The following is a 72089-nucleotide window of genomic DNA, read 5'->3' on the forward strand; positions in this document are numbered from 1 at the left end:
GGGGCAGGGGGGTTGGTGATCTATGGTCTAGTCTTCAGCACTCCGTTTTAGGAAACTTCTCTAATGTACCTTTCCACCCCCTCCTCCTGTTGTTGTTGTTGAATAATTCACCTCAGAGAGAGAGGGGAGATCGAGCAAGAGCAATAGGGGGAGAGAGAGCATGATTCACGGGTCATGGCAGGGCCTGTCTTTCCTGTCATATTTCATAGCCTTTGCAGGTGAACTAGATACTGAACAACACGCACAGGCTAGATGGAGAGTTAAAGATGCACAGAAGGTTCCTGTTTCGATGGACAAACTCCTCAGGTGGTGCTCATTAATCCTGATTATTTACTTTGTCCTCATCTAAAATGTAACAGCATTACTGTAGGGGAAAAAAGAAAACTGGGCCAAATTCAGTTTTCAAATATCTACTAAATGATTCTTTGAGATTAAATTAGTCATACAGTATCTGTTGTAAATAAATATCATATGTCAGTAGTTACAAACATTAATTAAAAAATATGGCTGGTGATAGTCTTTTTTTTTTTATTGTCAACAAATTAATAGACCCAATCCAGCAATACATTTATACTGCTAACAAGCATCAGCTGTGAAAACCAATATACAGTATATCAAGGCTATTAAGGATTTAAAAAAAAACATTAATGACCTATACTGTTGCACTGGGTGATGTATCTTAATTACAGTGAACATTGATACTCTAGATTTTTTTTCTGCTTTTATACTATATATAGTCAAATGTACATTGATCCACCCCCGAAAATGGTCCCCAACAAAATCACAGTTTACTCCTATTTGAGTAATATTTACTAAAAACTACAGTGCCCAGATGTTATAGGAAGCCAAAGGGCCATAATATACTTTATTTTGGTCATTTCATAAGACTTAAATAAAACAGAAACAGCATAGTTCTATTAATTGTTTTTCTTCAAAATATGTGATTTTTTTGATGAGTTTTTGATGAAAGGGCAATGCAGACTTGTGTGTAGAAGTGAATTATTTGACAGCCAGATTTTACATAGGAAAGGCATTATTGTACATATTTATTATGTTTTAGTATTTTCTTTAAACATCTTTCTTTTTGTATTCCATTGTAAAGTCCATATTTATGTCCTTGACTGCTGCAGTACTTTGCCTTTACTTTTATTTCCTCTTCACACATTTATTGTATGCACCAAAGACCAAATCAAATTATTTGTAAGTGGTAACCTACTTGGTATAAAATCTTGTTCCGATTCTGGATGTACTGTACAGATAAAACATATGATAGCTGGTATTTGTGAATATCATTTACACATTGCATTTTCTGGAGCACTGACATTTGTCGATGCTGGAGAGAGAACCGGGATCATCCTAACATATCCTTGCATGTCTGGATGCTACTGGTGTGTGAGCTTACATATAAAACAGGCCTTGTGACGCATGTATGTGGCTGATGTGTGTTGCTTTCATGGCATTTGGAACTGTCGTACCTAATATAGGGAAATAAGTAATATGTGGTTGACATCTTTCCCCATGCACTTAAAGACCCATACGCAGGTTTACCTTGTAAAAGATTTCAAAATTAACCATATACTGTGAGCTTGATTTGAACACAAGTCTCATAATCAGATTTTAATCAAGCACATCAGCATCTTTAAATGTGAGTTTAAAAGTGTCAGGCAATTCCAATATGATGAAATGATGTAGCATGGTGTGTAATGTCATTGGTAGCTGTTCTTAACCAGATCTCCTTGTATACATGCTGAGTTAATCAACATGAACTGGCAGCCATGGCCACGCAGGTGTAAAGACATTGATGCACTGAGATAATTTATTCAGCACAAGCCATAGCTAACTAATCCTGCAGCTGACATTTATAGCATGCAGTTATCCAAACACAGGCATCCCAAAGGATGTTCTAAACTGCCACCCGACACTTAGACATGAAAGCAAATGCCCGAGTTATTGGGCTTATAATCTCTATAAACAGATATGTGCATATGTTTACAGATCTGTAGGCAATGGTACAAGATTTTGATATTGAAAGTGTTCTGGTATCCATTTGTAGCCCCAGCAGTATTGACCAATCCAGTTTGAGTGGCAGGTAAACAGACCATATGAAGAGGCAGAATGCATTGGCCAAAATGCATTCTCTGAACCCACTGGCTATCACCTGATGACAATTTAGCTTCTTATCAGCTTTAATTTGAGCTTTGTCTTTTAAAAATATTCATGTACCCGAATTCATATGCATATATCTGTTTATAGAGATTAGCTGAAATGAACAATGCACGAAAGAAGTCTTGGCCCAGATGTCTGATTACTACACCAGAACCTCCGAAATATTGGGTTCTAAAGGCTTATCGTCATCAGACTGGTAGCCGCTGGGTTTGGGGATTGTAATGCTTATAACAATGGCACCAGGCCTCTTTCTTATTATGCGGCATGAAGTAAAGGACATTGCTGCGTGCAATTATTGCAGGTTGACTGAACTAAAGTGCTCTCAGTCCGATTTGAAAAACATAACATCACATAAATGAAAGACACTTCTATATAAAAAGCTTAGTGTTTTAAATTAGAATAATTGTTTTGACAGTGAAACGTACCTTCTCCTTGATAGCTATGATAATTTTTAGCATGTATCTACTTATTTTGCTGTTCCTATTTGGGAAAGGTTTTTGGCATAAAGAAACCAATCAGGTTGCCTCCAAGGAGCTAATCCTGCCAATCTCACACTCCAGACAGGAGTCAATTAGTAACTGACACAGCTGCGATAAACTGGTTATGGTGGGAAATCTTGCCTGTGAGAAAGAAAAATATCCTGGTGCTTCTTTCAGCCAGCTGCTTCTGTAATTCCATCAGACAGTTCCTCAGGTTATAAACAGTTGGTGGGCTTGAGTTTTACCAGTAGTCACTAATAGCTTTACAATGTCACTATTACGGTCCCTTGAATGTCCTTATAAGTCATGCAGGATAACGGTATTGAAGGCTCTGATACCATCATGCTGAGTTAGATGGTGGTAGAATCTAAAGCCCCTTGTTTGGCATTCCTTACAATCACCTCCGTCACTCTGCCCCTCTTGTCCAATCCTACTCTCAGTTGATGGAGGGCTCCTCTCTGCTTCCTCAGTAGCCTCGGCGGCTGCCGCCTGCCTGTTTCTAATTCTGCTCATGCTTGTGTAAAGCCAAGTGGTTGAGTATTTTAGCATGCCTCACTGAGACAGATGTCAGCTTCCTACACAGGTATTCCCCGAAGTGCAATTCAGAAATCACATTCCTGAAATCTGGAGTTACCAAACTCCACAGATGGATTACATCAGCATTTATTCTCAAGAAAGACAGTCCCACAGCTGTATCATGGAAACTAGGTGAACTGGGCAGCGTGCTTTGGTGCAGAGGGGCTTGTCTTTGGGAGCAGCCAGATGGATAGTAACTAGTAAAAACATCAGCATGAATCTGTTGACCTTTCAATACTGAAAGCATCCATGACTATGTTGTATTAACATTAGCACCTTGCTTTGAAGCTGTGGCACACTATCAAGACCTTTCTGGCTTCTACATTTTAGGGTCACGTTTCATCAGAAATGCTTGGCTCAAGAGGTTACAGCCCTAATAAATCAAGTTGGCTGTTATTTCATATTGGGTGGTCTGTGAGCATCTGTCATCGTGTGTCGCGCACATAGACTTAATATAAAGATGGACGACATGGCAGCTCCCAAAAAGTGAAGCCAAAACATTTCAATCATCCCCTGGTGGCTGGCTGCAGTTTAGGTTGTAAACCCTGCCCCCTCCATGTTATTCAATGGGACATGGGCCACACTAAAAACTCAAAGTACACAACAAATACATTTTTCCCCAGCAATGGTTTCTGTCATTTTGAGTACTTCTTATCGGGCTGATTTATGTTCAGGTGTCCGTTTTTCCAGTAAGTTTGGTTTGAACTAGTTTTTTGATGCTAGAAAAAACGGGTATGATATCATGATTGACAGCTATGTCAATGAAAATAGATGAAAACAGCAGCAGTGACAGTTTGAATTGTAGCTCTAGTGATGAGGCAGAGGAGGGAGGAAACCTCACGCTCCAGACAAGTTTGGGTTAGGTGGAAATGTCGCTCTGCAGCTGTGCAGAATCATCAGAAACCCCTCCGACTGCATTGTCTACTTTGACAATTTGTTTTACATCACTGAGTTTTATAACTCATTTAAAAGAGTCTATGGGCCTCAGAAGATAGGATACCATTTAAAAGGTACTGCTTGATGGGTTGTACACTGGAAGAAGATCGAGACCTCCCACAAAGAGAAGGAGGCAGCTTTGACTTTCACAGAGACAACGATGCGAAGCTCGCTTGTGTCTGAGTACAACACTCACATGGGAGGGGTGGATAAGGTTGATGATGATTTCCCTGTGTCACACTCCAGCTGAGTCCCATAAGTGCTACCTGAGCATATTTTGGCAGATAGTTGACATTGCTGTCAATAGCGCACGGCGTTTCCACTGGCAAGATGCAGCAGCACTGGTTCAGAAACACTAAAGTCTGAAGGACTTCAGGATGGATGCTACCAAAGGACTCATCTACCTATAAAAGCAGAAAAAGGGACAGCCTTCCAAACGAAATGAGGACAATACACCACTAAGAGTTATCAAACAGCCAAAAGTCCCCAGGCCTGTGGATGACATGAGATATGACGAGACTGACCACTTCCCTGTCCTGTCGGTTAAGGTCAAAGCCGGATGTGCCAGGATGAACAAACCTCCATCATGTGTCAGAGGTACTAAGTGAGGCTTTGCATTGTCACTGGTCAAAACGCCTGCAACTCTTTCTTCAGCTTCCACTGCCAATAGGAAATTGCTAATAGAAGGCCACCACAGGGAAGATGGTGGTAAAAAAAACAAAAAAAAAAACAGAAACGAGATGTTTTGCTTATGAATGATACTACCGGGTAACAATAGGTTATTTTTTTCACAAAAAACTTTTTGTGCTAAACATTTATACCCTAAATGGGCATTGTATCTCAGTGGATACAGAGTGGGAATTGGAGAATAACGGTCATATTTTGAGGCGGGGGGGATCCTGAAATTTTAGCCTAGAGATTAGAAAATACAAATACATTATTTTATTTATTTTTTTTAAGTGCTTGTCCATTTAAGGGTTAAAGGACATTCAAATGAAGCATTTGGCTTTAAAATGTGCTTGTTGGCTTGAATTCTGTCTTCAAGCGACCCCATTGACCCTTGTGTTCCTTAACACAGCTTTTATCTTTTGTAAAAGTATTAGATCTACACATTTATCAAGACAAGAAAATATCCACTAGAGTGCAGACCTTGGCAATCTCCCAAAAGAGTTACTTTGACATGCGCCCTTATAGATTTGGTACTAAATGGCAGATAGGAATCAGCCAGATGGTGGTCCCAAAGGAAATGTGCAATGACAATATTTCCTACTGGGTGCATGAATGTGAACAGAAAATATTGTTTATGGCTAACTGGAAATTCCCATCTGATGCATGAGCTGAGTGTAAGCGGCACTGAAGCAGCAATCCATTCAGTCCACGCTGACTCTAACCTCCATAAAAGAACCAGCTGTCCTGTTAGCAGCACAGTCTCTTGGGTGAATTATTTTCCATGACAAATTTCATACCTGTAGAGATAACACAGGTGATACACACTCACTTTAAAATTCAAAGTGGTGCTTAAGGAAAGGTCAACAAACTAATTAAGTATCTTCCTGTCAGGATCCAAAATGAACACATCCATTTTGCCGAAAAGTATTACCTCATTATCTGTTCTTTAGCTTCAAAGTTAATGGATAGTTTTTGTCCACAGCAGATCAGGAAAAGCACATGTGTGACTAATAATATTAATAATGGCTCAGTACCATATATGCCTGCCAATTTTCTCTACTAATGAGTCAACATGCATAATATCAGGACTCTTAGACTGGGAAACCAAAATGAAATAGTAGTTTTAATGTTATTATTTACACCTGCGTTTGATAAGACAGAATATTATCTGCGTGAAAAGGCTTGTGAAACTTCATCAAGACATTTGTGCAATAAAATCATATTCTGTGTCCAGTCATCAACATCAGGAAATCTATAAATCCTGTTGTAATGCTTGCATCAGACCTTTTATTTTATTTTATCCAGCTCTGTAATTTGGGGGTGAAATTTAGTGGATATTTGAAATGAATCCCCTGTGGCTTTTTAAGTGTTTCTGTCCTTAAGAATAGATTGTAGAACAGGGAGTATGGATTTCTCAAGAGTCCATAATGGTGTGTTAGGAGAGTACTTTACCACATTTGTGGCCAGCTATATAGAAGGATATTATTTTTACTCACTGCAAATTAAAAGTGATTCATCACAGAATTCCCTTATCTGCGTCAATGGTTTTAGGACTTAAATAGGGGGAAATTATTTCTAGCATCATGATGGCGAAGGCTTGTTTTTTTTGCGCACTGGAATTCCTGTGTTTAAGATTTATAAATCATCAAATGCATTCCCAATGTCCCTAATAGCAGTAGCTACTTGAGTATACAAAGAATTTTACACTGCTTACAATTCTCCTTTTTTGTGTTTATTATTCCTGACTCATCCAAAATCTGTTTATACCTAGAGATCTGAAAATCATAAATGGGTCTAATCTTTTTAAATATTTTTTTCAATTCTTACAAGAGCTCATTGTCACATTATGTATTCATAAAGTGTACCACAAACAAAACATGATGTATTTTGAGGTGAGTAGCAAAATGTTTAAACCATCATGAACATGTAAGATATGGTTCTGCCTATGCAAACTGAATGTATTTGTAAAACATTTATCATTGAGTATTTTTTGGTTTTATTAATGATCTGCAATTATTTTTGCTATAGTTTTGCTGATAAAGGCCTACATATTGTCCTAACTTGTATGTTGCCAAAGTGTGACACAGCATTAAATAAAGAGCTTTACCAAATATGAAGCTAGCTTCATTTTACAAAGTTCATTCTACACATAAGAACCTCCAGTTCCCACTCTACAGTGGGAACTGGAGGTTCTTATCGGCCATGAGAAGCTGGAAATTATCGGTTATCAATATCGGTTGAAATAATCATTATCGTACATCACTAGTTTTAGGTTACTAAATGTCCATCCAATGCAGTGAATATAACCAACCCCCAGTAATGCTTTCTGCGATGACAATGACAGGAGCTGATACAATATCATGACAAGGAAACATTTGGAAGTTTGATACTCGATATAAATGAATGTTCTCCCAAACTGTAGCTGAAAAAAACTCCATTGGTGTCTGTGGAATTAGAAAATCTAGATGTACATGGACAGGGAACAAAACGCTGCAAAGGATCCTCATGATGGGACGTGTCTTATGGTGTGATCTCACATTGGCTGTGTTGGACCCTCAGGACCCTTGAAGCTGCGCTAAGCATAAATCAAGCTTCAGAAAGCATTAACTTGTAATAAATATTTCAAGCATTAATGTTTACATAAAAATTTCAAACTGTAATTTGAAACGCAGACCCTGCATCTCTTCACTTGATAACAAGATTTTGACTGCTGCAAGTAATCAAGTGTAGTTGGTCAGAGGAACAGGCAAAGAGCGGACCATCTCCAACATTCATCCTCCAGAATAAATCCAGTGCACAGCAGCTGTCTCTGTGTTTGTCTCTCCACTTTATCAAAATGTGACAATATGCCTTCAGATGTTGCCTTCGGTTTATGTTGAAACAAATACAAATGTGATATAATTGTAATCTTCATTCCATTTTCAACATATCTTAGTTTTTAATAAAATTTAATAAATTTTAATACACGTGTGCAAGTGTGTGTGGTCACATATGCAGGTAGAAGGGAATGTAAGGGGTATTTAAAATACTGACGTCACCTGCAGTGCAAAGTGGTGCTGATCCTTTCATGGTAATATTTTCTTTGTGAATTTATTCAAAGTCAAAGGAGAAATAAACAATCGTTTAACAACATAACACAACAATTCAGGCATGGTAATCTGTGTGCTATGATCACTAACTGGTGTTGCTTTATTTACCTAAGCAAACACAATAGCTGTGTTCAGCAGTTAGCACACCCCCGTGCTCAATTAATGAAACAATTTGCATTTTAATGGGCAATTGAAATGTACTTAGTTAAGCAAAGAGCTCAAGGAAAATAGCTATTACCCATTCAACCCCTGCCTCTGAATCAAGAAATTATAACAAAAGAAAAGAATAATTCAGCTGTGGATGTAACTGACAGGTGTATAACCATCTGGCCTTATTGACTTGACCTCTATATAGTCCATTAGTTGCACGTGAGATTGCAAGGAATGCATCATACATCCTCTTTTCCATTACATTAACTCGGCTGAAAACGCCTTTTTGGCTTTTTCTTGATAATTCATAATGGGGCACAATGTGTCCACATTTGTAAAAGCAGATGTCTGAAGAATAAAGAACTATACTGAGAGTCTGTGTGCAGGACCAACAATCAACCAACTTCACTGAGAGGATGTAATTAATTTATTGACTAAGGTCTGGAGGAGACTGAGACAGATGGACAAAATGACAGACAAAATCAAGGTAAAGCCTTTTGACAACCTGTTTATGAGATGTCAGTTTGGATTTGGATCAAGGCTTGTCGGGCTCCACAAGGGCAAGTGTTCGCTGATTTTTTAGTGACTCCCGTTGGCCGCATGCTGGCCGCCTGGGGAGGCGTGGGGTTCTTAGGTTTTTCATGTGGAACCATCCGGATGTCTAGGCAACAAAACAAGCTGAACTGAAAAAAACAGTAATGAGGAGCTGTCAATTATTTTAGCAAACAAGTATTCTATTGATTATTCTGGTGACTGACTGAGTAATTGGATTAGAAGTATTAGTGTCAGCAATTTTTATTTTTTAACAGTAATATAATACACAAAAAAAGAAAGTTTGTGAACGTTCCTGTTTGAAAAAAATCAACATTTTTAACGCTTAAATTGCAATATGTGTCTGCAGTGTGCATTAAAACGGTTAAAAAATCAAATGATGCATCTGCAGCTGAGTAAAAATAAAAACAGCCCTGATGTACATTAATTTACTATGTTAAAGGTCTGCGTACACTTGCCAATGTCAATCTCGCCATATGTACAGCTCCAGTATTTGGAAATCAGTATGTGGCGGAGGATGAGAAACGCTTGCTATTTTCAGTTTTCCTCCATTATTTTGCAATCCTTGCCTCTTTTCAGAAGCAAGCGCTCTGTGCAACAGGAGCACTGTATAGTTTGCACTGTATAGATGGATTAAACAAAGCCTTGAGGCAAATTATTTGCCTTGAAGATTTTTTGTAAACAAGTTATTCAAATTACTCAAGGAATCGTTTCAGCATTAAAAACAGTGGAGTCCCTGCTGTACTACAAAGAGTTGAATACCTATAGTAAAGCTTCAGTATCAGATTTCACAGATTCATAATGTTGATGCAATGGCAGATGGATTTCTGTCTTTTATTCCATACAGTAACCAGAAAACAGACTCAAACACTAAAGGCACAAATGGCTGCCATTCATTGTTAATAGAGCCTTCAAATAACAACCTGGCACCACTCCCGCAGCTCAAGACAAAAAAGTCGCCTAGCAACAACCTGGAAATAACCTACTGCACGTTTCAATTCTCTCCGGAAACAGAAACACAGCTGTTTTCCACTCATGATTCAATGAGTAAAACCACTACAAGCCAATGGGTGAAACCATAGCATCCTGAATCAATCTAACTTTAACAAGCTCCTGAGAAAAAGGATCAACAAAATCAGGAAATTAACTACTTGGTTGTAGCTGCTGTAGTGACAACGGAAGAGCAGTGCATGTAAACGATGTGCTGAAACACATCCGCTGGGTTCAGTGAGTAAAGTCGAGAGACCCTGCCTGCATACAGTTTTTACAGTGTGGGTGACGTAGGGTGTTCCTATCCTTCATGTACTTTGTGGTATAGCGACAGTGGAAAGTTTCTCCATGTCTGTTGCAGAATATGAGACTCTGATGTGTAGTCACCATGTCTACAGTCCTTCCAGCCTGTTGTCATTCCAGAGTTGTTAAACAGAGCCTCTTTTGCAGTGCTTGTGGCATGAGATTGTGGCATGATGCACAGCTGAATGGCTTCAACTCAGAATGCAGCTGAAACACGTACGGGCAGCGTCACTTGAGAACACGGCTGGAGAAACTGTTATCTCTGCCACTACACGGTCACAGGTTGAAACACGCAAGGCTAACTGTGGGGCCTGTGGTGGATGGACTGAATAAACCTCGAAATTTTATGCAGGAGTCTGGTGTTTGTTTCCCGTCTGAATGTGGGGTTTTTTTCTATATCTTACAACGTGCTGTTTTGCCAAACCCTAACCATCTGTGCGTTTGTGGACCTCCAGCATCAGTTGCCATGTGCTTGTGTTGAGTAAATATAACCACATGCAGCGTCCACTATGTGCATTTTTTTGACATCACGGTAGCAGCGTTTCCGAACAGAAGACACAGAAGGATATCTAGACGATTATATGTATATGTAGATGCTGAATATGTATATGTAGATGCTGAAGTCGACACATAGGCTAAGAGGTAGAGCAAGTTGTCCTCTTATCGGAAGGTCGGTGTTCGAGCCCCGATTCCTCCAGTCAACATTTCGAAATATCCTTGGGCAAGATGGTGAACCCCACATTGCTCCCGATGCTGCGTCATCGGAGTGTGAGTGTATATGAATGGTTACCTAGTAGCAGGTGTGCGGTAGCCTCAGCCACCAGTGTGTGAATGTGTGTGTGAATGGGTGAATGTGACAATGTAGTGTGAAAGCGCTTTGAGTAGTCAAAAAGACGAGAAAAGCACAATACAAGTGCAATACAAGTGCAGTCCATTTAAACTCCACTGCAAAGTGGCAATATGTGTCAACTTAGGATGAGAAAGTGTTGGTATGCCTGTGGTCGTCTGGTGAGAGGGGCTTGAGACAGAGATGGGAAAGTTGCAGGAGGAGGGTGTATTTTCAGGCTGCCGTTTTGTTTCACCTTCTTCAGAGTTCTGCCAATCCCAGCTTTAATTCACTGTGAACAATCTTTACTGACGTCAGGAGGTTGCACTAGAAAACAAAAGAAACCCAAGCTGAAGATTCCCAGTTCTTGCAGTCACTTCACAACCTCCATGTGTAGTTAGTTTATTATACTTTAATGCCTCAATGCAATCTATATATCCCCCTTTACATCACTCAAACAGACACTACCACTACTACCTGTTAACTGTAGCTGCCCCGTGAGTTACTAATAAAGACAGCTCTGTGTAACGTAGGTTTTTGTAAAGTGTAGGGTACTAAAGCCACAAGTCAAGCAATGCCAACAGTTTTATTTCTGTCAGAACAGATGAATCCTATAACATAAAACTTCACACTCCTAATTCTCTGAAAGGAAACATTCTCTCGACAGTCCTTTTCATCATATTTTGGGTCTAAACTCTAAGTCATGACTCTTGTGTGACTCACAGGCTTTCCAAGGGGACAATGGCTGCCTGCATTAATATTCTAGCCGTCTGCCTGTGCCATTCTTGTTTTTTTGTTTGCCTCCGTGCCTCCCTCTTTCTCCTTCTTCCCCTCTTCTTCTTCTTTCTCCCCTCATCTCTCATTCTCCCTTTTTTAGTTACAAATGCTAAGTCAGCTGGATTATTTGTGCAGACCTTTTAAACGAAAGCCTGCTTCATTCCTTGTGACACGTCATTTGTTTTGTTTTTGTGGAGTTGCACAAATGCTGATGCTCTACTTCTGGGCCCAGCCACCCAACACAGTAGTATTCTCAGCAGCCTGTTCCTAGTGCCCAGTGTGTAGACTTAATTAAGGTTTTAATTAATTCTCCATTTAGGTCATGTGTAAGTTAGAGCGACACACGGATCGAGCCATGCCTGCTGGCCAACATTTGTGTTACTCTCGTTGGTGGAATAAGGTGAAATTTTGTGGTCTAATCTAATAAGGTGCTTGTTTCCTGCCCTGCATTTACCATATGCAAATTCAAATTACACATTCTGATTAATGTCTGTCTTGTGTGTGTGCTGTGTGGGGGGATTTGGTTGTGATGAGAGAAGAAAGAATGATCTGATTTGCCATAAGCACGCAGAACACCTGTACAAGCAGCTGGCCTTGTGTAAGTGAAGTCAATCGAGTTTCACCTGTCTCATCTCATCCATAACTCTCAGACTGATAGATACAGCTCAAGCAGATTGCACTGGCTATTCAAGCTTCTTCCTCACTCGGTGTCTGAGATATTTGCTATTCTGATGGTTCAGAGCATTCCCCCAGGCTGTCTTTGGTACTCAAATGAACCCCCCAAAAAATTCTTTATGTCACTTCCTTCAACAGGGAGGTCAGAGGTCATGTTTGGCAGCAGAACAGCGTCCCTGGAGCTGGAAGGGATTCTAAATTTTTGCTCATGGACCCTTCAGCAGGGCACATGCTGTTGACACGGAAGTTTCAGGAAGTTGGAGGGATAGTTTCACTTTTCACAGGAGCTCCTGCAGTGAAAAACGACTGACGCTGCGTAAGTAAGAAGTGATTTGTTTTGCCAAAGCACCCTGAGTGCTGGTCTGTAATGAAAACACCATTCGTGATGTGTCTTCGATCAAAATATAAAGCATTCAGTTTGGACATTTCCTAGCTTGATTACATAGACATCCCTAAATGGGCCCCTTTATATTTCCTATCTGAATGTGTTAATGCAGTTAGCTGACAGGAAATAAACAGGACTAAATCTGTTGCCCTAGCAACAGGGTAGCAATGAAAAGATCTAGTGACAGTGACAACAGCTTGATGGTACTGAGTTGAGTCGGGATGCAGTTTTCTACAAGAAATGCTGTTATGTCTGTTGATTATCATTTGCTGCCTTAAAAAAATAAAGAATCTATCCAATCGAGTGTGATGTCTTTAGAGTGTAAGGTAATCTTTTTTGTTGTTGTAAGTGTTGGTCTCTCGGTTGACACCTGTCAAAGACAAACACTGCATTCATATTTATGTATTTAAGCAGACACTGGTACTGAAAGAAGACTGAAAGTATGTGTTTGTCGTTTGTGTGAGCCACAACCAACATACATACAGTACTTCAGAGGAAGACGGTCGCAGAGAGCAGTTGACACCATGAACAAGTCACTAGTCACAGAGATGTATAGCCATTCTTGATAAGACAAATGCTTTTCCTCTGAAGGTTTCTCACTTTTCTTATTAAGATTTCATACTAAACGTCTCTATTTTTTTTCTTCTTAATCCTCTTTTTCCAACCTGTGGAATATAAAACGGCCACTGATGTAATCATGATTTGCACTTCAGGTCAAGTAAAAACCTGCTATTTTTTGGTTCCAGCTGAATATCAATTCCTCAGGTCTTGAACCAATTTATTCTTGGTTGAAATGCTCTAAACAGTTCACAGTTAGGTGGAGGTACTGTAATGGAACCAATTCCAACGTGGTGGAAAAGGGGTAACAGAAAGGCCCTAACTGGATAGCAGGTTCAAACCCAGAACCCTCTTTCTGTCAGGCCACAGTGGTAACCACTGCACCAACCCCTGGAAGGGGTTACACAAACGATTACCATATACTGTACATCAGAGGAACAGACCGAGTCACCTGAGGTTGCACCAACACCAACAACCGATTCTGGGTAGAGAACTCATTTCAATTGCGGAGATATGGGAAATCAGCAAAATTGTTTATTTCTTTGGTCATTTTCAGCTGGGACTGTAACGTTTTAAAGATATATAGTTAAACATGGTGGTCTGACATATCTGACGTTTCTGCTGTGCTTATTTTATGGTGCTATATTTTATGTTCTGTGTACTGTAAAATCCAAATCTACCGGCATGGAAGCTAGGCAATGTACCGCTGTGGACAAGGGCTGCAGCAAAATGTCATTTACCCACCTGAAAAAATAAAATAAAATATAGGTAACGTTTGCACTAAATTTAGAATAGTCTTGCCACTTTGTCTTACACACCAACTGATAGAGGCTGCTGTACAACAGCGACTCCTGTGTTCTGCAAGATGAAATTACTGGATTTGTCGACGGAGTCTAGTGGTTCTGAGATAGCCGCTCCATTTTCCCTGTCGTAAAGGGCTGTCTGATGGCGAGCTTAAGAGGCAAAATTTTTCAAATATAGCATACACCTAATCGATCTTGAATTTCTTCAGGCAGCTAAAATAAAACCAATGAATGGAGTGTTCCTTAAGTACCATATGACTTTATATATGTGACCCAGGGTTTTTCTACAAAAGATGTATTGTAAACAAAGATTGTGATTCGGACTTTAACTTAACTATAATTGGCTGACCTGATTTAAGAAGCTGCTATATAACCATACCAGTAATAAACCATGTATGTATAAATCTTGTAAGAAAAAGACATCACGAAGTGTTCAAATTAGAAGGCAGACAATAACAAACATCACATTGTATCCTGTGATAACATATGAAAATATGCTTTTGACTGTGTTTTTATTTTCAGTGAGAACAACAGGACAAAGGTTACTTTAACCTGCTTGTTGCAGAACATCAGTTGGTGAGTATGTTTCTCTGAGTAATTCCGTTTACGCTTATCTCCGGTTTGATTCATTGTGTGTCATTTGGAGGCATTTCATCATGCTTTTCTTTGATATTGCCAAGGTTGGCTCTGGGGCAAAATAACACTGGATGAATCCATGGCTGTAAATCTATCCTTAATTCTCTTCCTCCCTCACTCCAGTTGTCTGTCTGTGCAGCTGAGATGATAGTTGACAACTTAATTGAAGGATTGCTATGGGAAGAATAGGAATTAGATCCACCTGCTTCTGTGCCTTGTTTTTCCTCCAAATGTCTTGCGTACTACCCCAGTCAACCTTTGCATTTCTTCGACCTCTGATTGAGTGAGTATCAGATTGTCCTTTTAGGTTCTTCCTACACGCAGTTGGGGAATTGCTTGTGACAAGTTATCAGGCCTCAAATGATGTCCATAATGGCGGATTAGCCGTTGATACTGCCTTTCATGAACAGCAGAGAGGCGACTGGCATTGTGTTTAATGAAAGACTGTATCTGCAGCTACTGCTGTGGCTCGCAGTAGCTGTGACGTAACTCAGACTTTAAGAAGCGGCCATCAAGCTGTCATAATACCTTTTTACAGCTTGTGACTTAGCATTTTGATGTGGGAGATGCAGCTTTTATCACTATCTGCATGTTTCACAGGCCTCATCTACACAGCCACATTTGACATTGATCCTAAAGCTACAGATCTTTATGGCTCCTTCATTTACAGAAATGATTGCCTACTGTGAAACATTTAAATGTTGGTTATTATGCTTCATAAGGAGCACATATAGATAGATCATGTACTGTCAAAAGACTTTAGTTCCTTTTGGTATTTTAGACAACTTTCTCAACTTTCAACAATTTCTGGCGTCCATTCTGGAGAGCACCTACTGCGGTGTAATAGCCTGTAATTTGTGAGAGACAGTAGCCGACAGCAAGGGCTTCGGTGCACCATTAAAGGATTTATTCAAAATGGAAGAATCCCATCTGCAAAACGGAGACAAAAAAATGACTAAAGGCAAAGTCATTCTGCTCTCTCCAAAAACAAGGGAAAAAAGCTTATGAAGTAGAGACAGAAGATGATGATAATATAAAGTTAACATTCAACTGCTGGGTAGCATTAAGTTTTAATGCCATACTTACAGAAATGGTTTTTCATATTCAGACATAAACTTATTGCTTTCTTGCCTTTCTTGACAAGACTCTTCGGCAGTCTCTGCCCTCAACCAAGTAGTTCGGCACATAAGCCCCATAAACACAGCAACACGTCATTTTAACACTTTTTTGTATGTTTAACAAATAAGATATATTAATTTGTGAGCTTTCGGGAGGAGCTGGTTGGCTGATATTGTGCCACAATGTTTCCCTTTGGTTCGAGTCTTTACGCTAAGCCATCTGGCTGCCTTCTCTAGATTCACCCACAACAAACAGAGATAGAGGTGGTGCTGATCTTATTGAGCTCTTTGCAAGGAAACGGACAGGTGTATTTGCCATCTCAGCTACAAAAATGAACAGTACAAGCTGCAATGGGGCTTAAAGCTTCAGTGCTCAGAGAACTGATATTAATGTCCTTCTCACATCCACTTGCACCTCAAGTCATCATCGAAGTAAACTGAGATAAAATGATCAATAAAGTTGATTACTTATGTCAACATCATCAATATTATAAATTTGCATCAAGGGGCAATCCTCTATCCTTAGACTTTTTATTGGGACGAGGAAAAATTCTACTCAAAACAAGAAAAAGGAAGAAACCTCCTCTTCCAGAATAGACAGACAATAAATAGATGTCTATGTACAGAATAAAAAGTGAAAGTTTAGTATGGACAATCAGGATGACAAAGTTGTAGATATATTGTAAACATAAGGTTTTTTAATGTGTTGCAATTATAATTCTACATCCGCTATTGATGATGTTGAGTTGGCATTTAGTTGTGTGTGTGTGTGTGTGTGTGTGTGTGTGTGTGTGTGTGTGTGTGTCTGTCTGTCTGTCTGTCCAGAGCTAATCTTGCAAACTACTACACCAGTGTATGCTCAAGGAACACTCATGCTTGCAATGTTTCACAATTGTTAAAAAACTTCTTTTTTTTTTAAACTTTTTTTTAATCTGTCATTGACCGCTGACTCCTCTAAACTGTCCAGTGAGGGCCGCGAGTTTTCCTGGTAATCATCTGGGATAAAAAAAGGGAGCCTTAATGTCTGTTGCAGGCCCCATTTAGAGATATGTTGTGGCTCAAAAACAGAAAGCTAAATTGGTCTAAATTTTAACCAGAGCATCTGCAAGTTAATTTCATACCGGGTACGCTATGATCCACTAAAGTTAGACACTATACGAGAGGAATAAAAAGAAGAAGCCATTTTCTGTTATCTTTGCTGCCACCTTGACTGTAAGGGAGCCAGGAGGGACAATTCAAGCACTGCACTGCATGCATTGTCTAAAGTGGCCGCTATCGGCTACAGCTCTACTGAGTGCACTTTTCTGGTTAAAACTATTTTGTTGAACACGCTGGGAAAGTTGTCCAAGGTTGTGACTGGAGCCGTGGGAAGAGGGAATAAAAATGTAAAAAGGTTCAATGTTCCTATGAGTTGTGGGCCACACTAAGTTCAATATTGTGTGAATAAAATATCTGAAATGCAGGCTAGGACATTGCGAGGGTTCCAAAAACAGACCCAATTAATAGTTTCTAATTATGTTATGTCGTAATATCTTAACTGTATGTTAAGAACATTTATCCAACAACAAATGGTGCATTATAAAGCACTATAATTGCTGTGAATAGCTGCAGTTAAAGTAGAGAAGTGCTTGTAGGGCCTTATAATGCTAAATGAGCTCGGCTATCGGAGCTCTATTTTGGTCAGTGAAACGCACAGAGCCACGGCAAACTCTTTAATACCAAACTTTTAATGAGTCCTGTATATTTTATCAATCTTGCCTTGAAGACCATATGCATATTTGCTAAGTTGGTTTTGTGCCAAGATCCATTGCACCTCTGAGGTGCAATTTACAGATGGCATGCTCACTGTTGTCCAGGGAACAGTTCATTTGACACCAAACATTGTTCCCAGGTTGCATTGAGACAGAGCATGACATTTTATCTTCTGTGTACCATCTCAGGAATAACCCCCTGCCATAAGGCCCACCGACTGGAAAACTCTCTCTGCAGGCGCCTCAGTCCTTCTTCAAGATATCTCTTTCCATTTCTGACCTTCTCTCCCCCTTTCTCTCTCTCTTCTTCTCTCCCTTTTTCTCCTCTGTCTCTTCCCTCAGTTTTTGTTCAGAAGGTTGCAAGTGCTTTTCAATTATTGCTTGAACAGAGCTTCAATTACCTGTAGAGTCTGACTTCTGAAATCCGTGCAGAGATTTTTTAATGTCTGAGGAACAGTTCTGTGAGGAACAGATCCTCTCTCTGATGCAAAGGCGGGAGAAAATCAGCAGGCACTCACTCTGAAAGCATGGGAAGTCTGAGCTTACTGTTGCCCCAGCTACACAGTGATTATTGCCCGTGTTCAGCTTCACACTCCCAAGATCCTAAATGTATCATTCTCAACATGACTATCAAATTGCACAGATGAATGCATTGACGCATTGATTATTAGGACACAATAGGTACAGGTTTATTTAATCAGGCACCTGTACATATCACCTCAAGCAGACACTTGTAGGTTGTGGACATTTAAGCCTAAAAACACATCTCTGTATTTGTTGAATAACGTGAAGTGTCGTCAACATAGTCTAGTAATACTCCTGTTTACAAGCAGCTGTGCATACTCTTATAACGTGCTCTGATATGTTTTTTTGTTACGTCAAAATATGAAATAGTAGAACAGCATAGTCATTTTGCCTCTTTGCATCAAAATAGAATAAATAAAATAATTTTTATTCCTTCATCCTCTGAAGAAGGTCAGTTTTACAATATTTGTGCATATCCCATAAAAACCTGTTGATGTCCAAGTCCTTCATAATGTTTAAAAGCAGGTGTGTGTCTCCTTACGACCCAAAATATGTGCTTTTCGCTTTTTTGCATGCATCAACTGTTGGCGAGTTGGTTTGTTTAAAACATATCCATGGCAACGCACACAGATGACTGTACACAGACAACAAGCCATACGTTGCTGTTTACATAACCCACATCAAATTTAGAATATTTACATTAGCAAAATATTAGCAGAATAGCATGTAACCATATTTAGTGAGATCATCAAGATTAATCAATATGTTGCACCACCAACAGTGCATTGCTCATACATACATATGACCCGTACACATTGTTCTTCATGTTCTTCCCAGCACTGCTCTTTTTATGGCATACTCACGAGCCCATTTTTCAGCATGTGATTGAAATGTGCCAACATTAGACAGCATCACTTTCTCTGGGACCTAATCCCTGCCTCGCTGAAAGCTGTTTATATAATTACCCATTCTCTCTAAAAGATGGGATGAGGGAGCCCTGCGCCTATGTGTGAAGAAGGGGAGAGTTTGTGTGTTTGTGTGTGTGTGTGTGTGTGTGTGTGTGTGGGGGGGCGGCTGACTTGGCTCATACAGAGGAGTTAAATATATGGTATCAGACAGAAAGACAGCCAACAGCAAGGGAACAAAGTTAATGGTATTTTATGCCAACGGGTATCTCAGATTGCAATGAGAGTGAAAAAAAGGAAAAGAAAACAAAGCCATAACTGCTGAGCATAATTTAATAATGTGGTATAATAAATATTTGAGGGGAGTTATTCTGTCACCATTTAAGTTGTGGATGGAACACTGTTACGCTATCAGTGATGAATATGCTTTAGTGAATAGATGGGAAAGCGATGATTGAAATTCATGTTAAATTGCACAATGCAATTTCAGAAGCCATTTTGTAGCAAATTTAGCACACGATTTATAAATCTATAGTTATATTAAGAATGAGTTTGTACATGATTTATGACATTAGATATATTTCATCCTACTCTGGTCCAAAACTCTGCTATTTTCATTTTATGGATATATGTATTTATTCAATGTACTTGTCCAGTGCTTTAAACTAAAACTTTACAGCTCTGGCTCTTTTTCCATATGGATTATCATATTTTATTCAGAGGTGGAAAGAGTATTTGAATATTGTAATCAAGTACAAGCAGTGTTACTAAATTTTACTCAAGCACAATCAAACGTACCCAGTAGTAGAACAACAAAAGCAATGTGAGTCCTTGTGTCCAAACCATCAGTAAATTCAATTTTTTAGACACAGCACTTTGCAGCTTGTGTGTGCAACTGATTTTTAATTGCTTTAGCCTGATTACAATTAACCAGAAAAGAGAGAGTACTCAGAAAAAGCTGACTGATAATAAATAACAAGTTTGAGAACACCAGCAGCAGGTGCAAAAAGCAATATTATGCTACACAAATTAAATAATAATAATAATAATAATGATAATAATAACAACAACAGCAACAACAACAACCATAATAATAATAATAATAATAATAATAATGATAATAATAATGATAATAATAATGATAATAATAATAATAATAATAGATAGTACTTAAATAGTGCTTTTCTATGTATTTAAAGATGCTTAACATGAAATGCAAAAAGAAAACAAATACACATGCAAAATAGAGAATAAAAAATTTGGGGGAGCAGTGGGAGATAGGTATTGGAGGCTTTTGTGAAGAGGTGGGTTTTAAGTTTATTTTTAAATGAGGCAAGTGAGTCTGAGTTGCGGATATTTGGAGGGAGGGAGGGAGGGAGTTCCAGAGGGTTGGGGCAGCAATGGCAAAGGCTCTATAACCGGACACTTCTTATAGAATCAACAGCAGCATAAAATCATTATGAAGGCATACAAACAGGGGCTGCCTAAAGATTTATCACAGAAACACAGAAAAACACACCACAAAAACATATTAGGTTCCAGCAAAGGAGAGACTGCACAAATGTCACCCTAGCAAGCACATGCAGCATTGCCTGGCTATGCAGAGGCTGGTGCTGTTATCAGGATCTGCTGTGGTCACTAGTCTGAACGTGAAGTTTGTGCGCTGTGACGTCCTCTCAACTGTCTCTACACTTAACTTGTCTGCTCATTCATTCTCAAAGCATAACGTTAATGTAGTTCAGTGCACTCGGCTTCTCTATCCCACTACAACCCGTCCATTAGCCTCTCTGTCCCACTATGCTCCTCAAAGTTTTCCATCATGTTGGGCTGAATGCAGTCACATAAGGGATTATTATCAAAACTGCACAAAGTCTTCACACACCTCACGGAAGGTGAAAGTTTATTTATTTAATTTGATTGTGCTGTTGAGCACTTGCAATCTTCACTAGATACTAGGCCTGGTGTTCCGGTCCAGGTAAGACTGCCACTCTGCACCCCTCCCTCCCCTCTCACTGAGTGTGAACTTTTACAACATCTACCTCTGAACAGTGTCAGCGGAGTGCAGCATCTGGTGGTCTGTGCTCCTGCAGCCACAGACACAGCTGACAATTTATTTTCTGTCTTTTGTTCATTAGGTTTTATAGACTTCCTATTTGTTTAGGGTTTAGATGGCAAAAATCAGACGGATATGTTCATGTCTTTTTTCTTTAAATTAAGGTAAGATCGTTATATTACATGCTGTCTGTTAAATACAAAAGCAGATTTTAAGATTAGTATTATTTTATTAGTTATTTCTGGGGCATTTAAGCCTTTATCATACATATAACGGTAGAGAGATGACAGGAAATGAGGAAAGTGAGAGATGGGGAATGATATGCAATAAAGGTTCCTGGCTGGATTTAAACTGGGAATGATGTGATTGATGCTCAGTGCCTTAAACCCCGAGGGCAAGCTGAATAAGATTTCACAATTTAAGTAAAGATACGGATGTTTTACTTTTTTATCCATGCTATTAGTGTCACTGTATGCATGTCATTTCATTTGGTCAAGCACTTTGATCCATAGTAAACTATATTGCATGAAATTAGGCTCATATAATCCTGGTTCCAATATGAGGAATCCAGCCTAGTTTCCAGAGAGTAATGTTGGCTATGTATGTTTCTGCAAACCACAAATATGTTACATTTTGTATGTTTCGTGCATATGATAATAGTGTTTCTAAAGTGATGTAGTATATGAGCTGACAAGCTGCAGACCACTGTTCCAGACCAACAAACACCAGTTATTTTTATGCAACTAATGACAATTTATCCAGTGGATTTTTAGACCCCTAATATTGATGTTTTAACTGTTTTTTGAGTGTGTGTGTTTTTTTGTTTGTTTGTTTGTTTTACAGAAACACTGCAGCATTTCCTGCCAGGATAGTGCCACCAAAACCTTGTATTTTAAGCCGAAACATGATTGCTTCCTGACCATAACCAAGTGGTTTTTGCAATCAAATCACCAGAAAAAAATGTTGACATTGAACATTCCTGCAAACCACAGATAAATTACATTTTCAAATTATTATATAGCACTGAATTTTTTTTTTTCCTTTCAACAATGCTCTAGTTAATGTTTGGTTTGCTTAAGGCACAAAAATACCTTGGTTATGGTCAGGAACAGATCATGATTTGGCTAAAAATAACTGCTTTGCTGACAACGCACTGGCATTAATAGTAGCAATGTCTCAATAAAAAAAAAAAAAAAAACCTTTTCAGGCCAAAATCCCACTGGAAAAAAATCTGCTTTATGCCAACCCTGCAGACAGGGATGTAACAATTCAACCAATTCACAATTTGATGGATTTTTGATGGATCTCAGGATTTTTTTTAAATACAAAATGAGAAAAAAATAGGACTGAATCCATATCAAATTAAACAAGCCCTTTTAATTTCTGAGGTTAGGTATAAAAGCTGAATTCAAATTATGCAATGAATGCATTTCTGGACATTCACAATGTCCCCTACTGTTAAAAAAAAACCCCAACTCTCACACTACCGTCAAAGGCATCGTATTATTATAATTATATAACTATTATAATATATTATGCAGCTCAATGCACAGCTGAGCCTAATTACAGATGTAACTGGTGAATTATACCTTTGGCTGAATCAGTTCACACTGCTGAAAGTTGACCCAAGTCTTACAATGTAGGTCTTAGTTGAACAAGCTGCTATTTTGGTAGCAGCATGGCCTTTCCTCTGCCACTACTCTCAGGGCAATTTTGTTTTCTGGTAATGAGCATTAGAGCTCATTACCGGAGCTTAGAATTACTTTTGTTCCACTTCAGGATACCCTGTTGCTCCCCAGTGCTACCATGGAACCTGATTTTCTGGTTGTGTGGAGATTTTCTTTAAGTGGCCACATAAGTATGAGCTATAGTTTTCAGACACGGCATGTTAGTGAGGAATATTTCTCCTATCAGGAAACTGTATAATTTACAGCCACAGTGAGCCTTCCATATCTAGGAGAAATGGTTGATATAAAATAATTATTTGCAATCTGGTCAAACTGTGGAATTATTCTCCAGTTGAAACTGATTTTTGTTGCAGCAAAATGGATCAGCATTTCACAGAATTCTGTCCACAGCGGAGGAAACAGGATCTCTGAGCAAAGCAAAGAAATGTCAGGATCACACAAATGAAAACACAGATCGCATGACGGGTTGATGTGGACCTAATCAAAGTGACTGCAAGTGGCCGAGCAAACAAACATGGCCCTTTGATGTAAGGCTGGCTTTCTTTTTTGCCCCTGCCATTGAGATTAAGGAAAATGAGATTGCTTTCATGCCTTTGCAAATATCTTCATGTTAGGAATTGATTTTCCCTTGGCCCGAGATGCAATGAATAATAAATTGGCAGAAAAGTTCCCCATCTGTGAAGATGGGTAGGAAGCATGAATCTCTTGAGGGAAAACTTTAAGACCATAAAGTCTTACTGAGTGGATATCTGAAAACTGTGTATTTCAAAATATTAGATATGCTTTGTTTGGCAGTGGATAATACTGCCGTGTAAGTGATGCTATTACCTGTTGATTAGGCCAAAACTGTGCCAAGTAGCATTAACCGAGTCCTTCAACCCAATCACCAGGAGAAAATGTTGGCATTATACGTTTCTGCAAACCATGAATGTGTTACATTTGCATATTATTTTGTAGTGCACAGACATTTCATTTTACAACAGCCCTGTAGTTAACATGTGGTTAGGTTTAGGCATAAAAACCATTTGGTAATGTTTTGTAAAAGAGCATGTTTGGCTTAAAATGTCTGTTTTTGGTGGCTTAAAAGCCACTGAAAATGCTACAATGTTCCATAAAACATAACAGCTTTTTGTGGCACTATCCAGGCAGGAAACAAAGAAAAGTCTTGGTACAAAACAACCACTTTTGATGGCACAATCCCAGCAGGAAACACAGAGATGTCTCAGGACAGATAACCACATTTCGAGGCACTATGCCGGCCTGAGATGCCGCAATGTCTAAGGAAAAAACAACCACATTTTATGGCACTATGTCTTGGTGCAAAACAACCTCAGAAAATGCAACAATGTCTGCATAAAACAACTGCATTTCATGGAACAACCACTTTCTGTGGCACTATTTCAGGTGCAAACACTGGCATTGGTCGATAAAAAATACCCACGCTGTGTGGCTAAAAGTTGCTGGAAACAGCAATGACTCACTAAAAAAAACAATCCTTTTTGCTGCTTGTTTATGCTGAACAATGGCCTGTAGTTTGGCAGGCATCTGGCCTATGTATCACGACATCCACCATCCCATCCACCTCCAGATGACAAAGTCAGTTTATATAGTATGTCACAGAAATTTCAATATGATAAGTATGAAACAAATGTAACATATATATGTGGTTTGCAGAAATGACAATGCCAGCATTTTCCTCTGGCAACGGGCCTTCCCTTTCAGCCCATCAATAATTTCAGCAGATACCTCACAATACATACCGCCCTACGTGCTAGTTGAGCTAGAGAACACCATGGAAAACGCCTTTGTAACTGTCCTTTTAATTGCGATATTTCTCAGGATGATGCAAATTATCCTGTGAATCATTTCAGTCCTATATACAAGCCGGATTATGCTGGCCCTTGTAGGCTTGTTAAGTAGGTCTGGTGGTCAAAATGGATTTCACATTTTAATGGGCTTATAAAACCACTGGGCAGTTTGTTTTCCCACAGTAACATTCCCGTTGTATATGCTAACTGGGATGCCACTTAACACTGCCGTTTTCATAATGGTGTATAATTACTGTTAATTTGCCCCCAAAAAAGGGAGTCAGCGGTCTCCTGTGGTTGTTGTACTCTGTTTCTATTAGGACCCATCATGAAGCACTGAAACAGACCAACTATTGTGTGAGAAGGCAGGCGAGAGGGCGCAGTAGATGCATTGTATTTCAGGGGAACCAAGAAGATAACCTTTTAACAGCACTGAGTTATTACTCTGTTCCAGTAGTTTACTCTGCATTTTGTGCTGCACTGTCAGCCAAGCTGAAGTAAAAATTACTGATGGCTTTGTTAACTCTAATAAGAAAACACTTTTGTCATATAGTTGCTTGCTGAGCATTAAAAGATAGGCCATTGATTTTTCATTGTGCACAGATGGAGATGACAGTAGGCATAGTAAACAAAGGCTCTGCCATGCCAGCAAATATGGGAAACACCAGATTTTTTAACAAAATATTGGACATAATTTCCCTCTGATATTTTTTACTTTCTCTGACACTGAATATAACCCTTGCTTCTTTTCCCCACTGTGGGATTTAGAGAAGAAAGAAGTGTTTGGCTGGAGTGAGATATGGGGTCACATCTCTTCAAATGTGAGAAGCTTTGCAGTGTCAGCAAAGTGAGCTGCACCCTGGGAATATATTGTGTAGCACAGAGAAGAGCTCTCAGCCATTGACTTATTGTAACATCTATAGTATGTCTAGAAGCGATTTCTAACTACCAGGAGGTAAAACATGTCCGGGTCCATGGTCATGTACATTCAGTATGTAATTCAAAAAGTCAGTGTGCAGTGTCCCATTTTCAAAATGTGCCCCTCCTAAAGCCTGCTTTATTTACATGGCATGCAGACAGAGCAGATGTCTGATGCATCTGCTGGAGTGTTTCGCACATTACCAAGTATTTTACTCCTGAAAGATGTGAAAATTGTTGTTTGCAAACATCATAAAATACACTTTAAGTTCCTATAACACATTTAAATGCAAAACTTTGTCTTTGCTCAGGTTTAAGTTAAGACTTATTTCTATTACATTGATAGCAAGTGTGTTAAAATACGTGTTAGTGAGCACCTCTCTCTCTCCTTTTCCAACCTGACAGCTAGGACAGGATAGGACAGCACTCACTCTATCAATCCCCAAGGGTTTGCCACTGGTCTGCCATCAGACATAAAATAAAAACAACGCATGCAGCATGTAAACATAGACACAGATAAAATCCACAACATTAGATCACCAGGCAGAGGCATCAAACAGAAGCACATAGCTCCACTGCAACAGCAACAGCACCAAAATAGCCATTAAAGATCAACATGGTCTATAGTCAAAGGAGAGGGGTGTCATTTAAAGTGCATCAGTGCTAAATACCATCATCAAGTCGTTCCTGCATACAACGAATAAATAAATACCATATCAATATGCTAATTAAACAGGTTAATTACCACACAGGTGTGTTGTAGGCAGGCCCAGCCCTCTATTTGCAATGTACTATACCAGCAATACTACACACAGGCCAGTATGCCATACACATAAATCAAATAACAGTAACAAAAAACGGCAATATGGCTTACACATGACACAAATCATCAGTGCAAAGATTATGTGCTCAAAATGTCAGCAACATCAAAGCATGCATGACTCATCAAGCTGGCATTTTTCAAAGCCATGCACAAATAAGGCACCATATAGACCTTCATAATAACCCCAGCTGAGGGATGACAGCACATAGCCATTTTTTCAAAAACAATACAATTCCAGCTCTTCAAACTTGAAAGCATCATTGCAAATCTCCCTATACCACTTGCTTGCGTAGAACTGTGTGGACAAACTGTCTGCAGCCAAATGACCAGAAAGTAAATAAAGCTTACCTTTCAGAAGTTCCCACAGTGCTCTGCGAGGCCAAACGTCCGTCCAGCTCCTTCCATTCATGAAAACGCTCCGCTCAGCTGACTTTAGTGGGCGCCATGTTTTTCCAGTCATCCATACCGTCTCTTGGAAAAGCTTACTTTTCTCACTTCCAGAAGAGTTTACAACAGAAGCACAATGTAACATCCTTGCTCGCTTTGACACACCGAAAACTTTCAGTCAGGATCGTTACCTGCGCCCGCAGTCTTCTTCTTCTAATGCCGTGGTCAGGCTGTGCACTGTAAAGAGCACTGCTGCCCTCCACAGGCTGAGCGCAGTTAACTCACAGCTCAGAGTACAGACCGGGGCGCGTAGGTATTCAACAAGCGTTTCAGCAACAGTCTGACACAGAGCAAAACATCGACTTAAAGGAGACGAGAGTCCCACATCCGGTAGCTGGCGGAAAAGCTGTTGTCTTTCACTCGCGTAGTTGTCACGGTAAAAAACAACGTGGTGAACCGTTTCCTCTTGTCTCAGGCCGACTCACATGCGCCATAGCCTTCCGCTGCTCCCGCATTGTTTTTTCGACCACAATCACACATGCTGTCAGTCTGCCAGGCTGCCATTGGCTGGTGAGAGCTGGGGGCGGGAGGTGGTGGGGGGGCAGCTCCAGGTGCAGCATGATTGACACATGTCTTAACAATTCATTATGCTTGACTGCCTAGTTTGACTATATGAACGCGCTGGCACTGGTCGTGGGGTATACATCATGAAAGGACACTGTTAAATGTGCAGTTTTATCATGACAGAGACATTAATTAGGATTTTAAATGACTAGTGCTATAGAAATTTTCTTTTGTCACAGATACCCAGTCAGTATCTGGTGTGACAACCATGCCTCAAGAGAAGGTTACTTTGAAGATTACTTTTGAAATGTACTTCATCAAAGTAATGTAACTTATCACATTTGATTACTTTTTGATTACTTTTCTTAGACATGTTTTAAACAGGGCAATAAAGCTGAAAAGACCTAAAAACTTAAGTGCATTATTGTCATGCTCAAATTTGTCCCAACGGTTTTGATGATTCGTGTTGTCCAAATGAATGCCAAAGGAAGGTATTCCCCAACACCACCTGGCAAAAAGATGTATAGCAACAGATTCATGTTTTATTGAACATATAAACTTGTTACTGATTTTTTTTTTCAATATGTACTTCTTTGTAATCACCAACATTTTGATTAGTAATGTAATTTAATTACTTTTTCAATAACTGTAACAGATCACATCACTGTAACTAGTACTGTTACTAGTTACATGTAACTGTGTTACATGTAACGGCAGTATAAGTATAACATGTGTTGTAAATAACAAATGATGTGAATTTTGAATTTTGATACATCTCAAGTCTCAGGTAAGCAAGCTGTGAAGAACACATTGCAAATTGTGGCTGTTTCAATTATAAAGACTTACTTGGACAATTAACCAGAAAAGTTTACAGTATAAAGTATATCTGTGGCAGAGTTTCTATGAATTTGATCCGCCGTGAGCATTTTCTCAGTTTCTGTGTTAGAGCACTGCTTGGCGTGACTTGAGAGCAGAACATCTGTGGCATCCATCAGTGCTCCTGACATGACTTTGTGTCTGAGTGCGGTTTAATCATTGCAATCCCCTACCCCCCACCCTGCAGTGACTCATCCTGCTTGACTGAGACCTTCTATCCACCCAAATTATAGCGCTACACTACCATGTAATTCCCTCTCGCAAAAGGCGGATCAAAAATGTTTTCTGCTGTAAGATATTTTTATCCACCAACCAGCCTGAGTGTTAATTATAGCAAATATTCATACATTAAAGTAAAGCCCTCTGTGAATTGGCAGAGTGCAGCAAGCAGCACTCTTTGACACAGTCGTAATGTTTAAATCATCACAGTGGTATTACCTCCACATGTGTGTTCCCAATGAACTTATTATCTTCAGCTGAACGCTGAGAAACTGGAATCATCGGGATTGCAAAGGGTGATAAGCGTAGCAGTGCTTCATATTTGACTTTAAGTGTACAACAAATATTAATGACAGCAGCAGAGTGAATATCAAGACATAAAAAGCCATCAGCAGCTGCTAAACTGTGAGGTGTGGCTGTGATAACTGATCAGTTGGTTGACTGATTAATTGCAGATGTTGTCACAAGAGGCCGCATGTTTATGCAAATAGAGCAGCTCTTCAAGATCCCAGGAGGGAATTCTGCATTGCATTTCTACCTTGCTATAAAAATAACTGATAAATATTAATTTAAGCATGCATACATAGAACTCTTGTTAGGAGATTTGATAGTATTACCCCATTACATGTTATATTTCCTCCTATAGAAACAAACAAACAAAAAAGGCTCAGATTTAAGTTGAAATAACCTTAAGTTCCATTTCTCATAATTAGGTTCAGAACAACTGCTGGTGACTAATAGAGAGCTCCATCCCTATTCGCCATCTTCTTCTTCTTCTTCTTCTTCTTCTTCTTCTTCTTCTTCTCCCGCTGGGCTAAAACTCAGCGGCAATCAGAAGACTGGAGTTAAGTGTGGGCTACATAAAATTTGAGTACTCGGCATCAACGATTTTACAGCAGCGATGAAACAGGGACAGATGGGTCAAACCTCAAGAGAATTCCTGCTGAGAAAAAAAAAATACTAGTTCTATACATATGTAGGTTTTCTGTGAGTGAGGACCATTTTATGAGATCATGGTCAAAGGATAGCTTGGGGTGGGTGAGATGATGGAAAAGGGAATTTTTAATCAACAGCCAGGTGTTCAATAGTAAAAAAAAAAAAACACACTGTAGAATATAGCTGTCACAGGCTGGCTGGTAACTGAGCACAAAGGGTTCATTCTCAAAGAGTATGAGCTCTGCTACCAGCGATGTGAGGCTGTACTTTGGCACAACTTTGCTTTGAAAAAATGCCAACATCAAGATGAAGTTAAGTTTAAGTATATGGAATAAAAGTCTAGATTTATTATATGAAACTTAAGAATATATGGTCTGAATATATGGTTTGAAAGTCAGAATAAAGACCATTTTAAATATGACAACAAAAACATTGCAAATGGGTCCAAGTGTATTTCCTGTTGGGGATGTTCATTAATGCAGTAACTGTCAGGAACTAAACAGGGACCAAAGCTGTTGTGGTACTCGAGAATATTATGCATATGTTGCTTCTTACTCTTATTCAGTCTCAAAAACACAAGATGGCACTGGTTCCTTGCTGGCATCAGATTTCATCCATATTCTCAAGTTTATTTTTTTTTTACGCATATTCAGATTTTCAAGCCACGCATTCAGAATTTCATTCCAAATATTCAGGCTTTTGTTCCATATGCTCAAACTTCACTATATATGTATATATATATGTGTGTGTGTGTGTGTGTGTGTGTGTGTGTGTGTGTTATTAATCGAACGCCATTCTATGCATGTTTTATATATATATAACAATTTATACATTTATAAATTACTATTTATTACAAGTGTGGAGGTAACACTACTCTGCTAGACATGAAAGTCCAAAGATGGACATAACTGCATGGAAGTGTGTTGTGATAACAATTGCACTGCATTCAATGACATGACCAAATGTGAATGTCAAAGCCATATTTCATGCTCATCCATCCAACAGTTGTTGACGTATCTCACTAAAAAACAATTTTGTGGTGGTTCTAGAGGAACTGGCAGAGGTTCACCGTCAGAACATGAACGCCTGTACAACATTCTACGGCAATCCAGTCATTAGTTGTTGAGACCAAAGTAGTGACCAACTGACTAACAGACATTGCCAACCCTAAATTATATTGCCAACCATGCTGCTAATATCGCTAAAATAATAATAATAATAATAATAATAATAATAATAATAATAATAATAATAACAATAATAATAATAATAATAATAATGATAAAAAGAGGAAGAACAGTCATGTGAGGATTGTAGAAAATATGTAGTTTTTCTATCAGTTAGCAGTTTTATATAAGATGGTGGAGGAGTTGGTTGGGGAGTTGGGATGGAAGTAAAAGAGAATTTTTAATCAATACCTAAGGGTTCAAGACTTATGGGTTCGATAGGGAAATACTCATGTAGTACAGACTGACACTGTGCCACAGTGGCTACATTCTCAAACTCAATGAAAAACAGCGTCAAGAAGCAGCTCGTGCAAACTTCAGACTGGACACACACATTTTAATGGCTCATATTTCCTGAATGGAGTCATTGTGAATCATACCAAGTGAAAGGAATAGATAAGGATTGTAATTACAGTACAGCAAAGATGCCTGACGATTACTGTACAAAAGCAATTCATCCACATCTGTCAATCCACCATTAACTAATTGCTGTTGAAAATGACCCCAGGACTGGCAGATTGTTTATTGAGCAACTTATCTGCGCTCCTCCTTCTGGCTTAAGGCTATAGATGGAAGGGGAAGTTGATCAATGTCCCATCAGCAGCCTGAGTCTGTTAACCACACATACAGTATGCAATAGACTCCTCCCAGCACATGCTTAACATGTGTTCAAAAGGGTCCCCGTTAATCAATTCCATTAATGTGTGGGGGGTTTTGGTGACATTGAAACAACCCAGGATATGCTGCTCACAGTATGAGGTACTTAAAGCAATTCTCTTTGAAGTTCTATTCTGGGTGTAAGTTTCTGTCTTATCTGTGAATGAAATATTAACCTCCAGACCGTTGGCTAAGTGTTTCATAAATATTGCATGGTGTGGAAGAAGTAATTGGTTCCCCCATCTATAATGGCTGTCACCCTGGCCTACAGAAAAGCGAATGGCTGTGCAGAAGATGGCAGTAGGGTTCATAATAGAATTTTACATAACTCTCCCTCATTCTGCATTATATTTCTTCAGAAAGGCACTTACTGGCTGCTGGTTTGTAATTGCAGTTATTTTCCAAAGTGCAACGTATCCATTTCAGGAAGAAATCATTACCTGTAATCTGACAGCTGAGGAATTTCCCAAACATCTTTCAAAAATATCACAGTGAATAATTTGATTCTTTTAACATTATTAAACCCATTCACTCTAGGAACCAAACAGATTGTAATAGAATTTTAAAAAAGGAAGTGCTCAAGGGCCTCAAAACTGGTAAGTGTGTCACTGGTCACTGGTTCAGTTACTCTGACTGGTCTATTTGATAGCGCAGATCAATATTTATAATGTAAGGGGTGTCTCAGTTATATCGAGGCTCAAAAACTATTGTCATTCTAAAATATTCTTTAGCAGGTTTTCTCTTCATCTACATTTTGCCTTCAGTGAACTGAATTTAAAAGATGGAGTAGCAGAGGGATCAGAAAGCTTGGCACTTGTGATGGAATAATTAAATCTTCTCAGTGTTTACAGTTAACTGCCAACATCTTTACTGTTGTCTTTACGAGAAACTGAGTAAAGCAGGGAGTCGATAAATCTTTTCAGTTCACAAAATTGTAGCAACGTATTCTGCAAAGAGCACTGAGGAGATAACCATCATCATCATCATCATCATCATCATCATGATGATGGAATAATAATAATATTTAATGTTTTTTTAAATAGCATTTTAAACAAATAAAAAAATAAAAACACACAAGCTTTTTAGCACAGTTTCAGAAATATTCTCCGTCCATATTAGTACACTAAAAAACACATAATATATGACCATTCAGGTACACTAGACGTGCGTGCCAAGGTAAACATGAAGTAGATTGTCTTCTCTATTACTGATAGCTTAGTTATGGAAAATACTACGGAGATTTTGAAAAGTAAGACCAGAGCTTAGGCTGACAAAGAGATGCAACTGTTACTGAAAATAAGGAAAAGAGATGACATACATGCACACTATCTATCAATGGAGGAAGTCATGGCTTTGGGAAAGGAGTACACAAGAAGGATACAATCACAAAGGGTTTGTAGGCCTACCTATAATATTTTAACTGACAAGCTGTGACTGATAAGATCCAATCAGGAAAGGAACTACATCATATCAAAGGTGTCTACATCATATTTTTCGAAAGTCTCAGTTTCCGCCCATCCTTCTAATGGGAATAGATGTGGCAATAGTTTTGTTATTTAAAAGAAAAAGGTATTATTGTGAAGGTAGACTTAGTTTGTTGCAGCCCAAGACAATAGTTTCTCCTGATCTGGTGTTCATGATGAACTAAACTAGTTCTTGTTTATTTGTAGAGACAGTTGCTCTGCAAAAGCCCAACAAGGGTGTCTCAACCTGTATCAGAAAGCTGAGACTGACCTTATCCTTTATGTCTTTTTTTTCTGGGGCTTGTCAGTGGCATATTTTTGTAGGTGGTTGTAGTAATCAGGTGGGACTTATTTTCAAATTAACAAATGAAATGAATTTGCTATGAAGTCAAATAAGAGCTAAAGTGACTGTGAATATAGAGAGTTTTGGGTGATTGGGTCGGGACCTCATGAAGCTACATGGGATTTCCCACTGATTGAGTCTGCGAAAAGAAGTGTAGATCCCAAGGAGCTCATGGGACTGGACCCTCAGGATCGGTCACAGTCTGGGCTGGCTCTAATGAGCGCTTCAGGTGGAGGGTTTGAAGTGTGTTGTGTCAATCAGGCCCTGAATTACCAGCGGACAGCAACCCACAGAGGAGCAGTTTAAAATCCTGAAAGCCACGAGAAAATTTGCATAACTGAGGTGATGGTGAAATCAGATTGGCTAAAGAAAATTTGGAAAAAGTCCCTAGTCAATGTTCAATGAGAAAGTAGTGGTGGGGAAAGCATAGATAAGAAGGAGAAAAAGTTATCACCCTGATTTAATTTCCGCAAAGCTTCATCTGACAAGTTTGACACATTTAGTTATAGAAAATAAGACTATTTGGTCATTAAAACAACAGAGATATAGAGAAACATTTTGTAAAGATAAAGACAGTGAGACACTGCCTAAATTCACTTTGAATTTATCCCACTTGCAAGCTTTTTTTTTTTTTAAATTTGAAGCTGTAGACGACTAATGGCTATTCAAATTTGTCTCATTGACAAAAAGCAACACACACCAAAAAAGAGCAACGTCATGATATTATGCTCCAGCTCTGCTATCTCCTTTCTGTAGATTATCAAAAAGGCATCAGCATAGCAGCACTGGAATGACATGTTCAAACTCTGCACCACTCTGCAGTTTTAAAACCAACAAACGAAGGGCTGAACTTTTGGATGGAGGGGATTATAGAGCTGGGCTCAAATTTCTGTCGGAAGAAAGTCTCATCGGTGTCAAGCCGTACACTGTCGAGAGCAGGCGTAAGAGCTCATCCTTCTGTGGAGAATTTTGGATCCAGTTCTGTCTTTTATCTTCCCGCTTGCAGATGCCTCCGTCAACGTGAGGATGGCTATCTGGGACTTGGTTCTAGTACATTTTGTCGTCTCACTTCCAGGCTTTGCATATACTGTGTGTGTGAATGTGTGACTTTTCACAAATAGTCGCACACATCATGTGCACTGGTAAAAACATTCTGGTATTGCTCCACAGTATGGTTCCTCAAGGCCAGTCTAACATGTTCAAATGTACACCTGTTTGCTTAGAAGACTAAAATAGTGACAAATAATTTTAAAATTAAATTAACAGAATAATATTGTTTTTTTTTTTTGTTATGACCTTCACCAAGGAGGTTGTATTTTCATTTCTGTTTGTCACCTGGATTATAGAAAAACTACTGGCCTGATTTCCATGAAACTTGGTGAAAGGGTGTAGCGTTGATCGAGGAAGAAACCATTACATTTTGGAATGGATCCAAATTAAAGGGGCGATAAACAAATTATTTTTCACTTTTTTTAAACTTGCAAACAACATTCATAGCCTGAGTTGGCATTGCCTGCACACGTCACTCACCTGGCTTAGCAAAAATGGCGGTGGCTAGCAATGCTATGCTAACAATGGCAACAGTGCTGAGAGTGCAAACAGTGTTAATGGGGGTTAGCTGAAATTCTCCAGGGAGGTACCAGCAGTTGGGTTTCTCTGTGACGAGACCATAATCTAATTTTGTATTTGAAAAAAATCGTGAGAAAATCGTATTGTGAACCCAGTATCGTAAATCGTATTGAATCGTGAGTTAAGTGAATCGTTACATCCCTAATGGTCACTAAAACAAAGAACAGAGAAGCTTGAATTACAAAACTCACACACACAGGGTAACTTTATTCTCTGCTCCACGGCATAACCTTTAGATAGCAAACAGTTCTTTGCTGCTATATTAATGTTCTAAATACTGTATATTGTGCAATTGACACTGTAAGAAAGGGCATTTGGCCTTAGAGTAGGTTTGTGCTTTCCAATTGCCCTTCTAGTACTGAAAATAGTGAACATTTAGGGCTTACAAATGATTTTTGAAGTCCAGCTACAGTGCAAACACTGAAGTTTTTGAGAGATTTTATTCTCTTCCCAAAGAAGTGAATTAGATTTCATATGACTGACAGACAACATGCTATCAATCAATCTATTACTAAATGCTACAGAAAATCCTTTGTGTATATGGCCCTAAGAGCTAATAAACAACTTAGTGCCCTTTTCTCAGAGATCACTGGTGTGTCCCATCTCAGCCATACAACTCTATTCTGTTACACCTCATCATCCATCAGTCATACGTGCAGAACGGTGTCAGTCAGACTGACCTCTGCACCATTGGAATCAGTGAATGCGTTTGCTTCCTTATGTTTCTGACAGCGCATGAATATGTTTATGGCGAAGAGATTCATCACCTCTGAAAGCTTATATGATGTGGACTGATCCCAGCACTTGGCTCTACGTCACACAAAGAAAATCAGATGGGTTTGATGTGTATTAGTGTGTGCTTAACTGGAATGTGTTTTTTTGTCTTGGCTTTTAAGTGGAGCCCAAACCACTTAATCCCTTTCCTCACAACTTGAGTTGGTATGAATGAAGAGCTGTGGTAAAAGCAGCTTCCCACTCACAGTTCCAATATGCTGTAGGGCAAACCCTTGCTTTCTCACATGACAGGAAACATCTTGACATATATTTATCGTTAGAGTAAGACTTTTCCGTTTGAGATTTCCAAGAAATCCCCCCAGCCTCCTAAAGTGCGGGCAAAGGATGTGGAACTGACTGTTCTTCCTTTTAATACTTAATTGAATTACATAGTGCTGTGGTTATTTATACATGTCTTTACGCAAGAATATGATGGTAAAGAATTAGCTTTAAATTGACTGTGGATGAACAAGGCCAAATTTATGATAAAAAGCACATTCGTGTTAGGATTTTTAAATTACAGAGTATTACACGTGATGCATGCTTTAAATCCATGTGGGCAATTTTATGATATTCTACCAACAGCTAGTTCTAAAGACCAAAGAAAAAGAATTATGGTATGAAAAGTGTATTAATTATCATTAGATTAGTGTCTTCTATTAATTTTGCAATAGGTCCTTCTTTAAAAAGATTGAACTATTCATGAATTAAATGGGGACATAGTTATTAGGAAGGAAATGAAGGTACAGTATCTCAATAGAATTAGAAGTGGCCCCAGCTCCACCATCTAATAATTCTATAAATGTTCAAGGGTTTTTGATCATTTTCATCAAAAATACCTTTGACGCAGATGCGAAGTGTGCAGTGATTTTCTTATTAAAATGAACCTGAATGACACTTTCTGAATGACAAAAGCTTGTGTGGGCTGTTTTTGATTTTGCATAATTGAAGGCGCACAATAGAGACCAGTTCCTTTTCAAAGCACATGTGCGAAATAAAAGCCATACATTCTCAGAAACACTCTAATTCTAAAACCACTGGCATTAATTGAACACCATTCTCTCTTCCTGGAAGGCTTTACACAAGACTATGGAATCTGGCTGCAGGGTGTTTGTTCCTCTTTCAGCCACAAAAGCATTAGCGAGGGCTGGGATGTTAAGTGATAAGGCCTTGTTTGCAGTCAGAGTTTCAGTTTCAGTGTACCAGTCCAAAACATTGAAAAAAATAAACCTGGGGCAAAAGTACACTAAGGTAAAGGTATATGGGCACCCCTGTCTACATACTTTTGGCCAAACAAATCTGGAGAATGCAAATGAACAAGTGTAATCTGAGGCAGAAGGTCCACAGTGGGCTGTCCACTGACTTTCTAATGGCAGATCTGACACTCACCACGCCATCACATTTCCATCAGCACCATCAATGTCGACCATCATGCTAACGCTCTGATGGTTGCGCTGATTGAAACAGACTCTGGCCTCATTGAGCAAGTGGTGCACGTTGATCTGATTAATAACTTGCCAACGCAGAGCTGTTGGGGATAATAACGGATTCATTTCCCTTGACTGTCCCACATCCCACCCATACACCACCACCTAGACAACCAGAAACCTCCCTGATTCACCAAGGAGATGGACCACGAGTATGTGATCACAAATCCTTGCTTGTCAGGAGACACACATTTCCAATTTCATAGATATTACCACATATAGGAAAATCAGGGTGATAGTTATCTTTCCTCTCATCTGTAGATGATGCTTCAGGAATTACTGAATGTAATCTCTGCTCTCTCTCTTCACTGTCACAATGAATGAATATAAAGTCATTTATATTAAATTTAGATGTTCTCAGGCATATATATATATATATATATATATATATATATATACAGTGCCTTGCGAAAGTATTCGGCCCCCTTGAACCTTGCAACCTTTCGCCACATTTCAGGCTTCAAACATAAAGATATCAAATTTAAATTTTTTGTCAAGAAACAACAACAAGTGGGACACAATCGTGAAGTGGAATGAAATTTATTGAGTAATTTAAACTTTTTTAACAAATAAAAAACTGAAAAGTGGGGCGTGCAATATTATTTGGCCCCCTTGCGTTAATACTTTGTAGCGCCACCTTTTGCTCCAATTACAGCTGCAAGTCGCTTGGGGTATGTTTCTATCAGTTTTGCACATCGAGAGACTGAAATTCTTGCCCATTCTTCCTTGCAAAACAGCTCGAGCTCAGTGAGGTTGGATGGAGAGCGTTTGTGAACAGCAGTCTTCAGCTCTTTCCACAGATTCTCGATTGGATTCAGGTCTGGACTTTGACTTGGCCATTCTAACACCTGGATACGTTTATTTGTGAACCATTCCATTGTAGATTTGGCTTTATGTTTTGGATCATTGTCCTGTTGGAAGATAAATCTCCGTCCCAGTCTCAGGTCTTGTGCAGACTCCAACAGGTTTTCTTCCAGAATGGTCCTGTATTTGGCTCCATCTATCTTCCCGTCAATTTTAACCATCTTCCCTGTCCCTGCTGAAGAAAAGCAGGCCCAAACCATGATGCTGCCACCACCATGTTTGACAGTGGGGATGGTGTGTTCAGGGTGATGAGCTGTATTGCTTTTACGCCAAACATATCGTTTTGCATTGTGGCCAAAAAGTTCGATTTTGGTTTCATCTGACCAGAGCACCTTCTTCCACATGTTTGGTGTGTCTCCCAGGTGGCTTGTGGCAAACTTTAAACGAGACTTTTTATGGATATCTTTGAGAAATGGCTTTCTTCTTGCCACTCTTCCATAAAGGCCAGATTTGTGCAGTGTACGACTGATTGTTGTCCAATGGACAGACTCTCCTACCTCAGCTGTAGATCTCTGCAGTTCATCCAGAGTGATCATGGGCCTCTTGGCTGCATCTCTGATCAGTTTTCTCCTTGTTTGAGATGAAAGTTTGGAGGGACGGCCGGGTCTTGGTAGATTTGCAGTGGTCTGATACTCCTTCCATTTCAATATGATTGCTTGCACAGTGCTCCTTGAGATGTTTAAAGCTTGGGAAATCTTTTTGTATCCAAATCCGGCTTTAAACTTCTCCACAACAGTATCTCGGACCTGCCTGGTGTGTTCCTTGGTCTTCATGATGCTCTCTGTGCTTTAAACAGAACCCTGAGACTATCACAGAGCAGGTGCATTTATACGGAGACTTGATTACACACAGGTGGATTCTATTTATCATCATCAGTCATTTAGGACAACATTGGATCATTCAGAGATCCTCACTGAACTTCTGGAGTGAGTTTGCTGCATTGAAAGTAAAGGGGCCGAATAATATTGCACGCCCCACTTTTCAGTTTTTTATTTGTTAAAAAAGTTTAAATTATCCAATAAATTTCGTTCCACTTCACGATTGTGTCCCACTTGTTGTTGATTCTTGACAAAAAATTAAAATTTTATTTCTTTATGTTTGAAGCCTGAAATGTGGTGAAAGGTTGAAAGGTTCAAGGGGGCCGAATACTTTCGCAAGGCACTGTATATATATATATATTAATAGTATTAACTATACATTTTACATTTTAAAATCACTTTGACATAATTTTTGGCTGGAAAAAGGGATTAATTATGATTCCAGTTGGAGTTAAAAAAAATGTCAATCAACCAATCAGACTAAAACATCAGAAAGGCTTATGTCAGTTTTTTGATTGATGATAACCCTGTCAAAATGATAACGGCCAAAACGAGAACATACCATATAACTTTGTGGCTCCGTCCCACATCATGAAGCACAAATACTGCTATCTTTAAACATAAAATGGGAAATCTGTCAGTAAATGGACTGGGACATAATCCCAACTGAAGTGATCCATAAGTGATGTAGATAACCTGTAAAACAAAGGGAGACCAATAAATATGAGGAACGTTCAGTGTAGCTTGAAGCCACCTGAAGGTCACACTGACTTTATGAGCAGCAGTATGATTCGCTTGTACTGCATGCTGAATCTGCCTCACAAAACACGGTGAAATACTGGCATCTAATGATTAATGGAGTGAATCTTTGTGTTGCAATTTTGAATTATTGTTAACTGAAGACTTTCTGCATGAGAAAAATTGTCTGTTTGCTCATTTGCCAGAAAACACTGATCTTTTTTGTGGATTACGGCAAGGTGTAAAATAAACAAAGATATCACATTTACTTTCACCTAAGTGTTTTTTTCCTCTCCTCTAGTAATGTCTTGATTTGAGATGATATGTATTTTATGGTCCGCAGTCCTGAAGTGGTAGAAAAAAGAAAGAAGAAAATTACATTAAATAGTATACACATTGTCATATTTACACAATCCACATTTTGGGTTTGTGATTTTACTTTTTAAATACATTTTCAATGCTGATTTTTCCTTTATAGCTAAGCATACTGGGCAGATTTCAGGTTATCGGACTCTGGGGACATTTTTCTACACAGTTCAACCTTCCTGTCCCTGCTCTTTGGACTGTGTACGTGACTGCTCTATTAAACATGAGGTATTTTTATTGTTTTGAAGAGAGATAACCCATTGGGATCTGTGGAGAAAAATAGCAAAGACTCCTTCATGCAGGGTTCCCCTCATTATAATCTGCCTTCGAGGACTGAAAGTCACACTGTGTTTGATTTTCTCTGATGAGCATTTGGGGAATACACCTTTTACCTTCTTTTCGGAGGGTTGGAGCACATGCTGTTGAAAATGTCAGATGAATAATCATTCAAGATGAATGAACTGCTGGGCACGGTTAAAAGGGGAACTATACCTTGAGGGGAAATGAGAAAAGGTAAATCTTCATGCATTCATATTCTTGACAGTGATTTTCTCTATGTTTTGAGGAAATCTCATGGTTTCAGTTAAGCCATGTGCTAGTTGAGAAACAAAAGTTGCAATGCTGAGGTGGTATTGTCTTTGTGTACTATTTAAGATATTTTGTGTACTAATTAGCAAATGTAGGAACTAAAATAAAAAATTTTGATTTGTTTTATCGCTGATTAGTGCTCTATTTACAGTACTAGCAACAGTATGTTGCCCCAGTATCCGACCGTTATTTAACATTAGACACACATTCAGTAACCAGATTTCTAAATGCAATCAAATTTTCTCAGTATGATATTATAGACCTTTTTGTTTGAATCCCAAACAGAGAATGGACAACGGTTTAGATGATGATGGTTACATGTGGCTTCTGTCCCTCTGTTAGGCCTTCTTCTAGTCAAATGAAAAATGGTGTACACTGCAGCATACAGGGTTTGTTTTTGGCTCAAACAATCATCAAGATTTACAATGTTTTTCTGTATTTTGAAGAAAAAAAAAGTTCATCATTATAGACTGCGGGTGTATTTTTACAGCAATTTGTTACAGTACGTACTTTCATGTAACTATGCCGTGATGTGGACAATACACATTTATGAACCTAAATACATTTATCTTACAAGGTTATCCCGTTAAGCCACTCTGTTGAACTCTGTTGAACCAGATACATGTCTATGTAATATAACTTTGATAGCATCGATCTTCAAATTGAAGTTCAGTTATTGCCCTGGAAGGCATTTGCACATTACACCACTTCCTGCATACTGTATAAATTCCACTTAATGTACAACAAAACATATGTAACAATTTTGCAACGGAAAACGTGTCTAAAGGCAACATATATATAAAGTATCAACAGATACTTCAGCTGATATATTCAGCTCTCACTTATTGAATAGAATGGCTGAATCCACGCCTTTGGGGAAATTCTCTCACTACTATTGTGTGTAAGCAGCAGCTGCTATGGACTAATATAAGTTGAGACTTGTAATAGCTTATTGAATTATGTATATTCAGACTAGGCATTAATATTTCAAAAATTCTCATATTTGGGTTTAAAAAAAACCTCTAACATAATGATAGGAATGGCGGCAGTCCAGACATTGTTTTGGTGCTGTTACTACCTTTGATGCTCGTTTAAAGCTGAGACAACTTTGTTGCTTCATTCTGTGACTGTTTGATAAAGATGACGGAGAATTGCTGGGTGGCAAAATAGTGTGAAATTCCCGCCTGAAGAGTTAAGGTTTTAAAGAAGCTTTTGACTGTTCCTTGGTATGAAGCTCACACTCCTGCAGCAGCAGTTGCATGATAAACAGAGAGAGAGCAACAGCGGGGCAAGAAGGCAGAGCAAGACCCTGCACACAGCTCTACCATAAAACATAATTTTTTGCTATTTTAGATAGTGAAATAAAAAAGAAATAAAAATAGAAACGCTTACATGCTGGAGGTAAGGTGGCGATTACAAAATATGTTGCACAAAAACTGATGTCCAAATCAAGCACTTTAGTACTCATGCCAATCCCTAGTAGAGACACATGGACAAAATATTTGTTGCTATTTTTCAGCTTTTTTGTTAAATCTCAGTGCATCTGCAATGATGTAACCCTACAGATGCAGACACAGTTTTCCCTTACTTTTTCACTGGCAGGAGTCAGCAGGGATTTTTGAATATTACAGATGCAATGCACCTAAGGCATTCTGAAAATATCTGTAATGCCAGAAAATTGAGTGTTATTCCCCCAAAGTCAAGGTTAGAATTTGCCTATCTCCGTATTTTGTTGGACATGTCTTAATAAGCAGAAATCTCCATCCCAGGAGCACATCCAGCAGGAGAGTGCTTACCCCAGCACACATATTAGCGTGCAAGGGGAGGAAAAAAAATGCAGAAGAGTAGAGTTAACATGAGGTTTAAATGAGGGTTAGAGTCGTACTTCAGGCTGACATGTATACTGTAGCTTTTAGAATAGAAAAAAAACAACATTGTGCAGTACATCAGATCTAATGTTCTCTTCAAGGCTTCACCGTAAGCAAACAACACATGAGTACAACGTCTGGGGAGCCGACTGGTGCATCTCTGATGTATCAATCAAACTGTAGCCATTTTTAGTGCACTATATGTACAATATGCGTACAGCAAATTCCTCATAGAACCTGAGTGCCTTGTATAAACTCTCTGCCTCAGTGTTTTCAGCTGCTCCTAACCTTTCAATCGACAGGGTTGTTTACAGGAAAGTGCTTTGGCTCTGTGCTGCAGCCACATGGGTGTTGGGTTTGTGAAACACATGGGATGCTTGTATTTTAACCGAGTCAACAGTTTTGTTGCTTCAGTGCCTCTGACAGACTTGTGGATTATGGTCTCTAATATGACTGGATTGTCTTTGGACAAAATGGAAATTAATTGAAAATCTTTAACAGGTAAACCAAAGCTTTCCAATTAAATCTCTCAAAAGAACCGCTTCATGCACTTAGACATTAAATTGATGTTTTATAGGTTATTTAGTTTGATCATCAAAATTGAAACCAGAGTAAATTGGCCTAATTTCCTTCATAAACATGTGAAGAAGACACAGAGCAATTTGAAAGGAAATTACCTTAACAAAAAAAACAGGGCACATGTGCCTTTTGAGCAATGCAATGACAAATGTAATACACCAAACTGTCAGTTGCTTTATCTTTACTTAATTACTATGTAATTAGATCAATTTTAGCTACAATACTTTATTTTTACACTTGCAGTAGCAACACTGACAGTGCCCCTTCATATATATACCTTGATAGTCTGAATGTTGTCTTTAATGCTTAAATGAATTAATGTTTTCTTGTTTCAAAGATAACAGCAGCTGTAACAATCACTCTAAATCCCCCCAATCCCTTTCTTTCTAGACCCTCATAATCCTGAGTGTCATGTTCATTGTGGAAAGCAGATTCATCCATTTTACCGACCACAGGCACTCAAATACACAGCACTACTTGAGCACAAGTGCCACCAAGTTGCTGTGTACCCCCCAATGTAAAAAGAGAATTTAATTAGGTGCTTAAATATTCAATAACCCCTCTCATTACTTAAACCAAGAGGCTCTCTGTATGGATTTGACAAAGAGCCAGGGCACGCTGTGCGTGCCTGGTAGTTGAAGATAGTAGCGAGTCTCTGCCATTCAACCAAGACACTGAGGACAGGAGGCAATACACCAGAGGGACAGGCAGTTCCCGCTAATGAAGCATGAATTTAGTATTAAACAAGGTCCTCCTTGTTAATGTTACAGAAAGTGATGTCAAAGATGTTGCAGCTACATTCTGAAGTTGTTTCATCACCCTTGCCCGTCACTTTGAGTGGGGAAATTTAAATGTGTAGTCCTCTGTTAATTACTTTGGGTCCTTCAGTTTTGACAGATATCTAAATTTCTGAGAGTGAAGAACATCAAAGCTGAAGAAAGTATGAAGACGTATTCACAACTACTGAAAGGCCTTTCACCAAACTGTACAGAAAATTTACAACACCTTCTCATCCCAAGTTCTCACATATTGCCATTTTGCATTGGACTGCCACATCGAAGTATTATGATGAAGCTATCCTTCTGCATCTGCTGTTTATGTTTTAAGATACGGCTATAGTGATGTCAACACAAGCACATGGTGGGATTACACTGCAGGTGGTTGTGTTTAGACAACACTAGCACATTGCAACCAATGCCGAGACTTCAACAAACATACTGCTGCCAAAAATGGTTATGATTAGGCAACATGGACACAGATAGTTAGGGTTAGAGGAAGGAGCCACGTAAGGTGTAGAAAAAAACATCACATTCAGACAGGAAGCGAACACTGGACTTCCACATGAAATTCTGGCATTTGTTGGACCCACTATCCACCACCACTCCTGCCACCCTATTGACATCCTCGTGCTCCTTATATTACCTTGTTGCTGGCAGTGTTTCAACCTGACGCCATCCTGCCATGTTTCATGCGGACGTGGCAGCTGCTGTCTCACTGTGCTCTTAAGTGATGGCACCTGTGCGCGATTCATGTGGATGTGGCAAGCGAGCTGTTTTAAAAAGCAAAAGCTGCCACAACATAAGGATTAATGTACCCTGTGGAATTTGTGACCGCTAGTGGCACTGTGGAGTAATTTAAGTGGGTCCTTACTGTGTTTGCATGTATACATAATGCTTTTGTACTGGCACAATAACACAGTGGGAGATACACTCTTATTATTATCACCAGCAGCGACAACATCATGACGGCTGTGAGTTTGCGTTTGTCATCATGGTATAATGTGTTCCTGGAGACATGTACTGTAGGAAGTCGGACAGAAGTCCTTCTGAGTACTTCGCCAGGTATTTATGTCTGTCTTTCAGTGGGCAGATTTTCATCACCTTTTGTCACCAATGCAAAATGCAATCGCCAAATTTTACAGGTGTGTGGTTGAGATCAAAATAAAGGCGAAGTTCAAAGATGGATGTGTTCTGAGCAAGGAGTACAGGGTTAGGTAGTAGTGAGGGAGCCATTGGCCCCTCCACTTTACGCCCCAGCCAACACGCAATTTTAGTCTCAGACTGCGGTATTGTGGCTGAAGTAATCCTATTGCAATATGGTCTCTAGTTAGTTAAAAAAAAATTACAAAAAAACTCAGGGTACACTTTATAGAGATACTGTATATACAATACAGTGTGAAAGGGAAAATGTTTGACAAAGTCTGCAATGATTCCAATGTGTTTTTCCTTCACCTTTGAATGATAATCAGATTCAGATGTCTAACCTCACTCATCACATTATCAAGGTACGAAATGTTGTTTCTGTGCTTTCTTGCATTTGTTTATTTATTTGTTTATTATTATTTAGCACGTGTTAAAAGTCAACATTACAATTATCATAAAAATGGGAAATATGCAAGGAGGTCCTAAAAACCCTCAAGGGGCTTGACAAGAGGACCACCCTAGATCAACATTAAATTGGACATTGTCATATGCATAAAAATATAAAATCACTCTCAAGTTCACACACAGACACACACACACACACACACACACACACACACACACACACACACACACACACAGATCAGGTGGGTATTATTGATACAGCAAGAAATTCTTTACAGATTTTTTAAATGATTCATCAGAAGGTTTGACAAGGTGGGGAGGAAGTGAATTCCATAACTTGGATCCTCTGTAGGAGATCTTAAATTGGGATGATGTAGTTCGTGATGGTGGTGGCCGGAGCTGGGACGCCTTTCGGGTTAAATAATTGTGAAATTGATTGTTTAAAGAAAAGAAATTGTTAAAGAAAGTGGAAAGTGTTTTATTTAAAGAACCATACACAAATTGAATTATTTGGAAACTATTAATCTGATAAATATTGAGAATGCCGAATTTACGAAATAAGGGTAATGAATGACTTCTTGGGGCTGAAAGGGCGATGATCCTCACTGCTCGTTTCTGTAACTTAAAAATAGGTTGCAATTTTGTTTGGTGAGTACTGGCCCAGGCAATGTTGCAGTAATTGATAAAGGGATAAATCATAGAATAATAAAGGTTGAGGGAAACTTTTGTATTTAAAAGATAACGAATTTTAAAAGATAACCAATTATCCCAATATTTTTTGCAATTTTAGTTGAGATAAGTGAAATATGAGGTTTCCAAGATAGGTTTTTATCAATTAGTATACCAAGAAAACGAGTCGAATCAACATTAGTTATTGAGACATCAATCAACACTGTAATATTCTCATCAAGTTTCTTGTGATTGTTACTAAACAGAATAAAATTTGTTTTCTTAATGTTTAGCGACAGTTTGTTAATTTTGAACCATTTAGAGATTTTATCTAATTCTTCATTGACAACTTTCACAATCATATTAGGACTTCTGTGGGAAAAAAACAAACTAGTATCGTCAGCAAATAAAATTTTGGATAGTTGATTTGACACATTGGACAAATCGTTATTATAAATAAGAAATAACAATGGCCCTAGAATAGATCCCTGGGGAACACCACATTTTATAGTGAGAGGACAAGAGTTCACTCCTTTGAAAGTTACAAATTGTTTCCTGTGGTCCAAGTAACTGGTAAACCACAACAATGCTTGCTCATGCAGTCCCAAATATTTCAGTTTTTGCAGTAAAATATGATGATCTACCGTATCAAAAGCTTTTGACAAATCTATGAAAATTCCAATAGTATATTCTTTGTTATCATTGGCTCTATGTAATTCATTAGTAAGATGGGTGATAGCCATGAAAGTAGAATGGGATTTCCTAAAACCATATTGATGTTTGTATAATATTTCATTCTTGTCAAGGTAGCTCAGTAATCTGTTATAGGCTAGCTTTTCAAGAATATTTGAAATATTATCCATTATCCAGGTGTTTTCACTTTCAGTTTTCAATGCCAGCTGAACTGCCTGTCTCACTTCATGAAAATACCTGCCATTGTGAGAAATATAAGGCAACAAAAGAAAAACGCAAACAAAGCAGAAGTCTGTACTGGCCTCCATCTATAATGAACTTATTATCTCCAACCATGGCGCTATATGGCAACAGTGCAAGTCTTTGAATGCTGAGGTGATGATTTTTTATTGTCAGAGGATTATCATGTGAAACTGAGCATATCACTATTTCTTCAGTTGGTTATGATTATAATCAAGGAATTAACATAATGTGTAGCGTAATGTGTCAACGAGACACGGAGATTCACATTGACCTGTTTTGTAAAAGAATTCTGCTCTAAAGGCTGAATTGAGTGCTAAGTCTTGCAAGAGGTCAATGTTTTTACCTAGCTGTCTTTACTTTACATGCCTGTAAAATATGAGATTTAAGAATACAAACTGGAACACTTTTCCTTGAGAGCCATTTTTAAGGACAATATCCATCCACACAGAGGCCAAAAATATTTCTATATGTATATATAGATAAAACTGTATATGTCTTGTCAGCTCTGTGTGCTCAGTCACTATGTAGGATTAAAGTTCCCTTTTCAGAATTTCACCGCTGCTTATATGCGTCAAATCTCTGAAATGGTAAGACCTTTTCTGGGGCTGTTAGCATTTTGAAGAAAGTGCCTATTATGCAATGTGTTTACGCTCAGGGGGCCTTCTCCTTGTATCCCCTGAGTTTTCATTAGCTTGGAGGCGGCCAGAAGAATATGAGAATGGTCTGAACAGTGAATACTTCTCACTGAGCTTTGTGGCTCCTTGATGGCCAGGAGCTTATGCGTTCCTCGAGAAGCCGAGCTGATATTTCCATTTTGTTTCAGATTTATAGTCGGTGCACTACAGAGAAAACAAGCCACCAGGTTGGTTTAGAATCAGAGGCCTGGAACTAATCTTGATGTTGTCACAGGCTTAATTAAATTTTATTAATACATATTTGTTTATCATAGACATTCTCAGGTTTATAAACTACCTGAGAAAGGCAGCAGATGATGCATGTGGTGTTTATTCATGGGAAGAAGGACTTGTCAGTGCTTCTAAAATTGCACTGCAGGATTTTCAGCTACTAAGCAATGCAGACATAATTTCTTAGATCAATAATGCTGGAATCCATTCACATACTATCTATATTCAGTATGTCTTTTACAGTATTTTTTTCATTTAATACAGCACAAATAATCAGTGTTATTTGGTGTTTTGTAAGAAGAGAACTTTATGCAATATATTTGCCAATGGACATCAAACACATCTCAACTTTAGGAGACAAATCCCAATTAATTCATGCAGAGAAAGATACATTTTGCCCAAATACCTAATACATATATTCATTTTTACTCTCATTGCAAATTTGTTTTAGTCTTATTCAGTTGTGCAGTTGTGAGCAACTACTCTATTTTTCAGGTTGTGCATTGCATTTTATGTCAGTAGTGTACTAAAAAAAGCAAAATATGTTTCTAACAATTTAATACCTTTACATTATTCGTCCAGCTGCTAACAGCCCATTTGACTTATCACTGTACATTTCTACAAACCATTAATACCTAAATTTACACTTTTTATACATATTATGTCAATGTTTCTAAAGTGAGGTAAAATATGAGATGACTTTGTCATTTGTCATTGGGAGCTGGCCTCCCAAGCTGCAGTCCAAAATGGTGAGTCACTTTCAGCAGCTTTTCAGACACCAAATGTGGATGTTTTGTAGTATCCTGGTGCTGTGTTTACAGCTGCTCCTAGGGCAAAAACAGTGCAAATAAGTGACATTGCTGCTTTTCTGGCAGGAATAGTGGCCCAAAAAAGCTGTCGTTTTTTTTGTTGTTTTTTTTCTTACTGAGACGGCATTGATTTTTCTGTTTTTCTAATGTATTCTGACCACTTTGAGTATACTCAGCTTTATCACTCTTTAGATTACAAACTATTTAAAATGGTGAAATTTTGTGGCAAAATTCATTCATTTCAATGGGTGATTTGCCTTAGGTCATACATTTTTAAAGAAATGAGCTTAACCTGCTCGTCTTGTATTTTTGTTAAAGGACTAACACATTATTGCAACATGGACACACTGCTCAGACTACTGGCAAGACTAAACCGTGAAGTCTATCACAGTTTTTATTTCACTAATTTCTGTAAATAAACTGCCACAGAGCATATAAATATGTAAAACACTAGCTTAAAAAAACACAATCTACATTTTATATGCAACACACTTTAATGTAGACAGCATCTTTAAGACTCTGTCGCCTTTCTGATATCCCTCTTTATGCAGGTGGCCTTGACTAACTAATGAAAGACAGGTACATCTGGTTTACTTACAGCCCAAACTAGCGAGGAAAAAACATGTTAAGGGATTTGTTGCTGTTCCCAAAGCCTATTTTGTGGTTAGCGAGCTGTCACTGCTTCTTGATAGCACTGCAGTATTAATTAGGCCACATTTAGCTCTGTATTTACCTTACCTTTCATGTTTTAAGGGTGAAAAGATTTTTTTTATTGTTGGCTTATCATGAGCTGTTGTCAGATGAATTAATACTTTTATAGCCCATTAATCATGAAACATGTATATTGGGGGCAGAGTGTAGAATTTCATCAGTAATTAAAAAATACATTTGACAAAAGCACTATGCTGTGCATGCAGCAACAACAACATATATTTGCTAAATGCTTTAAAGAAAGCAAGCAGAACATTTGTCAGCCAGGATGTTGAAAGACTTAATTTTGTCAGAAAACCTCTGCTGTCATACACATTAAGTTGTTAAAGCTAAGTAATATTTTATCTCAGGCAAGGGAGGCTGGAAATTTTAGCCTTTAACCCATTTTTAACATCTCAGTCGCTATTGGCCACAGCTTTATTACTTTGGACAAGAAAGGGCTTAAAGGCAGTACAATCTTTATTCCACCTGGAAAGACACAGGGGCACCAACCTCATTTCTGCCATCTCTAAGCTCTCTGACCCATTGGGAGGGTAGGGCACAACAGCTCTTCATCCCTTTCCTCTGATACAGGGCCCCTATCCCATCCTGTCACTGGCCCTCGCTACTCCACCACCACTGCGAGACCCACAACCTGTCCCTGAACTTGTTTCAATTTCCAACTCTCCCTGTAGCCAGTATAAATATGTTTTTTTGGTTTCTATTTTATTTGTATTTAATCATCTCTAGCAGCATACAAGAAAAAGAAATGATTGTGGTAAATGAAGTGATCTATAAAATTAGCCTTGTTGGTTTAAATTCATTTCAGGTGTGTGTCAAGGTGACTGGTGTGAAGGTGTTTTCATGTTTAAGAAAACTGAAATAGGAAATGTAGAAAAATGTATATGTTTAAGTTGTGTTTTCCATTGTATGTTTATGCTAACCATTTGTTAAATTTGTTTTTGAAAATGTTGAAACTGAATTTTTCTCAACAGTGCTGTGGTCAGCTGTGGTTAGATTTAGGTGAAAAGATCATGTTTTAGCTAGAAAAACACTCATGTTCAGTGGCTCAAACTGCACAGTGTCGAAGGGAACACTTAGATTCGATGACTCAAACTCTGCTGAAAAACGCTGCAATGTGTTAGTAAAAAAACACCCAGGTTTGGTACCACAAACACCAGTGGAAATGTCAGAAAGGGTCACCAAAAAAAACCAAACAAACAAACAAACAAAAAAAAAACAAAACAGTTAAAACAGCTAATAAACCGTTTGAATTAAACTGTTTGAATTAACTTTACTCTTATACACAAAACTAACGTCAATTAAAATCTAATAATGTTCAGTCTATTGTCAAGCCTGAAACTGCAAGACCAAGTTGCAAATGCAAGTTAGTCTGGGACATTTCTCTTTCAAAGGGTGATATCATTGGCCAAAATGCTTCTCAGAAGAATCTGGTAGATAATCCATTTTTTCAGTAAAAAGACTGACATGTAATTTCAGAAATGTCTGCTAAATGGAAATAGTACAAGATGAAATAATTATTTATGCACCATTGTCTGTTTTGAGGGATACATTTCACGCCATACAGTGCTTTGGTGACATTAGAGAGGAAGCTGTAGTGCAGGTTAAAGCACAAGTGCAGAAATAGGAATAGTAATGCTCAACAAGCACTGTGATCTCCTAAGACCTGTGCAGCATATAGAGAAGATATAACTCTCTCTCTCTTCTCCTCTGCACACAAGAGGATTTTATTGTGTAAGTCTCCATCAAGGATCCTTGTCTCGTCTTCAGTGGTTGGAAATACTGACATGTGTTAATACATGTAAAGCCTGTATTAGCATTTCCATAAACCTATACTGATGTGCAGTGAAAACATGGAGATAGCGCTTTTTCACAAATCCATCTGAGCTCCATTTCCAGCATGAACTTTGATGATATGTAGTCCTGCATGTTGCCATTGCCCTGTCATGTTGGAGGAAATTTCCAACTTACCCATCATAGTGAATGAAGTAGAAAACAGGAAGTAGGCTGACTCGTAAAAAATATAATAATAATTGTATGAGTGTTAACTTTTGAATCAGATTACAAAGTCAGACTTTATTACGTGCTATGCACAGTCACTAACAGAGCTAGTTTCAAAAAAGGAATAGCTTTTAGTTTGAAACATCTTTCTTACAAGAAAAATATTGGTAGGTTGCATACTGAGAAACTACCAAGTGCTATGTTCATCCCATAGTTTTATACAGTCAAGCATAAAGACACACTTTAGTAAAGATAAATCATAGTTATTTTGCCATTGGAAAAGGTAAATCATATGCAATGACCACATACCACTGTAAGCTAAATATATTATATTGTTTCCCATCATGTAATAATTTTTGCTGCAATGGTTGAAATATGTTTTATGTATGTTTTGTAACAGGACTGTATGCCTGAATATAGGATCTAATTGGACAGATTATGCTAAGCAATATAACTGATTATACGTCAAATTTAAGTAAGGATGTACTTTGCAGAATGTTTTTACCATCTGGTTGACTTTCTCTCAGGTGGTTCATTTTTTCTAACACTGAGTAAATATAAAAAAAGCCATTGAAAATGACATAACATTTCGCCACTCAAAGTTCTTGTTTTTTTTTACTTTATCAGAAAACACTGAAAGAGAAACCTAGCAACAAGGACATTGTATAGAAACACACTACAAGTTGCCATTAGCTGAAAGTCCTTCAGCCAAAATGACAAAATAGGTCATACGTATTTGTCTCAGTCAGCACACACATTACTGTTTTCTGATCTACTACACCTGTGATTACAGATAAGTATGAATTAATAACTGGACTTATATAATAAAAAGAAAAAGAACCTTGACATTTGGAAGAAGACGGGATGGTAACACTTAATCTCTCTTGTATCACACACTTTGCTGACTCAATCTCTTCAGTGAAAGGTTTTGTGATGCCGTTACAGCAGTCTGCTATGCCTGTCTTGGATTCTTAAGGCCCTGACACACCAGGCCGATGGCCAGTGAATGTTGGCCGCCGCTCCTAGTCGCTGTTGGCACTAGTCACTAGTTGTTGACTCTTTTTTGTCAGATTCAACGTGTTGATTTGGTGTCGGAGATGGCGAAGCCCATGTGTGAATGAAACTGATTGGCAGTTCAACTCAGTGTACGAGAAGAGAAACCAAAGGCAGGAAGGCTAAAGTCAGGAGGGCATAAGATCAAAACAAACGTGTTACATTTAGATAAGATTATTTTTCAGTCATTAAACTCTTTCACAGAAATAGTGATGGTTTTGAAAATTCAGGAACCACTTCATACTAAATTGACTTCTTCATTTGCTTTATGTCCCTGTGACTTCCTGTCCAATGAGCACCCAATCCTGTTTTGCATCAGAACGCTCTTATCCTCAACACTTTCCTCCACCGTCGGATATATTCTCCTCTGACTTTACTAAAACCTGGCTTAAAGACTTAATGTTATTCATAGGCTTTCCAATGTAAATATAACATTACAAGCTCCTACATTACCTTTATTTCAACCTCGAGTTTATTGTCATCAAACTGTCCATTCAAATGGCCTCTGCCCTGGCTCACTCAGCCCTTGAAACTATATAAATAATTAGAATAAATAAAACACAATAATAAGAAATCCTGCAACACGTTAAACATTTGAAATACTTGCTGTGTGTTACATATAAAACATTTAAATTGCTGCGTGTACTCATAAAAGGTTTGAGTTATTAAACCAAACATTGGCTCATGGCATTAATTTTGTATTAAGCCCTCAAAGGGAAATTGTATTAGTTTTCTGGTTTGACCAGTAGCTACTTTATCATGTTGCTACACTTTTTTGTTGACATTATTGTATTATTTTCTCTCCTGTAGTAAAATAGACAATACTGTTTCTTTGCTACAGTCCTCAGCATTTGTCGGTGTCCACTGAAGCAGCAGTCACGCATAACAGGCAGAAACTGAAAGTGACCTCATTCTTGTTCTCCAAATACCACCGGGGCAGCCCTCTGTCTTGGCCCGGTAAAAAGTCTGCAGGGTATCGCCCTGGTGAGTCTTTAAGTGACAGAATCTCATTCTCAGCACATCAGTCAAGAGGGGCACAGGAGGGAACCCACTGTGCGAGCGGGCGCTGGTGAAGGTAGCACAATTAGCTAGAGAGGTCTGATTTTCTCTCTGTCTTTGTCCTCACGGCCTTTCCTCTCCCTGGAAACCAGCTTCCGCACGGGTCAAAGTTCAGCTCTGTGAAATGTGTGCCAATGGGCTGTGAGAGTCTCCAGGGGAAGACATGACGTTTCTGTGATATATGCAAGACTAGCCTTTACTCCAGACTGCCGCGGATGGTTCTTTAATACATCTCTACTGTATGTATAATTTTAGTTTTAAAAGTGGGATTGGAAAGCCAATTGCTACTGTTGCTCCTCACCTCCAGAGCAGCATCCCCGAAATGTCAGAGAATTTAAATAAGCAAACATCTTAGAATTCACTCACAACATTTTGTTTCATGCATTGTTGTGTATGTCATTTTCATTTTCTCTTCTCTTCCTCTTTCTTTCTACTATAAAGATCTTAAATATCTGTTTTGAATAATGGTATATAAACAAGACACTTTCTTGCTCAACAGACTGTGATTACATATCAGCCACCATTTCATTTTCAAACACCACCACAGGGAGTGTTGTGTCAAAAAATGAGCAGAAACCTAAACCTGGTGTAGATGACTTCCCCTGCAAAATACATGCAGACAATCTCAAGCCACCTGTCAAAAAGCACAGATGATGCCTTCCACAGCAAAGGAAAAATAAGAGCCCATACAGCAGCATTGAGAATCTCAAGGGACTAATTTTATATAGGCAAGACCAAGGGTCATGTCACCAAGAAGGGGTGGTGAACCTAAGGGTATAAGTAATGTTCACAAGGCTACCAAAAATAGCTTATGGGTGCCTCTGGCTGTCCTGTGTTTTTTGCATTGCAAGTCATAAAATCTAGAAAATTTTCTGCATTGTGTCTCTTGACCTGAGAAGGTCCGACTGCTCCATCTGCCCCATTTGCATACTGAAACAGATCACAACACACTCAAAATCTAGAAAATATAAAAACAGGATATATTTAATTTGGTGCATAAAGCAAAGATCTTGTGATCAGATGTCAGTGTCCAGACGATGTATCCAGATACAGGCCAGCTGTAAATTGGGTCTACAGGCATTTTGGAACCAGAGTAAACCCTTCATAATTTTAAGAACTGCTGTTTTTGTTGTGTCTATAGGTGTAGATTTTGCGGGGACTGCAGTGGAAGAGCCCCCTTTAATATTTAGTAAATGTGAATATGTCTACCCCAATACTACAATGCACACATCAGTTTTCCATGACACTGTTTACATCATATACTGAGGCAAAAAAGGCACAAATCGGTGCTTAAAAATGCAATCACAATTCACTTCATGCTCAAAAGTTTTTTGGATGCACAGAACTGTAACTTTTAAAACTACCTTAGTTGCTGCTTGTTCCTTCCTATTTCCTTGGTTTGCTCTTTATAATTGTTCATGTTTGTTTCTCATTATTATTACCTATTAAATTATATACACCAATTAATTAAATGCCGTTTGGTACATCGGACCTAACAGCGTGCTGCATTTATTTTCTTTCCAATACCTTATGAGGTATTTATGTAAGCTTATCACCCGACAAAGAAACTCAATTTGTTCTATGGAACCACAAAATAATTTCCCCAAGAATAAAGACATACTTGTTGCTGAACAATGCACAAATAATACATTTCTCTGGATAGATGGGTTGTTTTTTTTTAATCTTTGGAAAGTAGCTGTGGTATAAACAAGGTAATAACCTCTGAGGTCTTCTGCTGTCGAATAAATAATGCTCTCCTTGGAGGCAAAGAACTCCCTCCAGTGCCTCTGTGTCAAGTCGACACCTTAGAGGGTGTTATCGTCTGCCACACAAGGAGTGGTAAACAGGTATTGCCTGATCTGAATGCAGAGTCCTTAAAATGGCCATAAACTGTAAAAAAAAAAACACCAATAAAGTTCTGAGCTGAAGAAAGAAAAAACATGAAACACTGGTTGCAAATTCTTTTTATTGCAAACCTGATTTGGTGTTGCCTCAGTTACGAAATCACGTTTTCTCTTAGCATGCATTAGCATGGCGAAACAAAGCTCCTATCCCTGTAGCTTGCTTTGTTTCCTGTATAAAATGTTATAAGCCAAGAGGAAGATGGTTTCATAACAATGATAAATGTGCATCCTCACTTGGAATGAGATGCAGTGGGTGTGGCACAAACAAGCTTCTTGAGATCTGTCTCAGCTGGTATTAAGGCCTTCAAATGAATACAGATCAGAGGTTGAAACAGATCTGACAGGTGTCTAAAGAAGCAGCTGGTGCCAGCATTCGCCTGTTGCAGCCCGCACATACATAAACAGTGATTACTGTGGGATTAGAATGACTCAAATTGTTGTGAGTATTACATGAGCTTGTGAAGTTAAGAAAAAAAAAAAAAACAATTCCAGATAACTGCTTGGTTTTTGACTGGCCACGAGGACGTCTTACTGGTGATTAAAAACACAAATTAAATCAATTAGATGTTAATAGTGCAGCCAAATATACAAGTATGTGATGGGGCCCTCAAAGTGAAAATAAAAAGAAGCTCTTCAGTCACGGGACACATGGGGAGGAATCAATATCTGAGGAAATAACAAACCCCCGAAGAGTATATTTAGCCACATGCAACCTGACATCTGTTGTGCTAACAGCCAGAGAGAGACTTGCTACCCACATTCCCCCGTGTTCAACTTCAAATGGAACCAATTACTTGACTGTTTGCTTTCTGGTGTACAAAGTGGTGGAAGACAACAGACCTTAGCACATTGTTTCCCTCTGCTCCACTAAAGCTGCAGCAGATAACCTCAGAGCAAGACTCTGAAAGTTCAAAAAATGAATAAAAAATTTTTTAGTCCCCTTCCTTCTTAAACTCTGCCTCTGTGCCAGGTTCGAGCGTATGCATGGGGCAAACTTATATGAATGTGATTAATTCTAAAATCTGTTATGCACAATGCAGCTCTGCTCGCTCAATCTGACTGTAACTAAAACATTTATCAGCAAGATTAATTAAGCTTTGTTTCTCAGCACAAATTATCCGACGCAGCAACAAACACAGTGTGATGTGTACAGTGGGAAATCAAGATTCACTCTATATTCCAGAGTCGGTGTCGCACCGTTAGAATTAGGCACAACAAAGGTAAACTTTTTGGAAAAAAAAAACCTGTCAGTTTATTCTCTGTCACAGGTTTATTTCCCAGAAAAAAGTGTATTGGATAGATTGAATATATGCTTGGGCTAGATGAAAAGTCACGGGTTCACTAAAGTTCTTGCTGTTCAGCCTGAGGGGATGTGAATGTCTGTGCAAAATTTCAAGGAAATTCACCTTGTAGTTGTTGACATATTACAGTCTGGACTGAAGTGGAGGACAACTGACTGACAGAGTCTATTTTATCACTGACTCGCAAGAAATATTTCTAGCCATAGTGGCTTGGACTGGAACTGTCTGCCTTTTTCTGAATTCTTTTGGAACATATTTCTATATATAACTGTCAACATATTTTTCATTGTTCAACCTGAGCATTTTGGTTCTGTTTCTTTGAAAATGTGGGGAGAAAATTACCCAAGGGGGATGAAACTTTAAATATGTAAATAATATAAATATTTTTTAAAAATATATATTTTTTTAATAATAGTTTTGTTTCAACACACATCCATTTAGAACCTGCAAATGATTTAACACTATGCGCAAGCTCAGCTGCCTTCTAGTGCCTACCGTTCTCATAAACGATGCCAGTGCCGTGTTAATCACATAAGACCGGCTCTTTGTAAGGACACCACAGTCAGGTGGAGCGCGGAATACATTTCATCTCTGCAGTTTACAGGTTGTGAGGAACAGAATTGTTTGAGTTGTGTATGGATATCTGACAGGCAGTTGGCACGCCTCCAGGCACCAAGCTTGTTGTGGATACAGAAAGATGAAAACAAACTAAGGCCAAATCCCTGGTTGTAGAATGCAGAATATGAAGGTATGTTTACACTCTCTGACTTTGCACTGTACAGTAGAGCATGGAGTCCCAGATCGTTCTTATTTCTTCTTGCATCAACAAGATACATTTCAGAAAATTAAAAGCTTTTGCAGACAACATTTTGTGAAAGATATTAAAAGACATTTAATTAGACCTAAAAGTGTCTCCCTGAAGATTTATACAAGGATATGAAAAGGTCTTGTCTGTGTCATATCATATCTAAATCTGCAATGCTCTTGCAGTAGGTCAAACTACATGAAGACAGCTGCAAATATACACTATATCTGAAAACTGTATCAGATTATTGGACCTTGAGTGCAAGCTTTGCTGTTTTGCTCTGAGAAAACAATGCTTGGGTGGTAATGTCTTGTACTTTTGAGATAACAGCAGCAAAGCCATATGAGACCCAGTCTTTTTTTTTTTTACACATTAGCCAGTTTTAAACAAAATCCAGTAAACAAATGAGCTACTGTTTGGGCTACACATCTACAGAATACAAAGTTAGTTGTTTTAGCTTTATCTATTTACAAAGTCTCATTGGGATCAATTTCTCTTTTACAAGAGTGACCTGAGAACAAATAGCATCAAAACATCACATTTCATTTCTATTCAGTATATTGCTATAGTTCAGTTCACCTCAGTATTCCAGCGTAGATTAGATATTGAATTCTAAAATGCTTTTCTTCTTTTTTTGAATGACAAAACAAGCTGTTTTCGGTTTTTGGGCAAGGTGTTCAATATGAGTTTTGTAGAACAGTCTGCTAGCTAACCAAAATCCTAATTATATACATAATTATATTCAGATTATAATATAAGTACTTACAGTCATAATCTTGAAGATTTCCATTGGATTCTCTTTAGCACACTATGAGAACAAGCAGTAATTGCAAGTTTGTTTTGGGATCTAATTTCACAGATATTCAAACAGTGTCAGTGGTACATTTGCACTCGTTTTGAAGTTTCATTATCTGTTGTCAGCGCTCCTGTATTTGTTCAGTCATAGTAACCATTTACCCATTATGCCAGCAGAAAAATCCATATGCCCATCCACACACAAGTGAGTTGAAGAGCTTCTGTTGTGTTAGCTCCGTCTACCCTATCTTGTGGACCAACCAGTGTGCATCACTTGTGATTTTTCCAGGAAATGTGGCCACAGACTTCATCAGTGGGCCATAGGCTTAACCACCATTGTGTTACCTCATTTAGAAATACATGGTGACTAAAAAGACATTTCTTTAAATGCAAATCTTTGAGGTTCTTACTTGTGCTGTATCGTAACTGATAGATTCCTATTGCGATCATAGACAGGACAGGGGACATCAATGTGCTCTTGTGAAATGCATGCATTTAGTTTTATTGAATTTTACAACAGCCTTTAAGTTAATATGAGAGGTCTGGGGGTCATCAGGAGTAGACTATTACCTGCTGATGACCTGGTGTGCTGTAGAGCCAGTGGTATACAGGATAGTATCATCAGCGTAAAAACAGATATTGTAGTGTTTAGTTAGTTAATTATTTTCTTAAGGATAGAGAGTTTGGTACTATGCACACATTTTAAACCAGTTTGAGGTAAATATGTGATTTTGTTTTAACGACTGTACAGTGTCAATAGCAGGGCCTATGATCCATCTGGAGCTTTGATTCAAAACAAAAAGCAACTAGTATGAAATTATGTTCCTTTAAATGTACAAGATGCAATCAACCACCCGTGGCCTTTGCTTGTATTATTGTTTGAAGTTATTTCAATATCTCTCATTTTGACTAAGTGAATAAAATTAAAATTTCTAAACTCAAGATCCACTTCCCAACTATTTAAGACAGTTATTGTCAGTTACTGGCATGCCACATTATTTTGATAGATTATAATAATATCACACCCTGAAAACAATTTTAAGTAAAACTTACAAAATACAAGCAGCATGTATTCTTAAAATTATCATGGCATTTCTGTTTCTCTGCACTGGGTGATTGATAACTAAGAGTGCACACAGAAATATGGCACTATGACACCAAAAAAAAACTCAAACAAGGTGCAATTAAATCAGCAAACTTCAACAGAAAAAAGTTGAAGGCTTCATATTAAATTAGCTGTCCATTTGAAAGTGTTTGGTCCATTTTTAAGTTACTGGAAGTTGTTTTCATGTTTCAACTCATGAAGTGAAGTAAAATATGAAAAAAAATCTTGATAACTCACAATGTCCTGAAGTGAACGTCACTAGTGTACCCTGTGGCTTGAAATGCAGATAAGTGACATTTGAACAAAAAAAATATTCAGATTGATTATTTGCATCAAAGCTTTTAGTATCTGGCATCTGTAACAACTCAGCGTCAGCCAGTGTCGTCACAATGCTTCTTAAAATAATTTCTCCCTGACAGACACTTCTTCCTTCAAGAAAGAGATGCAACATAGCATCAACATATTCATGATTTTGGATAAACCTTACTTGGCATGAACGACAGAAGCACCAAAATTGGAGGGTGCTTTCTTTTATGGAGTTGCAAAGGCTTTCATATGCATATGAAACTGTAGAAGCCCTACATTTGTTGCAAATTAACATGATTCCCGAACTAGATATCTTGCATAATGTCCTGGTAAAAATACTGAGGCGTCAGAAATGATCACGTGCATTGATGTCTTACTTTGAGCTCGATAATTAGATGGTAATCTTCTGTTTGAGCTGCTCTTGTCTAATTAAGGGGCCTTATTGACTCCTGTCTGTCTACATGTTTTCCATCAACAATGTTTGTTTATGCTCATCCATATTAAAAGCAATCATATGCATGTCACCAGGCCTGATCCCTCAAGATCAATATTTTATGCAGAATCATGAATTAAAATTTCAATCTGCCCACAAGCCTGATACATTTCAGTGTTGCTTAAAAAGCTGAGCAGAATTGTATTATTTAATTTTCACCAGATTATGATAATTTTGTTCTCATTTTGTTTCTTGCAACTCCATGAAGTATGATTCATTCTGCTATTATTAATTTACAGTGAACATTTCACTTCTTTTTCCTTATGGGTTCATGTCAAACTGTAATGCATGATATGCCATTCTCACCTCCTGAAAGTAAAGATAGCAGCAATCTTGCTTTTAAAATTGGATAATGATGGATCCAGGGTTTTTTTTCATCCAATGCTACTGCTTTTTGCTATTGCCAGAAAAAATGTCAGCATTGTACGTCATACAAACCATGGATACCTTACATTTACGTGTTATTAGGTGCGGCTGTGGCTCAGAAGGTAGGGCTGCTCACTCACTAGTCATAATTTTGGAAGTTTCATTGGAAACACAGCAGAGACTTGCTAAATCATAACCTGACCTGTTGTTTGTTGGTCTCTAACAATGGTCTGCAGTTTTGCAGTCGTCTCACCTAGGTGTGGCCAAGATGTCAACATCCCTTCCACGTTCTGATGACAAGGTCAGCTCATAGACTATGTCTTTGATATGATACGTACACTGTAAAAGGAAACTATTTGTTTGCATTTTTTTAAAAAGTTGACTGAAGTTTAAAGTTAACTGAACTTGAGAAGACAAGTTGAGGTAATTTGGTAATGATTCAGCTTGTCTTCTTAAATTCAGACAACTTAAAAATGAATGCAGCCCTGACACTAACCTTTTGAAGTTAAATTAAATGCCTTCTTTTTACAGTGAAATGCGCAAAGCAACATTTTTGTGGTTTTGTACAATGGCAACGTTTTCTTCTGACAAGTGGGCTGTTTTATAATATTTGTACAACGTCACTATAGTGTGCTTCAGGTTTGGAAAAGTATGGTCAAGGGTAAGCAACTGAGATTTTTTTGGGACAGATTGTGGTGACAGTCAATAAAAAACTGGTCTCATTTACAGGTCTATGATGGGACATGAACTGACATTGTTCATCAAATTGAAGGTGCACAATTGCCCATACCTAAGAATACTGCAATGTTATTTACAGTACAATGTATTCTCATGTCTACTAACCTGCTTAATACTTTTTCTGACTACATAGTGATAAAAATGATATCACAAATGCATAAACTGATATTTATTTCCAAAACTCTTAACTCATTACTCACAGATTGATTTGGTTTTATTACTTAATGATTATTATTGTATTTTATATATATATATGTATATATATATATATATATATATATATATATATCCGCCCCCTTGAACCTTGCAACCTTTCGCCACATTTCAGGCTTCAAACATAAAGATATCAAATTTAAATTTTTTGTCAAGAAACAACAACAAGTGGGACACAATCGTGAAGTGGAATGAAATTTATTGAGTAATTTAAACTTTTTAACAAATAAAAACTGAAAAGTGGGCGTAATATTATTTGGCCCCCTTTATAATACTTTGTAGCGCCACCTTTTGCTCCAATTACAGCTGCAAGTCGCTTGGGGTATGTTTCTATCAGTTTTGCACATCGAGAGACTGAAATTCTTGCCCATTCTTCCTTGCAAAACAGCTCGAGCTCAGTGAGGTTGGATGGAGAGCGTTTGTGAACAGCAGTCTTCAGCTCTTTCCACAGATTCTCGATTGGATTCAGGTCTGGACTTTGACTTGGCCATTCTAACACCTGGATACGTTTATTTGTGAACCATTCCATTGTAGATTTGGCTTTATGTTTTGGATCATTGTCCTGTTGGAAGATAAATCTCCGTCCCAGTCTCAGGTCTTGTGCAGACTCCAACAGGTTTTCTTCCAGAATGGTCCTGTATTTGGCTCCATCCATCTTCCCGTCAATTTTAACCATCTTCCCTGTCCCTGCTGAAGAAAAGCAGGCCCAAACCATGATGCTGCCACCACCATGTTTGACAGTGGGGATGGTGTGTTCAGGGTGATGAGCTGTATTGCTTTTACGCCAAACATATCGTTTTGCATTGTGGCCAAAAAGTTCGATTTTGGTTTCATCTGACCAGAGCACCTTCTTCCACATGTTTGGTGTGTCTCCCAGGTGGCTTGTGGCAAACTTTAAACGAGACTTTTTATGGATATCTTTGAGAAATGGCTTTCTTCTTGCCACTCTTCCATAAAGGCCAGATTTGTGCAGTGTACGACTGATTGTTGTCCAATGGACAGACTCTCCTACCTCAGCTGTAGATCTCTGCAGTTCATCCAGAGTGATCATGGGCCTCTTGGCTGCATCTCTGATCAGTTTTCTCCTTGTTTGAGATGAAAGTTTGGAGGGACGGCCGGGTCTTGGTAGATTTGCAGTGGTCTGATACTCCTTCCATTTCAATATGATTGCTTGCACAGTGCTCCTTGAGATGTTTAAAGCTTGGGAAATCTTTTTGTATCCAAATCTGGCTTTAAACTTCTCCACAACAGTATCTCGGACCTGCCTGGTGTGTTCCTTGGTCTTCATGATGCTCTCTGCGCTTTAAACAGAACCCTGAGACTATCACAGAGCAGGTGCATTTATACGGAGACTTGATTACACACAGGTGGATTCTATTTATCATCATCAGTCATTTAGGACAACATTGGATCATTCAGAGATCCTCACTGAACTTCTGGAGTGAGTTTGCTGCATTGAAAGTAAAGGGGCCGAATAATATTGCACGCCCCACTTTTCAGTTTTTTATTTGTTAAAAAAGTTTAAATTATCCAATAAATTTCGTTCCACTTCACGATTGTGTCCCACTTGTTGTTGATTCTTGACAAAAAATTAAAATTTTATTTCTTTATGTTTGAAGCCTGAAATGTGGTGAAAGGTTGAAAGGTTCAAGGGGGCCGAATACTTTCGCAAGGCACTGTATATATATATATATATATGTATGTATATATGTATATATATATAGATAGATAGATAGATAGATAGAGAGATAGATAGATAGATTTATTTTACTCTAGTTGTTTCTCTTGTCTCACCTGACTAATCACCTGCAGCAGCTCCAGGCCTAACAATAGGCTCCAGTTTTTTATGTGAAAGCCAGCGTTCAGCCAGCTTTTTGTCACATTATCTATGTTGGATTGCTGCTGTCGTGTTTGAGCCAATCCTGCCAGTTTCCTACCTCCACCTTGTTACACATTCTGACTGCCTGCTGATTTTTTAATTTGTTTACCTACTCTGACTGCGTGACTGTCACCAATTATAAGCCTGTTAATGTGACCTCTTGAACTTTGTAAGATGCCTCCTCCTCTGCCAGATGAAACTCTCTCTGCATTTGGGTCTCTCAGTTTCTAGACACCTGAGCACACACCTTTCCATTATTCAAAACACACATCTTACCTTACTGTTGTATGTTTTTGTTTGTTTGTTTTGTTATTGAGCTATTATTTTTGAAGTTATTATGCTGTCACATTCTTTGGTATAAATGAGCAAATAAAACCAAATACTAAGTCAATAGAGAATGAACTGGGAGAAAAATGAAAAGGGTGATTAATTATTCACGACAATTACTTGGCTATGTCCTCAATTTTAGCTCACAAACTCTTTAATTTCATCACTGGACTTCTGACTATGTGCCAAACTCTTTTAAACAACTATGTCAAACAAGACTTTTTATGCTCAACATATTCCCAAAATGATGATCACAATGAACAGATTTTGCTAGGTGTTCCAATGCATTTTACACAGCAAGTAGTTCCGACAAAGCAATCTGACATTTAGAACATGCTTAAATATGCATGACAGCACATCTTCCTCATCAAAAAAAGACAATCACTCCACTATTTCTTAATCACCACTCTTGAAGAAATCATATGATTATTGTACCATTTCAGGCAGAGGACAAGGGCATTATAGAACACTATCAATGAACATCAGTTTCACTAAAGCTGAAACATTACAAGAGGAAATATAGCCAACCAACGAAAAAAATAACAATCAACTCACTAATGGTGTAAATTCTAAACTAATACAAACAACCAGCATAAACCACCATGTCCCCAACAAACACATTATAAACACTGACAAAAAGTGAGATTTGCGTGTATGGACATAAAACAGCAAACTTCACTGCAAACTAAAAACTACTCAGTCCACACCTAGGCATGATGGGAAACATAGACTAAGTGACTGGGACCGGAGTGAAAACGTTGGTTTTGACCCTGAAAGTTTATCTTGGCAAAGACTGTATGCATTTTACAAGTAGAAACTGTACATTTTCTGTGAAAACAGAAGTGCTTTTAAAAAAAACAAAACAATGCATGATGATTTTCTTTTTCAATATTCAGTTTTAAAGTTTGAACAGTGGTCTACAGGTATCCATGGTTTGACAGTATTAATGTAGGCTAATATGGACTGGTACACTAGCTAATGACACTAACAACAGATCACAAATGCAACAACATTTCTGCAGACACTAGATATCAAACAAAAGCCAGAGACTGTGTCATATTAACTTGCTGTGAGCTGTAAATTCACCACTCATTCTGCAGCAAAATCTGCGGGCCAAAACCTCCCTAGAAATACAGTGCACAGCACACTCACTTGCAAAAAAAAAAAAAAAAAAAAGACTGCTAAACTTTAAGCAATTTTAGTTAACTGAGATGTTTCCGACTGGTGATTCGAATCTTTGACTTTAAAGGGGCAGCCCTACTTGTAACAAGTGTAAACTTACATGCTGTCCTTGAATGTCAACAGACATAAGAGGATACCTAACATGTCATAAGTAGACATGAAAGTCCACTGACCAAGAGGCAATAATGACAAGTTGGGATGAAAATGTATTGGGTGTTTTATAAATGTATACATGAAATAACTGCTTTTCGAGCTAAAGCATGATCAAGGTACTCTATATGCTTATGTTCAGCCAACTAAAATAACTTGGTTATGACTAGAGAAATACTCAGATTAATTCCCCTTGATATACGCTCGACAGTAGGCTATATTTTAGCCTTGAAATTTTCTTCAGTGTAATTAATTACTATGTTAAAGTGGCTGATATAGAAGTGACAGTGTTCCAGCTGGGGCAAATTACTGCAATTAAAGACTGGGCCTTTAAGTAATTTGCACTATGCAGCTGAATGGTCACATGGGTCCTCACTTAACTGCTGACTACACAGTATTTCAGTGTGCACTTACAGTATTGCCCCTGAGGAAAAATAAAATCATCCTCCTCAGCCGAGAAGTTTCATCAAAGTTCAGTGGCAGGCATGTCCCTTGTTTTAAATCCATTTCCTCGCTTTGTAAGATGCTTTCCATTGCTCGGGAACAGATTCTCTACCCTGAACTGGCTGGTGCAGCATAAGGACACTCTAATGAATATTTATAGTATATTAAAAAGTTGATATGCATACAGTTACAGTTGATACAGTTTTACTATTCATGGTCGGGGATGAAATTTGGGTCATATTTTGGCGACACTCCGAACTTTAGAAACAGTCAAGCTCATTAACTGCTAATCTTAGAAAGTGCGCAGTAATAATTTTCTTCGGCGTGCATTGGGAGACTGACAGTTTAAGATTCATGAGGTTGCATAATTGCTGGGTTATTATACGTTCAAAAAGAGCTATGTGACATAAACAAAATGGAGACACATTGGGACGTTATTTACTCTTAAATTGATTAACATAGTGGGAAACACTTAGGGACAGTTAAGGAGGATTTTTGCTTATGAACTGATGTATGCCATACTTTAATTGTTAGTTGGTTGTAAATGTTGGATGGAAACCTCATTTTTAGCAGCCTTAATTCAAATTTCAAATTTGTGCCAAAAGCATATCATCAAATGCAAAGAAAAAAAAGACATAAGTTTATTCCCTAATGAAATACATAAAATGCCTGTCTAACATACAAATAATGGATTGGTGAACAAAACGGCATTTTTTATTTAAGCATTAAGTGTTTCACTATAATCTTAACCACCGGTTAACCTTTAGCATGTACAATTTCTGCTTTCATCATGTGTTTTTCTAATGATATTTGTCATACATCCATCCCCTCCATCCATCTATAATCCCATGTTCAGGTTACATTTTCCTGACATTTCAGTGTACCCACGGATCTGACCTCTTTTTCTACAAGATAAGGCATTCTTCGTCTCATCTAAGTCCAGCTTTTTTTTTCTTTTCTTTTCTTTTTTATGTCATTAACCTCTCTCTCCCACTTTGAATTTCAAGCAGCCGGGGCCCAATGTCACAAAAAGGGACAGTGGATTACAAACAAAACACATCAAAGTGATGCATAAATCCACATCATGGCTTTGACTAATGTATGCAAACTGGATGTGCTACTTGCATGGCCAAGGGGAGAACAGACGGCAGCTCTTACGCATTCTAGTCACATGTGCTCAATGAGTGGAGAGGGCTTTTGATTTTACTGTATATTTGATCTCTCGATTACCCTTAATTAATTTCTTTTTTTTTTGGTTTTGTCTACAAACAACTCCACACAGAGTATACCTTTCAAAAGAATTGTCTCTTTTTTGGTATCATCTCTGGACATTTAGTTAGCTTCAGCTGCGGTCAGAGGTCTTCAACATGTTCTCATCCCAAGTCATCAAATACAACCACTTTGCAGTTAGACTTCTACATTCAACATTCTACATATACTACTTGCTGTGTGCATATTTTGTGGATGCAAATGCTGGCTTTCGGCGTCAGGAACCACAAAAGCGGCAGTATTCGATGACTTTGAAATGAGGACAGTGTTTTTTTTGTTTGCTTTTTGTCTTTTGTTTGTTGGTTTTTTGTGGACATATTTGTTGCAGTAAAAATATAATGACATTTTGGTTTCTTGTAAAATATTTTGTATAAATGCGCTATATTGGGGTATATTTGTTGGGGACCCCCTTAAAAACAAGATGGTACATCTCAAAGGGCTATTCCTAAGAAGGAATTTCCAATTTGTTCAATATTGTACAAGATTCTACCTATTTTAAGCCATAAAAATGACATTTCAGCTCTCCACGTTTCCCCCAGTAACCCGGAGATGGTGACTGCAGCGGTATGAGCTGCCTCTGTGGAGCGTGGAGGTCAAGAATCACACAGGTCTCTTATGAAAAAAAGGACTGTTTCTCCAACTGTTGGAGAGGGCCATCAGGAAATGTCTATTGGGGAATTGGGATGTGTCCAATTATATGCTATTCCCACTGTGGCTCTGGTGGTATGCTGTTGTCTCGTTGTCACCAGGAGAAATCTGTGTTCTTCTGCCTCCCCAGTCACTTGCAGGTTTGAGGCTGTGGCTAATGAGGCTTAGCTGTTATATAGGCCAAGTCAGTCTCAGTCTCAGCTCAGCAGTCCTGATTGCAGGGGCCTGCTCAGATAGAATCAGACAATAATTAAGGCATTAATGCGGAAATCAAGACTCGCCTGTTTATGTACAGCATAGAATTCGAGGGATCGTCAATAACGTCCCTCTTGTCTTTATTTACAGCACTACATCTCCAGTGCAATGTTTGGTGTCACTGCTGTTGTCCCTTTTCTCAGGGCAGGACATGAGATGTTCCACTGAAATCTCATTAGTAGCTCAAAGCTGGAGCAAGATACTCAGTCTGTGATGCACAAGGATTTTTGCCATAATAATTCATTTTTTACGCAAAAGACGTCTCTATCAAACTGAACATAAGCAGGTTTGTGATTCTCAGCTGTAACTTGTGTGTCCCAGATAGTTTTTTCTTGTGGAAAAGGAGGGAACACAGTCTCAGGCTTTTGACATAATCCAGAGTACATTCATGAATAATCAATCAGTTTTCATCACGGCCTCATATTACAATTGTAGAACACACGTTTTATACTTCCGAGAATACAGATCCCTGAAAGTCAGGTCAGCCATCAGGAATTATGGACAGGGTGCAACATTTTCAAAATGCCCCCCCCCCCCATCCCGCCGCCAACCCCCTTAGCTCCAACAGAGCCAATTTTAAATAAGCTCTTGGCCATTAGCCTTGTAGTGACAGACATGGGGGCCATTTCTAAATCTATCCTCTGTTTTGCATACTCAATATGATTACAAAGCACAGGTCAAGTCAGCTTTCAAAAAAGACTATGATGGTTACATTCCTCCTTTTACCTTGAAACAAAACCAGGAGAGAGAAAAAATGCCCTCCATTGAATGATTATAGAAAGAAAAAAATCAAACATTGATTGAAGAAATTACTGCAAGGCATTAAATCATGATGTAAAATAATGAGTGAACAAATAAATGACTCTTCATCCATCACTATTTCCAAATCCATTGTTTATAATGAGTTTATTTATGCAAATCCAAGACTGTTTAGGGACTCCAGTATGCAGAGCCATTCAAATGCCATTTTGAAAAATTGCAGTGCCACTTAATCCTTTGCCAGGAATGTCGCCTTACTTTGGAGGGTTTCCAACACGATAGCATGACATGGTTGGTACCCACGAATTCCTGGCTGTCTACTTTCATATTATATCAGTATATTCATGCAAGCATTAAAACTGAGTCCGCTACAGTTCATTTATTTGCAAGTCAGCACAGTGTTGCCAACTCTTTTTCAATGAGAGTAACAAGCATCATTTCTAAAAGTTGCCAAAAGTCACCAGATTACATCATACTTCCATTTGCATTGTAATGACGTCATCGCACATTAATAGAAGCATTATGCACGTATGTTTATGTCTTTTATGTCTAAGACAAAAATCCCCTGTGAGAAATAGAGTAATCTTGAATCTTGAATATTCAATTAAATGAATTAGATTCAATAGACAAATCCTCAATAAAACAGTTGATCGGGGTGTGAGCAATGGCACGTATACAATACTGTATCACTTCATTGCAATTACGATTCATAATGGAAGAGCATCAGCATAACCCAAGAAATTCACTACAATTGATCCCCCATGGCAAATGCCATCTGATCTCCTTTGTCCTGCCTGTCTGACACCTCCCTGATGGGAGTATTTCATATTTCATATTTTGCTTAATTTGTCAGTGGTTGCTTTCAGAAAAGCTGTCAGTGATGTAAGTATATCAGTAAATTGTCGCCTTATTGTTCGCATTTAAGGGTCAACCACAGACCTTAGCATGTGCCTCGCTGGGCCTCGGGCCGAGGTCACCAGTACCCTTTAGCTGCTCCTGACAGCGGGGTTGCTGTCAGGGGTTTTATAACTGTTTGTGTATTGAAGTCACATCTCCCCTTCCATTTTGTGCCACTGGCAGGCACGAGGGGAATAAATGTAAACAGGTGGTTGACAGGAAAACTGTTCTTGTATGTGACACACGTGGCCACTGAGGCGTTAAAATGTGAAGAGCTAAAGATCCACTGACTCGAGTCGGTTACTCATTTAAAGTAGCAGTTGAACAAATTAAATGACACTCATGTTCTGAAACTCGGGCCAGGAGGAGGCTTTGTAAATAATTAATGAGTTAATCTTATTACATGCTTTTTTGCATATACTAAAACCTTCAAAGTAACTGAAAATATCACTTTCACAGTTCAGGAAAATCATATGAAGAAATATTCATCCTTCCATCCATCTGTAAAAGGTTTATTTTGTAGGAAGAATCAGTAGTGATTTTTAAAAATATTTTATAATTCATTTTATGAAAACCTTATTTTCCCTAGTCGCTTCTATCATCTTTTTTCTAAGGTTATAGTACAGTACGTATGGGCTATTTACTACCTAGTGCACAGAATGTAACATTCCACAAACAACATGCAAACCTGCAGTACACCATAATACTAACACAGGTACATTAATGTCAATGTGTTAAGTTTATGAATGATTATAATTACATTTGCTAATGATCACTTTAAACAATGGTCTGTAGCTGCCTGTTGTAGTGTAGCGTTTCTTTAATTTTTAATTTATTTTTCATCAATAAATCGGTAGGATATGTCCCCCACAATTTCTGCTCTTCTCAAATGGTGTCCTTTGACCTCAGTTGCATCTAAAGCTTCAGTTCATCCTGTGTTGCTTTGTGAACTTGACAGTATTGTTTTGGTTCAGTTTTTCCTCTTCTTTCTTTCGTCTGCCTTTTGGTAGGCCGATGTGAAAAGCACGTCTTAATGCATAATGCATGTCTAATTCAGCTCCAGCAGCAGATCTAGATTCACTGAGTTGTTATCCTCTTATGTGACAAATATTGCGTCATTTTGCCATAAATGTAGGAAACATGGCTGAAGATACAACACACCAGAGCTTGAGCTGATTCCTGCATGAATAGCTGAATAATTTCTTCCCTGCATTTTTGTCTCACATAATAGTGAAGTCAATAAAATTGCAAAAAAATGATACACCAATCTTTTTAAGAGCAACAATTCTGAAACAGGAACCTGACAGGAATTTGTTGTTCACATACTGGAATTTGCATTAATGTCACTTTCTCCCCTAGTTTTAGCAGTGTGACACATTATCTTCACTTTATGGTAAATGTAATCCAGAATTACAGTAAGCTAAAGCGACATCCCAGCATACTGCACAAGAGCCAGAAGACAGGAAACGAGTTACATATGTGATTGATTTGCATAAATAAATGGGGTGTTTCCTAGAAATGCATGACACAGCATGCTCTTGTTGAGAACAGACCCTCCTGCTTTGCGGGGTGTGATAAATATTCGCTATTAGTCAGACATCAGCAAGCACTTTAATGTACAAGGCTAATTGCAGGTAGTAAAAAGAAGAAAAGCATTACTTAGCATGGAGGGTGCCTAAAGGGAGAAAACCACCTCACAAAAACCTAATGAACCATGAGTAAACAATGTTCCTCTCACTCTGCAGCCCCCCAACACGGCATCTGATGCTGCACAGCAATTCCCTAACTCTTACTCTTCCTATTATTATAATGTAAAGCGAGGTTTATCTTTATTTCAGCTATTTGTACAGTTCAGTATTCAAAAAGAGTGAGCTCTGCTACCAATAGTGCTGATATATTCAAGGGGGAAATGACAACAGCAGAACAAGTCAGGAAAATCAATATTATTTTAAATATACGAGCAAACTCTATTAGCCATGAAATGCAGGTTGATGTAGATTGAAATCTCTAACATAAATATTGAGTAAACCTTGAAATATATCTTCGGCAAACTGTTAGGAATATGTCTTATTATATATCTTACTAATGGTTAGACATATTACTTTGCTGTCCACAAGGCAACACAATACCTGTAAACACAACTTTTATATTTTAAGGCCTTATATAGGGGTGTATAACACAAGACAATGACACTTGGAGCCCCCTTTAGCATCAGTATGAGACCCATCAGGCTTTCAGCCAACTGCAGTGTCAACCCATTAGAATCATTATTAGATGATCAGAGCAAGTGACTTAGTATAAAGAGTGCAAAAGTCTGATTAGGGTGGCTGAGACTGGAGGTGAATGGGCTCAACAAATGCACAACTTCGACCCAGAAGACTGCCGTTTGTGTCCCACATGAAACTAAAAGTCGAGTTTGAGTTAACATTTCATATCAACTGTTTGACATGTGAGTCAATCCACCTGACTAATGTCAACCACATTTTTTTCCAGTTCTGTTTGTGTCCAGTGTTTGAATACAAGTACAATATTTATTCTTTATTCTTCTCTCTTTTTTAGCTCTTTCTTTGGTGTCTTCCAACTCCTAAGGGAAATATGATTCTTTTTTTTTTTTTATAGCCGCTAAATGCTCCACTATGTTCACCAGCGAGTCAGTAAGTTGGTCTGTCTGCTGCTGGTGACAGTTCGGTAGTGTTGAGTGGGCTTATCAGAGCTCTTTGCTGAAAACAGCAACCTGCTGTGTCTGGAAAAGAAAAAGAACCTCCGAGACTGAACCCAAGAGTTATAGACAAGTAAAGTAAACAAAAAAAAAAAGATATAAGAGATGCCTCACTTTGATTTTAGCAGTGTCATAGACCCACACACATTTTTGACCTCAAATGCATACAGTATAGATTATTCCTGAACCATTTTCCAACATATATTGTAGGTTTTTTGATTGATTAACCAACTTACAGGCAGCCATTAATATCTATCGACGTCAGTGCAGTATAGAAAAGAGAGCCTTAATACTTGCTTGAGACAGTCCATCATTGTGGACATTTTTTAACAAGCATCATTTTTTAGACGTTCGGCCTGGTGCATTCAAGGACACGCTGGAATCTGAAAACTCTTTGATGGCAGCTGAAGTGGCTGGAGCTTTGTCTCAACAAGCAGTGCTGTCAGAGAATAAAGATTCGTCATTAGCAAATCATTAATAGGAAACTGTAATTATGTTTGTTTCTTGCATGAAAAGAGGCTGT

At 38.3% G+C, this 72089-nt stretch overlaps 1 long non-coding RNA gene across 1 annotated transcript; it reads right to left on the reverse strand.

The window, feature by feature from the left end:
• Positions 1-8495: 8495 nt before the first annotated feature.
• On the reverse strand, positions 8496-27062 carry LOC148189189 (uncharacterized). The gene is made up of 3 exons (XR_015776891.1): positions 26508-27062; positions 10993-11063; positions 8496-8726 (listed from the first exon to the last, which is right to left on the reverse strand). It is a non-coding gene; the product is annotated as an uncharacterized LOC148189189 (long non-coding RNA).
• Positions 27063-72089: the final 45027 nt, after the last annotated feature.

The sequence above is a fragment of the Plectropomus leopardus genome, chromosome 7 (assembly GCF_026936395.1).
Source record: "Plectropomus leopardus strain MGB_pleo_1.0 chromosome 7, ASM2693639v1, whole genome shotgun sequence".
In the NCBI taxonomy this organism is placed as follows: Eukaryota; Metazoa; Chordata; class Actinopteri; order Perciformes; family Serranidae; genus Plectropomus; species Plectropomus leopardus.